We start from the raw sequence: 72089 nt of genomic DNA on the forward strand, positions 1-72089 counted from the left end.
GATATGTAGTTTTGTTTCTGGGCTTTCAATCTGTTCCATTGATCTGTGTGTCTGTTTTTGTGCCAGTACCATGCTGTTTTGATCACTATAGCTTTGTAGTATATTTTGAAGTCAGGGATCGTGATACCTCCAGCTTTGTACTTTTTTCTCAGGATTGCTTTGGCTGTTCAGTGTATTTTGTTGTTCCATATAAATTTTAGGATTCTTTGTTCTAGTTCTGTGAAGAATGTCATGGATTCTGATTGGGATGGCATTGATTAGAAGATCTTGACACACATCCCACCATTATAGCTCATCTCAAAGGTTGCAGTATCACTCATCATCTCTGTCCTCCATAATCCATTCAGGATATCTCTCAATCTCCTGGTCTAGGTAGTATACCTGGAAGAGTGACAGATTCAATTTCTGAGGTCTCAGAGGCCCTACACACTATGCCCTGACAAATTCTCATGTCCCTTTACTATCAAAATTAGGCAAGGTAGTACAAATAGATGCAGCAATGGACTGCTGATGGCAGAGAAAATTATGTAGGCACACTGGAAAGTTCAGCCCTTCTTGCTGCTGCTGATCAGGGTCTATTAATCTAGTCAAATTGGTGACTACTTTCCTTGCTTGCTAGCCTCTTAGCCCATAAATCTGATGTGACTAAGGCATAGGCATAGCTTAATGTTTCATACCCTACCTGTGTCTTCTGGTGGAAATTTCCATTCTGTATACCATGATCTCTATACTCACAGAACCTTGATTTTCAGGGACTGAAAGACAAAAATCCCCAAGTGGGGCACTAAGAGTGTGGTAAATGAAGCCATTTCAACTTTCACCATTTTGTTCCCTGGCCATTTATTCTACCTCTAGGGGAACAAAGCACCATATAGTGGTCATTGATTTACAGTGTATACTGCATCCTGGAATGTGGTTTCCCATTTTAGCAGAGTATCATCTCCCAACTGGAATCTCATCTGCACTTTCACAAGGTTGTCCCTCCGCTCTTGGAACTGGCAGCTTCTGGGTGGTAGAGTGTGTAACAGAAACAAGAGATTCCACAGTCATGGCTCCACTTACATGCCTCTTTTCCTTTCCTGTGTGCCCCTTGGTTCAATAAAATGTTATGAAGGGTCCTGTGTTGGTTGATCATACACTCTCAATGCCTTTGGATAGTTGTGCTTGTTGAGGCCATGAAGGCAAGAAAGAGAAATCCTCCCCAGAATATATGTTGATTCTATTCAATATGAATCTCTGCCCCTTTGGAGATGAAATGGGTCTAATGTAATCAATTTGTCATCAAGGTGCTGGCTGGTCTCCTTGAAGAATGGTGCCATATTGGTGACACAACATTTGTCTCTGTTGTCTGTAGTTTAGACATTTAGCAGCAATAGCAGATAGTTTAGAGGTGGTGAGTGGGAGCTCATGCTGTTGGACCTGTGCATAGCCTCTATACCTGCCTCTACTGAGAAGCCAATTTTGCCTGCACTGGGGATGCTGATGTAAGAGGATGGGGGACATCAATTCTAAGTCATTTTGCCTACTTTGTTGTTTAATGCCTCCTTTATGGTTTGTGGTTTCTAATGGTTGATAAATACGATGCTAAGATCTGCACACCTCATGCCATTCCCATAGGAGCCTCCACATGCCTCTTGCCCAGGTCTCCTAACCCCCTATCATCCAACTTTTCTGTTTTCATGCCCAGACCAACAAGCTAAGCTGTTTGAAAACCTCTTTAATCTGTACATATCTTATGGAAGGCTACTTTTATTTCAACACAAAGTGGGTGGTCAGGTGTAATGCCTGAATCTCTGCCCATTGAGAGAATTTCCTGTCAGCATTGACTATCAAGGTGTCTTGACATGAGTACAGCCATGTTTGGCCGCTCCATTGACCTACAGCCACCAGCACAAAAAGAAATATAAAAGCTGCTTTCTGCGTGGTGGGAACTGGCCCTTCTCCCATGGAGGGAGTTGCAAGTTGTAACATTTCAAGGCTCTTGGAGCGTCGTAGCACGGGATGGACTGGCCATCTGTGCTGGGCTAAGATGATAACCAAAGAAAACAATGCACGTACACAACTACTGGGCTGGGACGTTAGCCAAGGGGCTCAGTGCACGTACGCCACTGATAACCATTTGTGCATGGGAACACTGGATGCTTGCTCTGTAAACTCTGTAACTGCTTATATAAACTGCTGGAGACTGAGACCCGGTGAGAGTTCCACCTGTGGAAGGGACGCCTTGCCCAGGACGTGTGATCCTTGCCCAGCCGTGTCCATTGACAGGACTCTCCTGGCAGCGGGGCATGGATGTTGTGAGTAATTGATTTACTGTGAAGTAACTGATTTGATGTGTTCTCTTTTCGGTCAACCTGGTGTTTCTCTTTCCGGTTGATTTGTGTCATTTCCCTTCAGTCGATCTGGTGTTTCCCTTTCCGATCGATCTGATGTTTTTCCCGCTTATTATATGACCTATTTGGATCTGCTGCTATCTCAGCTGATGTGGATGTTTTCCCTTTCCAGTCGAGCTGGTGTTTTTTCCCTCTTATTATTTGACCTATTCGGATCTGTTTGCGGACTATTGCCTTTACTATCCTCTATATAATAAAATATACCTTCGGTCCATTTGTTTGGAGTGGAAAGTGTCTTTTACATCTCCGATCGAATCCCCGAACCTCTCATAACACAAGGTCACCCAGAGTGGGCCAGCCATTCAGAAGCAGTCCATTTGTGGCTTGTATCCATATTGCGAGTCATTCCACATGTGAACCTAGCTCAATTATTTTCTTCCTCTGTCATCTGGTCATAACAGACATCCTGGGGGGCTTGGTGTGAACTGAAATAAGGTATAATATTAATAGATGACAGGGGCTTTGAACCACCTTTTTATGCAGCTTATTTGTGTCCTCTGTCCCTATCTGTGCTTGTCCCAGATGAACCACTTCCACATTAGGATGGATTGTTGCTGGCCCACCTGGCAATATGACTTGATGGCTTTAACACAACCAACTTAGTGCTCATGTGCTCTGGTCACATGGCAATTTGGTGTCCTTAGTCATGCTTCTGGTGGCATGATTTTGCTCCATACCTTTAAAGCCTATGATGTAATTCTCTTATTGAGACTTGCCATAAACTTTTTTTTTTTTTGTGAGGAAGATCAGCCCTGAGCTAACATCCATGCTAACCCTCCTCTTTTTGCTGAGGAAGACCGGCTCTGAGCTAACATTTATTGCCAATCCTCCTCCTTTTTTTTCCCCAAAGCCCCGGTAGGTAGTTGTATGTCATAGTTGCACATCCTTCTAGTTGCTGTATGTGGGACATGGCCTCAGCATGGCTGGAGAAATGGTGCGTCGGTGCGCGCCCGGGATCTGAACCCGGGCCGCCAGTAGCGGAGCGCGTGCACTTAACTGCTAAGCCACGGGGCCGGCCCCACCATAAACTTTATACAACATCTTTTCCCACTCCAGATGACTCTTTTACTGTAAGATATATTTTCAGGTAGTATGACCCATGTGCGGGGCTGCTCCCACCTTCTCCAGAGCCCTTTCATGTGCTTGGCCCACCTCAGAACTGGCGGTGTTCCATGTTACTCAGTGAATGGATTGAAAAGGACTCCAAGTGTGGAAAATACTACTGATAACAATGATGAGGCCTCCTAGGCATTGTGCTTCCTTCATAGTGCTGGTAGAGGCAAGATACAATAATTTGCCTTTCATTTTGCAGGGTATATCACAGCATGCCCCAGCCACCTGGAATTCTAAAATATCCCTTATGTTGTGGGCTCCCGAATATTTGCAGTTTATTTCCCCCACTTAGTGTCACACATGTCTTGCCAAAGCCTCCAATGTATTGCCATTTCATGATCATCTACTCTGATGAATATGATGTCATTGGTATAAGGGACCAAGTGATATTCTATAAAATGTGCACACAGTCCAGGTCTTTTGGATTATATTACAAAGATGGGGTAGAGAGGTAACAGAGTCTTGGGGCAAGAATGTAAGTGTATATTGTGGCACATCTCATGTGAATATGAACAACAAATTCCACAGATTAGTACCCACGTGCTTTGACATGAATCAGTGTTAATCTGCTCTAGCAAAGAACACCACATGTGGCAACAATCTCTAATTGGGTCTAATATTTTTTTCTATTTGTGGTAGTCCACTGTTCTCCTCCAAGATCAGTCAATTATTTGCAGGGCCAGACTTAAGTGAAATTAACTCTGATGCTGCAAATAATTAAATGGAGACATGCTGGAAACTACTACCCCTGTGTGCTGTAGGCCTCTAAAAGTGGAATAACTTCTGCTATTCACCATAAATACAGTATTGTTTCTGATTTACTCTCTTACGAGGGAGGTAGACAGTAGTTTTCCAGTTTCCACTTCATTTTTTCCACTAGGATAACTTGTACACCACAGGCCAAGGAACCAATGTGAGGTTTCTGTAAACCTCTGAGTATACTCAGTCCCGTGTACATACAGGGAGAGGGGACACAATTGTTTTGAGAATATGGACCCTGTGGATGAGAATGTGGACTCTGAGTCAGGATGTAGTCAGGACACTATTATCTGACTCCCCAACTCTTGCTTTAAGAGGGGCAGCAGGGTGACTTTTTGAGTCCTTCAATATTAGTGTCACCGTGAACTCTGTGTCCAGCAGTCCTCAAAATGTTTCCAGTGCATGTTCACCCAAGTAAATAGTGTTAGATCTCTCTGAGAAGGACTGGAAGAATCATTCATGTGTTCAATTACTGCAGTATTTCAGAGTTCTTCCTTCTGGGGATAAGGCTTCTCCTCCAGTTAGTGGTTTTGGGTTCTGAGAACTAGCTCTGGTGTGGAAATTTGATAAGGGATCAGAATTTTTGTTGGGGGAGCTACCCTCAAATTGTTGATTATCCTTCCTTGATTTCTTCTGATTGCTTATATTAAGTAATACTCTTTTTGGCAGCCCATTTTTTTGCCCATAGTGTTACCGTGTTTTGTTAGCCATTGTTGTAGGGTTTTTTTTTGGTCAGTTCCCTGGGAAAGTGAGGAGAAATGTATATGCAGGAAGTTTTATGGGGAGTGCTCCTAGAACTGACACTTGTAAGCTTATAAGGGACATAGGGGTAGAAACTGAACAGTGATGCAAATCACAGTTTTTAATAGAAATATATCCACACATAGTTTGATAAATCTCCCTTGGAAAGTTGGAGGGGCGGGACAATGCATGGTTTTTGAGATTCAGTTTTAAAAAGGCACTGTGGCTGCCATCTTGGTAGCTCTGTCTTTTGGGTTATTTGCTCCTGGGAAAGCATGTCATGAGGACATTCCCTGAGAAGCCCTTGTGGCAAGGAACTGAGGTCTTCTTTCAATAACAGCCTGAGAGTGAGCCATCTTGGAGGTAGATCCTTCAGCACCAGTCAAACCTTTAGATAAGTCTAACTTCTGCTAACACCTTGAGTGCGACATCATAAAAGAGCTTGAGCCAGAGGTATCTACCTAAGGTGCTTAAGGATTCTTGACCCTCAGAAACTGTGTGAGATAACAAATTTTTGTTGTTTGAAGCTTCCAAGTTTTGGAGTGATTTGTTTTGCAGCAATAGATAACTCCACATCTCCATCAACACTTGTTACCTCTTATTTTTTCGAGAATAGCCATCCTAACAGGTGTGAGGTGATATCTCATTGTGGTTTTGATTTGTGTTTCCTTGATGATTAGTGATATTGAGCCCCTTTGCATATACCTATGGACCACGTATGTCTTCTTTGGAAAAATGTCTATTCAGGTCCTCTGCCCATTTAAAAATTGGGTTATTTGTTTTCTTCCTGTTGATTCCATAAAATCCTTTTATTTTCAACTCAGTCACTGTATTTTTAGCCTCAGAATTTCTGTTTGGTTCCTTTTTATAATTTCTATCTCTTGCTATATTCTTATCTTGTTCATATATAGTTTTCCTGATATCTTTTAGTGCTTTGTCCATGTTTTGCTTTAGCTCTTTCAGCATATTTAAGACAGTTGTTTTAAAGTTCTTGTCTGGTATGTCTGAGGGCTATGTTTACACAGGGATGGTTTCTCCTGCCATTTTCTTCCTTCATTGCACCATGTTTTTCTGTTTCTTTGTATGCCTTATGATATTTTGTTGAAAATTTGGTACTTGAAGAAGCAGCCGCCGCCTCTGTTAATCTTTCTTGCTTGGCTTTATGCTGGGGGTATCCTTCACTATTAGCAGAGTGTGCTTTGAGCCTTGTAATCAGCTATAGTGAAGCTTAAGGTCTTTTCAGGTCTTTTCTGAGAATGCATCCTGTGTAGGTCTTTGTGTGGCTTTATCAATTATCCTGTATACACAGCTGCTTTTAAATTTCTTTATTTTGCAAAGACTCTCACCACAGCTTCCACTTGGGACTTTAGATCATTGGTTGTATTTCCCCACTAGTAATCTCTCCCTCAGGTTTCTGTAGATCTATACAGTGAAGTGTCACTTAACAATGGGGACACTTTGTGAGAAATGAATCATTAGGCAATTTCATCATTGTATGAACATCACAGAATGTACTTACACGAACTTAGATGTTATAGCCTTCTATACAACTAGGCTATATGGTATAACCTATTGCTCCTAGGCTTCCAATCTGTACATGTTACTGTACTGAATACTCTAAGCAATTTTTAACACAATGGTAAGTATTTATGTATCTAAACGTATCTAAACACAGAAAAGGTACAGTAAAAATACAATATAAAAGAAAAAAAGGTACACCTGTAGGTACACCTAATGGTACACCATAGAACACTTACCATGAATGGAGCTTGCAGGACTAATGTTGCTCTAGGTGAGTCAGTGAATGAGTGGTAAGTGAATGCGAAGGCCTAGGACATTACTGTACACACCTGTAGACTTTATAAACACTGTACACTTAGGCTACACTAAATTTATAAAAAAAAATTTTCTTTCTTCAATAATAAATTAACTTCAGCTTACTGTCACTTTTTTACATTGTAAGCTTTTACATTTTTTAAACTTTTTGATTCTTTTGTAATAACACAGCTTAAAACACAAACACATCGTATAGCGGTAAAAAATATTTTATTTCTTTGCATCCTTAGTCTATAAGCTTTCTTCTATTTTTAATTTTTTTTTTTTTTACTTTTTAAACTTTTTTTTTGAACACCAAGACACAAACATACACAGTAGCCTAGGCCTACGCAGGACCTACATCAATATCACTGTCTACCACCTCCGCTTCTTGTCCCACGGTAAAGTCTTCAGGGGCACTAACATGCATGGAGCTGTCATCTCCTATGATAACAACGCCTTCTTCTGGAATACCTCTTGAAGGATCTGCTTGAGGTTCTCCTTGAGGAGGTATCACTCTTTTCAGAATTTTTCAGCTCCATTATAATCTTATGGGACCACCATTGTATACGCAATCTGATGTTGACTGAAACGTCGTTATGCAGTACATGACTGTTGTCCCTCCCAGCTTATGTAACCATTGCCCACAGCCTTCAGTCTATCTTTCCAGCCTGAGATCTGAGTTATGCTCCTTCTCTTGCCCTGAGCTCTTAGGCAAAAGAGAGTCCACTACTTCATGCAGCCCCCACAGTATTGAACATTGCACATAAGGTCTTCTCTGCTGTTTCTGGTTCTACAGAAGGGATTGGGAGCTGGGCTCTTGATTCCTCCAGACCATTACTGTGCTGCACTGGGGAAGGGCTAGTGTAGGAGTGACTAAGAATGTCCTACCTTTTGAATGTGCCCTTTTCTTGATTGGTGTTCGCTTGGTAGCTGTAGTCCTTTGATTGTTTTCTGGAGCTCTTGTAAAGTTATTTTATTCAGTCCCCAAGTTTTTTTTTTTTTTCTTAATTAATGTTGCCATTGGGAATAAGTGCCTTGGTACAACAGTTTGCCATCTCTCTCTCTCTTACTTTATATATTTTGAGGGTCTGTTTTTAAGTGTGTATATTTTTATAATTTTTAGATATTCTTGCTGTATTGAAACTTTTATTAATATATAATGTTCTCTCTTGTCTCTCATAATCTTTTTGATTGCAAGTCTATTTTGTCTGATACTGGTATAGCCAACCAGATCCCTTTCGATAACTATTTGCATGAAATATCTTTTTCTATCCTTTCACTTTCAACCTATTTATGTCTTTACCTCTAAAGTGAGCCTCTTAAACACAGCATATAGTTGGATCTTCGCATTGCTGTATAGCATTCTTTCATTTCTACCTGAAAACTACCTTTAGCATTTCTTGCAGAGAAGATCTAATGGTAATGAACTCCTTGAGCTTTTCTTTATCTAGGTATATCTTAATTTATCTCTCACTTTTTGAAGGAAAGTTTTCTTGGATATAGAATTCTCAGTTGATAACTTTTTTTTCCCAGCACTTGACTGTATCAACGCATTGCCTTCTTACCTCCAAGAAATTAAAGAAATTGGCTGATAATATTGAGTCTCTCTGTATGTAATGAGTTGCTTCTCTCTTGCTGCTTTCATGAGTCTCTCTTTGTCTTAGTCTTTAGACAGTTCGGTTATAATATGTCTTGGTGTGGGTCTCTTTAGGTTTATTATACTTGGAGTTTGTTGAGCTTCTTGGATATGTAGATTCATGTCCTTCATCAAATTTGGGACCATTTCTGCCATCATTTCTTCAAATATTCTGTTTTCCTTTTTTGTATCACTCCTTTTGGGACTTCAACAATGCATTTGTTGGTCATCTTGATGGTGTCCCACAGGTCTCTTAAGCTCTGTCTCTCTTTATCCAACATTTTGTCTTTCTGTTTTGCAGACTTGATAATTTCAATGGTCCTATCTTCAAGTTCACTGATTCTTTCTCCTGCCTGCTCAAACATGCTTTTGAACCCATCTAGTGATATTTTCCTTTTAGTTATTGTACTTTTCACCTCTATAATTTCTTTTTAGTTCTTTGTTATATTTTCAAGCTTTTTATTGATATTTTACCTTTATTCATACATCATTTTCCTGTATTTTTCCATGTCTTCCTTTGGCTCCTTGAATTATCTTTTGATAGTTTTTTTAAAGCCTTTACTTAGTAAGTTTATGTTCTGGGCTTCCTCAGGGCTCGTTTTTTGTTGATTTTTGTTGTTCCATTGAATGGGTCATACTTTCCTGTTTCTTTGTGTCTCTTATGATTTTTTTTTGTTGAGAACTTGGCATTTGAATCTTAATATGGTAACACTGGCAGTCAGATTTTCTGCCTTCCCCAAGTTTTGCTCTTTTTTATTGTTGCAGGGTGTCTCTGTGCCTGAGAATAGCCTAAGCTGAAATCTTAAGGCCTTCTCAGTGCTTTTTAAAGACAAAATCTTAAAGTCTTCTCAGTTCTTTTCTAACCCTGAACTCTTACCTGAGCATGAGTGGTGACTTCTAAATTTCCCTGTATATGTGGTTGCTTTTGATTGTCCTAGTCCTTAAAGTATAGCTTCCAAAAGGGGAAAAAGGGAAAAGGAAAAAAATAACAAGTGCTCTCTCTTTAAATCTCTTGGAAGCTGCTTCAGCCTGTGGGGTCTGCAACATTGGCCATCCAACTTTATGTAGGCACCTCTGTCATCAGAAGCAGAAATCGTAACACAGATGCTTGATGTTTGAAGGACAAGATCTTTTTTGCCCACCCTGGCTTCCCCAACCTGCTCCAGGAATGTGGACATGGCTGCATGCCATAGGGATGAGTGTGTGTGCCCCTGCTGTGGTAATGGTTGAAATTGACTGAAATTAATCACAATTTATCAGCTAAGCCTTCTTCACCTGGAAGCTGCAAACTTTGAAGAGACTTCATATTTTTAAAATAGTTAACCAGATAGTTTCTGCCAGTGCTTTTGGTCCACATGAAAAGATGGATTCCTGGTGCTTCCTACTATGCAACCTTCCCTGATGTCACTCCCTATCTCACTCCTTTTCAATTCCTGCACCACTGACCATCTCGTGGAGACAGCTGCTGGTTTGCACCATCAAAGGCCCATGAAGAACTGTGGAAGACTCTTTCACAGAAACACCAGAATCTATGGACTTGTCACTTTCCTTCAAGGTGAACAACAATGGTTTCTACCTGGTCTTTGTCATATTAGGATCTCAAACACTTCATTAGGGGACGAATGTAGCTGGAGAAGGCAATGATACTCATTAAGGCTGATTCCTTTGGAATTTCCCTTGTGTCTTTTCCAAATTCTGTAGTTTGTCATATTTGTGCTTCTTCATCTCGGAAGGCATTTTTCAGGTGAAAAGCAGAAGAAGCTTGTAAGATTGACTGACTGTGTTTTCAAAATCTAAAGTCTTTTGGGGAACTAGAGGGTCTCTGGAAGAGGTAATGAGAGAAGGGAGGAAGTTGAGTGTTTGGGAAGTGGTGAAATCAGGGGAGGGTCTGTTGGTTACAGGGGAGAAGGACCCAGTACTGAGCTGTGGTAATGCCCTAGGGAAGCAGAAGACCCATCCAGAGTGGCTGCATAGGGAGCAGAACAGTCAGACTGGAAGCCCCAATTCCAACTCCTCATGTGTTGAATGGGAAGTTGTAGCAACCAAGTATGTACAGGGCCTAGGTTAATAAACCTAGTCATCTCTTTGAACACATAACTGATAGGCAGTGGCTGTGCTCTCTAGTTCTCATCTCATCACTGTGGCATTGCATATACCCCTGGGATCATAGATAGTTCTGGTAGGGAAGGATTGTGGAAATAATCCCACAAGATAACTGACTTGTGATTTACTGCCAACCTGGAGGAAATGGGAACTTAAATTAAAATTATATTGACCTGTAGAAGATAAAAATGTGAGATCACACCTGCACTTGTGTACTAAGATACATATCTGTTCCATCTGTGTTATGTCTATTTTTTCCTTTCATCTTCCTGTGCAGAGTGGTTACCACACTGCTTGGTAGTGAATACCTGCTTAATAAGTGGCTGCTGAATTACTGAAATTTTATTTCAAAGCTCTTTTTTTTTTTTAAGATTTATTTATTTATTTTCCCCCCAAAGCCCCAGTAGATAGTTGTATGTCGTAGTTGCACATCCTTCTAGTTGCTGTATGTGGGACGCGGCCTCAGCATGGCCGGAGAAGCGGTGCGTCAGTGTGCGCCCGGGATCCGAACCCGGGCCACCAGCAGCGGAGCGCGCGCACTTAACCGCTAAGCCACAGGGCCGGCCCTGTAGTTTTTAATTGTAATTATTACATCAATTATTCTACCAATAATTAATTGGGGGTAGAATTGTTATTTTTAGTTCTAATCAACCTACCTATCCAGAAACATGTTGGTTATCTACAATTATTCAAATATTCTAAGTCCTTTTAAAATATTATGGTTTTCTTCACGTTTCTGATTAGGATTAATTATGAGTATTTTATACTTAGTAATTTAATACTGCACTTCTAAAAAATCCATCTTTCTGTTATATATTTTCATTTATTTATTTTACATATTTTCCCTTATGAGGAATTATCTCATTTTTCCCCTTTAATTTGCCCTTGAATCAGTAGTTAGTTCCTGGAATTCCTTACAACGGTGTCACTTTCATGGAAATATCTTCCTGCTTTGCTTTTCTTGAGTCTTTTCTCTTAGTAAAAATAAAATGAAAGCAACAAACAAATAAATACAAAAAATGAAAAGACAGGGAAGAAGCACGTATGTTCTGCATTCTTTAGAGCAAGCTGATCCTTCACTAACAAGCTGTGGTATAAACCATGAACCCTGCCCCGAGGTTTTGAGTCAATCTTGTGAAGAAAAAGCCGCAGTTCCCATTGCAGGATCTGGGAAGGCAGCTTTGACATTTTCTTCTCTTACCCTTGGACACCACGGCATTGGAAAGAGGGGTTTTGGAGAAGCCAAAGGAGATAGAGAAAAGTTGGAGAATCCTTTTTCATTCTTCATCACTTTAAAATCTCTGTCCTCAACACTTTCCTTCAGTGAAAACCAGATGGTCTGAATCTCACAGGCAGCACAACAGGACTCCTTCCCCTGGGAAATGTTGTCATCTGTGGGAGGGGCTCTTGTCCTCACCCTGACCTCCCTCAGATTCTTCAGTGACAAGGGCAGCCCTCAGGCCTTGTGGTGGTTAATATTGTATGTCAACTTGGCTAGGCCACAGTACCCAGATGTTTGGTCAAACACCAGTCTAGATGTTTCTTTGAAGGTATTTTTCAGATGTTGTTAGTATTTAAATCAGTAGACTTTGAGTAAAGCACATTACTTTCCATAATGGGGGGGGGCGGCGGGGCATCAAATCAGTTGAAGACCTTAGGGGAAAAAGATAAGTCCCCCAGAGGAAGAAGGAATTCTGCCTCCAGATTGCCTTTAGACTGGAGAACTCTTCTCTTCCTTCAACTCTTCCCTGGGTCTCCAGGCTGCTGCCTGCTTGCAGATTTCAGACTTGCCAGCCCTACAATCTTGTGAGCCAGTTCCTTAAAATAAATCTTAGTCGCTTTATATATACACATCCTATTGGTTCTTTTTCTCTGGAGAATCAGAATCTGATTATACAGGTCTACAGGAACCAGCAGTCTCTGAGACCTTACCTTGACTCCCTAGGCTGCGGGATACCAGGGAGAGGGGCATGAGAATCTGGTGTTTGGATCAGTGCATGATTGTGACATACCTTCAGGGCTGTGTATGTCACACTGGGGCGCCTAATTTTGGCCTCTTCATCACTCAACCTCCTGGTGCAGGCTGGGCAGAGTGGGTCTGTGTCATCTAGGGAGTCGTGGAGGAGTCTGAGGTCACTGTAAGGGAGGAATGAGGCTATAGCCAACCAAAGGCACTGACCACATGGAAATAGATTGTGTCTAAACCTTCGTCTGGAGACAAGGACTCTGAATGGTGTTTTGCCCTCCTCCTCACAGACCTATAGTGCACAGCCACCCTAAGGGACAGCTGGAGGGTTTACTCACTCATTTTCCACATCCTGGATGGAGTCAGGCAGAGGCTTATTCCTGGTTTCAGGAAGGAGTCGGACAACAAATGCAGCGAGGATGGGGAAGACTCCATAGATGATCCAGGGCAGGTGTCGGGAATACACTGTTAGGATCATCAAGAGGGGAGTCAGGGCTGCCCCAATATTACCAGCAGTTCCAGCGATTCCTAAAGATATTGCTCTTGGAGTGCAAACAATAATAAAAAAAATCTGGTGGTAATCCAGTCATATAATTTGTGATTTATAGTTTGTTTGGTATAGGAGACAGTACTTCAGGGTGTTTAGACATGGAGATTGATGACATACTCTTGTTTTGGACATTTTCTCTCTTATTTGCTAGCAATTTTTAGCAAGTTCACATGTACATTAAGACAAAATTTGCTCATTGAAAAAATACTGTTACCCGATTTACCCTTCACGTGTTTCAGAAGATTGCATGAGAAGAAACGTTAATGGACGTAACTCAGTGGCTGGCAAAAAGTCAGCTTTCGGTAAAATTTGGCTATAATTTTTGTTATTATTATTATTATTATATAATTAATTATCTTTGATAACTAACAAGCCTTAGTTTTCTTCCCCAATAAGCGTCAGTTGTCTGGGAAAGGTCTGCTTTGATCCTGACACAGCATCTGTGAGATTTGTACCTGATTACAGTGGGATTAGTTCATTTCCATGGGTAGCAGAAGTGGTGGCAGTGGCAGAAGAAAGTCCTATTCCCAAAGCTGCCAAAACAACACACAGGGTCTGCATTCCTGCAGAGAGGGAGACCAGAGAGACTCAGGAAATCAGAACTGAAGGAATTGGCATCCCTCGAATTAGTAATGAAGACGATTCTATTGTAGGTGTTTGCAAGTATAAAATATATTGTAGAGAAACTACACGGAGGCAGAAAATGGGCGATGTTTAATCAGCTGAGAAATGTGACTTATCTACATATTATGGTTCATGGTGAATAAAAGGATTGAGTTATTTCATCAACTCTCCCTGCGTATCTGAGATTTGCCAGAGAAGGTGAGTCTAGCAGGTACTCACTTCAATTAATTATGGTCTGTGTCTCCTTTGACCGTCACATAGCATGTAAGAGTGTCACGTGAGAAATTACTGAAGGGTATAGGACATCCTTATCTTTGAGAGTTTAAAACCTGGGAGCTTACAAAATATTGACAGGGGGTAAGTAATGCAGAAGAGAGTAAAAAAGGGTAGGAGTATTGTGTTAATGGATAACCTGGAGAATAGCCAGATCTAGAATAGTGTGTCAATAATCACACATAGGGACCTCTATTAGGAAACAAGTCTGACTTTGAAAACCACTGAAGGCAAGTTTCAGAGAGTCAGTTTTCTATCCCCTCCTTGCCATTCCTCTCATCAAAAAATTTCATTAAAAGCATTACAACATTGGAGTGGGCTCTGTTGTGAGGAACCAAACTTGCATCATTGCTGACATTTGAGATGAGGAGTGGAGCTCACCAATCCTCAATCTTGTAAAATACGTAAGTATGCTGGGAGTTAGGTGAAGCATGGTGACCACCTGGGTTCCCTCATTCATTACGTATGATCGTTCATTTTAGTAAAATAGATTCTGAGAGAGGCTCTTAACTGCTTAGTGCCTTGTTCCTGCTGTCATTTATCTGCCTAAAGACAAGGAATTTTTGTTTCTTGAGGTCAAGATGATTCCCCTAAACTAGAATTTCAGTTATGGAGACCTGATATTGATGCTGGTCCTGATATCAGTTCCCCTATATTAAACCCAGCATATATGGGGTTAAAACCAAAAACACTCATCCTCTTTCCCTGTTTCTCTAAGTTACAGTCACATGTAGATACTGGTTGTTTTACAAATTGTTAAAAGCCCAGGTGGCCTCAAGCTGGGCTCACACTGATGTTTTGGCTAGTTACCAGTTTTTGAGGTTTGTTACAGGGAAACTGATATCAGAAGCTAAAGCTTCTCAGACCTCAACTCCTTGGCTTCCTGGCACCAGAATCTACCCTCCACCACGGAGACAGAGACAGTTGAAGGACACCCACCTGCAATTCCCTTATCCGCCATCCTCCTTGCAAGCAGCCTCTCAACGCCAAAGGCAGGCTGGTGGGAAAGTGCCCACCAGCAAGGCCACAGGCTCCCCCTCCCTACAAGCAGCCACATTCCTCACAACCTTTAAAACCCCTTGCCTCCCAACTTTCAGGGAGATGGGACAAATTTGAGAGCTCTCGTCTCCCAGCTGACGTCACCCGAAATAAAAACTCTTTCCTTGCCATAAGCCTGGTGTTCTAGTTTTATTTGGCCCCTCTTGTGTGGCGGGTAAAGAACCCGGGTATGTATCTAGTAACAATATGAGACACAAGAGCAGATGCTTAAAGATCAGAGAATAAATTGTCACTGAAATGGTAGTAGGAAGCAAGAGCCCAGACAGAGGAAGTGACAGTATTGTGTCCTCACATGGGATACAATGACAAGGTCTAGACCCTCCATGCTTGCTATGTAGTGTGATTGGCTTAGGTAAGTGATGAATTGCTATCCTAGAGAAACTGCCGGTAATAGATGGCATCAGTTTTCATATAGTGCCCGAATGCGATGAAGACAACCATATACCTGAGCTGGCCTTTACTCACCTATGGTTCTTTTCCCAGCTATTTCATGGCAGAAGCTGTACTAAACCCTCATGTTCATTTCTGGGAATCGTTAGAATACAATTCTCCCTTTTTTCTGGCTTCAGATAGTGTGACTTGTATGATTCCTGAGGAATGCTGAGAAGCTACTTCCCACTTGGTGCTCTTTTCCTCACCTTGGGGTACAAATATGATGGCCAGGATGGAGATTCCCAGCAGAAACAGGAAAAGCATCTGGCTGACTTGGCGGCCAAGGTGATTCAGTCCCAAAAGTGCAACATAATTGCTTAGCAGTGTGACTACGCCAGAAAGAATCTGGGACAGGAAAATATTTTACCCCAAGTGCTGGAGGTGGAGACTCAGGTGAAACAAGGGCATGAACACTGAAAATCTGTGGTGAACAAGAAGAAAGACAGATGTCATCAGATTTAGATTCTCTGTCCTACAAACGATAGTATTGAGGCGGGAAGCAGGGGTTGGTGTCAACTAAAAAGGCATAGTCCGATTTGTGGAGTATTTTTGTATTGATTATATTTTCTTATTTTTGATACTCTGGCATTTGGGGTCTTGATCCTGGAGAGACTGCCTCTCCCAGGGCTACCTAATTCCGAGAGATAGCAAATGACTCCCCTGTGAGTGCACCTTTCATATACAAACCACCGATCCAGAGCCCACACCCCAACCATCTCCTTTATCAAACTCACACAGCAAGCCAATATTCCCCCTACTCTAAATCCACTCAGGGCCAGGTACTAAACAGCTATGGAACATCACTATAGCCCAGAGTCCACTAAAATTATTTAAACCATTCAATTCTAAGGTACTCAGGGTTCTCCCCTCTCCCATTTCTTCCCAGAAAAACCCGAATAAAGGCTCTGGGCCATGCTTTTCCTTTTTTTCTCTCTTTGGCCTTCTGATTGATGACCCTGGTGCCTCCCTACAAAACCCTGTGTGCTGTTTCATGCCTACTCTTTCTAGGGATCTGTGAGTATAAACTTCCTTCATGACAATCATTCCTGAGTCTGTGTGGCTCACCATATACGATTAAAAGAAATCTTGGGTACATTTTAAACATAATTTCCTTCTAAGTTGGTGATTTAAAAATTATCATAAAATAACGGTATGATAATGGATCTTTTAATTTTTGCTAGGTTTTTTGGGAAGTAGAGAGTATTTTCATGTAGGATACATGACGGGGCCTTCTGGGGTTTCAGAGTTTTTTCTATATCCTTATCTGGTTGATAGTTCTATATTTACATATAGAAATATTCATTGAGCTGAATGTCTCTCAGTGCGTTACTGTTTGTAATTTTACCTCATTAAAATGGAAACAAACAAGTGAAGAAGCTTAAAGCCAAAGTCTGTACCCTGATTGAAGTTTGCAGCCTCATCTCCAGTGACGAGTCTGGTAGAGGAGTGTGATAACAAAACTCCTCATGGTACAAGTAGTTCCATGTGGCTCTTTTCATAACCCTTTCACCACCTCCAAAATAGCAATTATCTTTGTGTTTTCCTCATGTGTATCTCAAATCTGTCCCTACAGCATGTTATATCTTTGAAGTAAGAAATAGAATCACATCTCTACTATTTTAACATTCCTCATGCACTGTGTGAAGCCTACATCATAAAGGACAGTAAACAGATCCTTTTACTCAGGTTGGGTGTTCAGAACAAGTCATACACAGAAGGTTGTTCTGTGCTGCCTCCAGCTCCTCCTGCATGGTGGATCTCAAAACCTTCAACAACAACAACAGTAGCAAACTGTTTAATTGCCACAAAATGGTAGACATTGTGAAGCCCCAACAGAGGACAAGATAGATAACTTTCCTTTTTGTCTACTGGAAAATTTAGCCATGGAATATGCAATGATAGGTGTAAAAGTGGTATGAAAGGTGAATTAGGGAGTTATAGGGGCCTGAGAGAAATTTTACAGTGACAAGGACATTGTAACGTGAGACTCAATTTGCCTTCAGGGCATCAAAATGGACGGGTAGGTTAGAGACATAGCTCAGGAAGTGGACTAAATGAAGAGTTGCTTGGATTATATACCAAAGCTTCATTTATACCAGAGGGGCATGAAAGCTCTGGCAAAGGAGCTGGGTTCTTAGCTGGCTGCTGTTAGTAGAAAACAGTTCTTTTCAGGAAGGAGAATAATTTCCTGAGAGCCATTATTCTAGTTCTTGGGTCAGCCACTTTCAGGGAAGTATTGGCATATGTTGTGCCTTCATGAATGAGATGGTTAGATTTAAGCGTGAGGATGAAATCAGGGGAGATCTTGATGTAGTATGATTTACACCCAGACTTTATAACCTGGCATTATACACTGGCTCTGCCACATGCTAGGTATATACCCTGAGGAAGGTAACAGCATATATCTAAGCTTCAATTTCCTTGTCATTAAAAAGATGGATAAGAATAAGAAGATGTGGCAACCTACCAAATGGGAGAAATATTTGCAAATCGTATGTCTGATAAGGGGTTAATACCCAAAATATAAAAAGAACTCATACAACTAGATAGTATAATATAAACACTTCAATTAAAAAATGAACAGAGTACCTGAAGAGGCGTTTTTCCGGAGAAGACATACAGATGGCCAATAGGTACATGAAAAGGTGCTCAGCATCACTAATCATTAGGAAATGCGAAGCAAAACCACAATGAGATATCACCTCACACATGTTAGAATGGCTATCCTCAAAAAGACAAGAAATTACAAGTGTGGTGAGGATGTGGGGAAGAGGGAACCCTCGTGCATTTTTGGTGGCAATATAGATTAGTGCAGCCATTACTGAAAACAGCATGGAGGTTCATCAAAAAATTAAAAATAGAAATACCATATGATCCAGCAATTCCAATTCTTGGTATTTATCTGAAGAAAATGAAAACACTAACTTAAAAAGATATATGCACCCCCATATTCATTGCAGTATTATTTACAATAGCCAAGATATGATAGCAACCTAAGTGTCCATCGATGGATGAATGGATAAAGAAAATGGGATATATATATGTACATATATATACACACAGTGGAATATTATTCAGCCATAATAAAGAAATCTTGCCATTTGAGATAATGTGGATGGACCTTGAGGACATTACACTAAGTAAAATAGGTCAGACAAAGACAAATATCATGTGATCTCACTCATATATAGACTCTAACAAAACAAAACAAAACAAAACCAAGCTCACAGATACAGAGAACAGATTGGTGGTTGCCAGAGGCAGTGGATGTGGGGAGCGGGCAAAATGGGTGAAGGGAGTCAAAAGATAGAAACTTTCAGTTATAAAATAAATGAGATATGGGAATGTAGTGTACAGCATGGAGTATACTGTAGTGTATATTTGAAAGTTGCTAAGAGAATAGATCTTAAAATTTCTCATCACAAGAAAAATGTTTTGTAAAAATGTATGGTGATGGATGCTAACTAGACTTATTGTGGTGATCATTTTACAATATATACAAATATTGAATCGTTATGTTGTACACCTGAAACTAATATACTGTTATATGTCAATTATGTCTCAAACAAAAAAAAGGAGAAAATGTAAAAGAATCAAGATCAAGAGAAGAAGAAGTTGGAGAAAATAATAATGTCTCTCTCGCAAGGATTTCCAAGGCATACATGAGGTCACAAATGTGTGTATGGAATTGTAGCTAGCATAGCTCAGGAAATTATTGATTTACTAATTATTCAAATAATATTAGCTCCATTATCATCCCATCTCTGCAAATGAAACAATAGTGTGAAGCTCATTACAGAAAATTCCGTGATGGAGAGAATTCAGGGAAATGAAAGGCCACCCTTCCCGGAGATCTGGAACAATCGACAGATTGGTATCGACACAAAGTGGGGCAGCTTTAAGTCAGAAGAATTGTCTGAGCTGGTGTGTTTGGCCATCCATCAGATGGAGCTTAAAACAAGACTAGGACCACAAATTTCTGAATAATCTTTACAAAAAAAAATCCAGTGAAGGCATATCATCTATCCATTCATGAACAGGATCCGTTGCTTAGACCACATTTTAACTGCTACTCATGTGCCATGCTCTCTTTCTTCCCTTGGCATGAGGTGATTATCAGTTGTCATGCCCTTTGACTATGCATCGCTTTTTTCTTGATTTCAGCAGACTTATTTTTGTATCTCCCAGGCCCCTGTAGGTATTTAAATTTTCTTCTCTGGATTGGGCTAATATGGTTGGCAAAATACTAGGTCTGGGCTTGGAACCAAAGATCATTCCTGAAAAGTTAGTTAGTCCGAAAGAATTTTATTTAACCTAGGCATATAGTGACACAGTACAGAAGTGCAAGAGAGCTCCACCTAAATTTCAAGGTCCACCCCGAAGTTTTTTTTCTTTTTTAAAACACGAGCCAATGTTCTCCCCATCATATCAGGAACTCTCAGTGCCATTGTCTGTGTAATGTTTCACCTCTGGGGAAACCTGATTTCTTCCAGCCATCTTCAGAGGGATCTGAATTCTCAGGAGTGTTATTTGAAATCTTCTAAAGGACCTCTGCTTTTTCTGGGACTATAAGAACTTTATTCAGATATGCAGGTGTATGTGTTTCCAGGAATGTTTTATTCCTCCTTTTTGAGTGGCTAACTTCTAATCCCCTCTTTTATCAATAAAAGGAAGACAGATTTTTCCCTTATCTCCGTTAGTATTCTTTCCATTCTCTTATCATTTTAAACATTTGGATTTAAAAATGTCTATGAATTTTTCTCTCTCATATTAATGTGAAAGTTCCTTGAAGGCTGAGACTCTGACTTATTCTGTTATTCATGATCTAGCGCCATGCCTGGCACAATATAACTTTTCAATAAATGCTTTATGCATGTGCATGACATGAAGAATGATTTAACTAAGATGCACAGCAAGATCTGCCTTCCATACTTGGGATGGAAAATAAGAAAGAGAACGACTTCTCTGGGACATTTCCACTCAGTCATGCTCTTGGAACTTGTAATAAGGAGAATGTAAACTCCACACAACATGGGTTTGGACCGTTGTGGTCACTGCCATGTTTCCAGGGATGGAACAAAACCTGCCACAGGTTGGCACTTACATGAAAGAAAATGTATGGGGGAATGTATAAATAGGAGACCCTCCTTATGCTCTATTCTGCATTGTCACTAATTCTTCTACTGGCAAAACTGCTCTGAAAATCAGCCATCAGAACATTAGTCAGAAGGAATGGATTACTTTTTATTACTTTCCCTTACACAGTTAGAATCAGACTAATATGCAATCTTTTTTAAACAATAATTTTTATTTAATTAATTTTTGAGGTACCATTGGTTTATAACATTATATAAATTTCAGGTATACATTGTTATATTTCAACTTCCGTGTGGACTACATCATGTTCACCACCCAAAGTCTAATTGCCATCTGTCACCAGACCTGTGTGCCTTTTTTTTGTGTGTGTGGTTTTTTTTTTTTACTGATGTTTTAATAATTTTTAACATTGTGAAATTTTGAGTTGTACATTTTTGTTTGTCCATCACCATATATATGACTCCCTTCACTCCTTGTGCCCACCCCCCACCCCCCTTGCCCCTGGTAACCACAATATAGTTTTCTCTGTCCATGTGTTGGTTTATATTCCACATAAGAGTGAGATCATACAGTGTTTGTCTTTCTCTTTCTGGCTTATTTCACCTAACATAATACGCTCCAGGCCCATCCATTTTGCTGCAAATGGGACGATTTTGTCTTTTTTTATGGCTGAGTAGTATTCCATTGTATATATATACCACATTTTCTTAATCCAATCTTCAGTCGAGGGACACTTAGGTTGCTTCCACTTCTTGGCTATGGTGAATAATGCTGCAATGAACATAGGGGTGCATAGGCCTCTTTGGATTGTTGATTTCAGGTTCGTTGGATAGATTCCCAGTAGTGGGATGGCTGGGTCACAGGGCATCTCTATTTTTAATTCTTTGAGGAATCTCCATACCGTTTTCCATAGAGGCTGCACCAGTTTGCATTCCCACCAGCTGTGTGTGAGGGTTCCTGTTTCTCCACATCCTCTCAACACTTGTTTTTTGTCTTGGTGATTATAGCCATTCTAACGGGCGTGAGGTGATATCTTAGTGTTGTTTTGATTTGCATTTCCCTGATTATTAGTGATGTTGAACATCTTTTCATGTGCCTATTGGCCATCTGTATATCTTCTTTGGAGAAGTGTCTGTTCATTTCCTCTGCCCATTCTTTGATCGGGTTGTTAGTTTTTTTGTTGTTCAGTTGTGTGAGTTCTTTATATATTATGGAGATGAACTCCTTGTCAGATGTATGTTTTGCAAATATTCTCTCCCAGCTGGTGGGTTGTCTGTTCATCTTGATTCTGGTTTCGTTTGTCTTATAGAAGCTCTTTAATCTGATAAAGTCTCACTTGTTTATTTTTTCTTTAGTTTCCCTAGTCTGGGTGGGAATGTCATCCGAAAAGATTCCTTTATGACCAATGCAAATAGTGTGTTGCCTATATTTTCTTCTATGAGTTTTATAGTTTCAGGTCTCACCCTCAGGTCTTTGATCCATTTTGAGTTAATTTTTGTGAATGGCGATAGCAGATGGTCCACTTTCATTCTTTTGCATGTGGCTGTCCAGTTTTCCCAACACCATTTATTGAAGAGACTTTCCTTTCTCTATTGTATGTTCTTAGCACCTTTGTCGAAAATTAGCTGTCCATATTGTGTGGTTTTATTTCTGGGCTTTCATTTCTGTTCCATTGATCTGTGTGTCTTTTTTTGTACCAGTACCATGCTGTTTTGATTACTATTGCTTTGTAGTATGTTTTGAAGTCAGGGATTGTGATGCCTCCTGCTTTGTTCTTTTTTCTTAGGATTGCTTTAGCTATTTGGGGTCTTTTGTTGCCCCATATAAATTTTAGTATTCTTTTTTCTATTTCTGTGAAGAATGTCATTGGGATTCTGATTGGGATTGCATTGAATCTGTAGATTGCTTGAGGTAATATAGACATTTTAACTATGTTTATTCTTCCAATCCACGTGCATGGGATATTGTTCCATTTCTTTGTGTCATCATTGATTTCTTTCAATAATGTCTTGTAGTTCTCATTGTATAGGTCATTCACCTCATTGCTAAGATTTATTCCTAGGTATTTTATTCTTTTTGATGCAACTGTAAATCGTATTATCTTTTTGAGCTCTCTTTCTGTTAGTTCATTATTAGCATACAGAAATGCAACTGATTTTTGTAGATTGATTTTGTACCCTGCAACTTTGCTGTAGTTGTTGATTATTTCTAATAGTTTTCCAACAGATACTTTAGGGTTTTCTATATATAAAATCATGTCATCTGCAAATAGTGAGAGTTTCACTTCTTCTTTACCTATTTGGATTCCTTTTATTCGTTTTTCTTGTCTAATTGCTCTGGCCAAAACCTCCAGTACTATGTTGAACAGGAGTGGTGAGAGTGGGCAGCCCTGCCTCGTTCCTGTTCTCAGAGGAATGGCTTTCAGTCTTTCCCCGTTGAGTATGATGTTGGCTGTGGGTTTGTCATAAATAGCCTTTATTCTCCATTTCTTCTTGGTTCAGTTTTGGGAGGTTGTATGAGTCTAAGAATTTATCCATTTCTTCTAGGTTGTCCAATTTGTTGGCATATAATTTCTCATAGTATTCTCTTATAATCCTCTGTATTTCCATGGTATCGGTTGTAATTTCTCCTCTTTCATTTCTAATTTTATTTACTTGAGCCTTTTCTCTTTTTTTCTTAGTAAGCATGGCTAGGGGTTTGTCGATTTTGTTTAGCTTCTCAAAGAACCAACTCTTTGTTTCATTTATCCTTTCTACTCTTTTTTTGGTCTCAATTTCATTTATTTCTGCTCTGATTTTTATTATTTCTCTCCTTCTGCTGACTTTGGGCTTTATTTGTTCTTCTTTTTCTAGTTCTGTTAGGTGTAATTTAAGGTTGCCTATTAGGGCTTTTTCTTGTTTGTTAAGGTGGGCTTGTATTGCTATGAGTTTCCCTCTTAGGACCGCTTTTGCTGCATCCCATATGGTTTGGTATGGCATATTTTCATTTTCGTTTGTTTCCAGATAGTTTTTGATTTCTTCTTTAATTTCATCAATGATCCATTGGTTGTTCAGTAGCATGTTGTTTAATCTCCACATTTTTGTCACTTTCCAAGTTTTTTTTTCATGGTTCATTTCTGGTTTCATAGCACTATGATCTGAAAAGATGCTTGTTATGATTTCAATCTTTTTAAATTTATTGAGGCTTGCTTTGTTTCCCAACATATGGTCTACCCTTGAGAATGTTCCATGCGTGCTTGAGAAGAATGTGTAGTCAGCTGTTTTTGGATGGAGTGCTCTGTATATGTCTACTAGGTCCACCTTGTCCAGTTTTTCATTTAAGTCTACTATTTCTTTATTGACTTTTTGTCTGGATGATCTATGCATTGATGTAGGTGGGGTATTAAGATCCCCTACTATTATTGTGTTGTTGTTAATGTCTCCTTTTAGGTTTGTTAATAGTTGCTTTATGTACATTGGTGCTCCTATGTTGGGTGCATATATATTTATAAGTGATATGTCTTCTTGGTGGAGTGTCCCTTTTATCATTATATATTTCCCTTCTTTGTCTTTCTTAACCTGTTTTATCTTGAAGTCTACTTTGTCTGATATGAGTATGGCAACACCTGTTTTCTTTTGTTTGCCATTAGCTTGGAGTATTGTCTTCCATTCTTTCACTCTGAGCCTGTGCTTGTCTTTAGTGCTGAGATGTGTTTCCTGGAGGCAGCATATTGTTGGGTCTTGCTTTTTAATTCATCCTGCCACTCTGTATCTTTTGATTGGAGAGTTCAATCCATTTACATTTAGGGTAATTATTGATATATGAGGGCTTAACGTTGCTGTTTTGTCACTTATTTTCTGGTTCTTTTGCGTTTCCTTTGTTTCTTATCCCATTTGTTTCAGACTGCCAATTCAGTTTGGTTGTTCTGTCTTATGACTCTTCTAATTTTCTCTTCATTTACCATATGTGGTTTTGTTTTGACTATTTGTTTAGTGGTTACCTTGAGGTTTATTTAAAAAATCTTGTGTATGAGATAGTCCATTATCTGATGGCCTCCTATTTCCTTATACTAAGTCAATTCAATCACTTTCCTCTTCCCCTTCTAAGTCGTTCTTCTTATACCCTATTCTATCTTGTGTTGTGGCTGTGTGTTTACAGTGATGAGGTTAATTTTATTTTTGGTGAATTCTTTCCTTTGATCTTTGATTTTGGTATTTAAGTGGTTGCTAACCTATTCTGGTAAAGATCTACTATTTTTCTGAGTTTATCTACCTATTTTTCTCCTCGCTCCAAGCTTTGTATTCCGTTTTTCTTCTTTTTTTTCAAGCCTGAGGGCCTTCTTGAGTATTTCTTGTAGTGGGGGTCTCGTGGCCATGAACTCCCTTAGCTTTTGTTTATCTGGGCAAGTTACTATTTCTCCATCATATTTGAAGGATATTTTTGCTGGATAGATTATTCTTGGCTGAAAGTTTTTGTCTTTCAGTATTTTGAATATATCATTCCAGTCTCTCCTAGCCTGTAAAGTTTCTGTTGAGAAATCTGCTGAGAGCCTGATGGGAGTTCCTTTGTACGTTATTTTTTGTTTTTGTCTAGCTGCCCTTAATATTGTTTCTTTGTCGTTGACTCTGGCCAGCCTTACCACTAGGTGTTGTGGAGAGGGCCTTTGCCTGTTGACAAATTTAGGTGACCTGTTGGATTCGCTTACGGGTATTTCCTGTTCCTTCCCCAGATTTGGGAAATTCTCAGCTATTATTTCCTTGAATAGGCTCTCTGTTCCTCTTTCCCTCTCTTCTCCCTCAGGGATACCTATAATTCTTATGTTACATTTCCTAATAGAGTCAGATGTTTCTCGGAGACTTTCTTCATTTCTTTTTAGTCTTAGTTCTCTCTCCTCTTCCATCTAGCGCATATCTGTATTCCTATCCTCTAAAATACTAATTCTTTCCTCCATATTGTCAGCTCTGTTCTTTAAAGATTCCAGATTCTCCTTTATCTCCTCCATTGTGTTCTTCATCTCCATCAACACTGATTGGTTTTTCTTTATGATTTCAATCTCTTTTGTGAAGAAACTCCTAATCTCATTGAATTGTTTGTCTGTGTTGTCTCATATTTTGTTGAGTGTTTTTATGATAGCTATTTTGAAATCTCTGTCGTTTAGATTATGGATTTCTGTGTCTTCAGGGTTAGTTTCTGGGTGCTTGTCATTGTCCTTCTGGACTGGTGATTTCACGTATCTTTGCATTGTGGTTCCTGTGTTGGCTTTGTTTTTCCTCGTCCTGGAAATCTCTGGTTGCAATTTCCACCCACCGCCACTGTGTGGTGGTAAAGGGCTGTGTAATCTAAACCCCCTGCGCTCTGCTGCAGTTTTTCCACTGCCATCCACAGGTCGGATCATTTGGTCTGGTCTGCCATGGATTCCTTGGTCTGGTCTGGTGGGCTGAGCTGCAGGGTCTGGTTTGTGGGGGGGTGCGGTGGGGGGGGCTTTCTCTTTTGCCCTCTGGGTCCCTGGCCTGGGGGCTTCTCGTTCACCCCCTGTTATCCACTCTCTGGGGTGCTCAGATGTTGATGGTAGCCCTGTGGCTCTTCTGAGTCCTCTGTGTGGGAGTTTCCCACTGGCTGAGAGAGCCTGAAGAGCTACGGTTTCCCCGCAGAGGGCCGCCTCTTTCCCCTCTCTGGGAGCCATGGGGACCAGGATCGCTGATCTGATGGGGGGGGGAGAGGAGTTCTCCTTACCTCTCCCCACTTCCTCTGGGGGCCCAGCATGTTCCACTCTCAGATGTGCGGCAGTGTGGATCTTTCCGATCTAGCTTTTCACTGTCTGGGATTCCGTTGTTGGTTGTGACTATTCCTTTTGTTGTATCTTATTGGGAGAAGAGTTCACGGGAATGCTCACTCCGCCATGATGCTCCTGTGTGCCTTTTACTCCTTTCTCCTTCCCCCTCATCCCTCTTCCCCTCTGGTAACCACCAATCTATTCTCTGCGACTATGTGTTTGTTGTTGTTGTTGTTTTACCTTCCACAGATGAGTGAAATCATATGGTATTTGGCTTTCTCTGAGTTATTTCACTTAGCATAATGCCCTTAAGGTCCATTGATGTTGTCACAAATAGCAAGATTTCATCTTTTTTATGGCTAAGTAGTATTACATTTCATATATATGTGTATATTTATATATATGTATATTTGTATACATATATGTATATCACATCTACTTTATCCATTCAAACAACCATTAGGTTGCTTGCAAGTGTTAGTTAATGTGAATAATGCAGTAGCGTACAAACAAGAAATTTCAAATTTCACAATTTGAAAATATATGTCTTTTCAAATTAGTGTTTTCATATTCTTTAGATAAATACCCAGAAGTGGAATAACTGGATCATATGGTAGTTCTATTCTTAATTATTTGAGAAATCTCCATGCTGTTTTCCATAGTGGCTTTACCAGTTTACCTTCCCACCAGCAGTGTATGAGGGTTTCCTTTTCTCCACATCCCCTCTGACACATTATTTCTTGTCTTGTTAATAATAGCCCTTCTGATGGGCATGAGGTGATATATCATTGTGATTTTGATTTGCATTTCTCTAATAATCGGTGATATTGAACATCTTTTCGTGTGCCTGTTGGCCATCTGTATATCTTATTTGAAAAAACGTCTGTTCAGATCCTTTGCCCATTTTTTTTTTGTGTGTGAGGAAGATCAACCCTGAGCTAACATCTGATGCCAATCTTCCTCATTTTTTGCTGAAGAAAGTTGGCCCTGGGCTAACATTGGTGCCCAACTTCCTCTACTTTATATGGGACACCGCCACAGCATGGCTTGACAACTGGTGTGTTGGTCTGCACCCAGGATCTGAACCTGAGAATCCCAGGCCACCAAAGCAGAGTGCGTGCACTTAACCGCCATGCCACCAGGCCAGCCCCGTCCTCTGTCCATTTTTTAATCATGTTTTTAGTTCTCGTTGTTGAGTTGTATGAGATCTTTGTATATTTTGGATATTAACTCCTTATCAGATACATGCTTTGCAAAAATCTTCTCCCATTTATTAGATTATCTTTTTTTGTTGTTGTTGGTTTCCTAGGCTGTGCAGATACTTTTTAGTTTGATGTAGTCCCATTTATTTACTTTTTGTTTTTCTACCTTGCCTTAAGAGACATGATATTCAAAATACACTACTAAGACCAATGTCAAAGAATATACTGCCTGTTCTCTTCTAGGAGTTTTATGGTTTCAGGTCTTATATTCAAGCCTTTAGTTGATTTTGAGTTAAATTTTTTGTATGATATAAGATAATGGTGCACTTTCATTCTTTTGCATATGGCTGTCCAGTTTTCCCAGCACCATTTATTGAAGAGACTTTCCTTTCTCCACTGTATGTTTTTGGCTTCTTGGTTGAAAATTTGCTGTCCATAGATTAGCGGGTTTATTTCTGGGCTCTCAGTTCTGTTCCATTAATCCGTGTGTGTGTTTTTTTGCCAGTACCATGCTCTTTTAATTACTATGGCTTTGTAGTATATTTTGAAATCAGGGTGCGATGCCTCCAGCTTTGTCCTTTCTTCTCTGAATTGCCTTGGTTATTCAGGGTCTTCTGTTCTTCCATGTGAATTTTAGGATCTTTTTCTCTTTCCATGAAAAATGTAGTTAGGACTTTGATATAGATTACATTGAATCTGTAGATTGCTTTAGGAAGTATGGACATTTTAACTACGTTAATTCTTCCAATCTGTGAGCATGGAATATCTTTCCATTTCTTCATGTCTTCTTCATTTCCTTCCAACAATATTTTACAGATTTTAGTGTATGGATCTTTCACCTCTTTGGTTAACTTTTTTCCTATGTATTTTATTCTTTTGGTTGCAGTTGTAAATGGTATTGTATTCTTGATTTCTCTTCTGCTATTTCCTTGTTAGTGTATAGAAATACAACTGATTTTTGTATGTTGATTTTGTACCCTACAACTTTACTGTCTTCGTTTATTATTCCTAATTTTTTTTTGTGGATTCTTTAGGGTTTTCTATTTATATAATCATGTTATCTGTAAATAGTGGCAATTTTACTTCTTCCTTTCCAATTTATATCCCTTGTATTTCTTTTTCTTGACTAATTGCTGTGGCTAAAACTTCCAGTATTATGTTGAACAAGAGTGGTGAAAGTGGGCTTCCTTGTCCTATTCCTGTTCTCAGAGGAATAGGTTTCAGGTTTTTACCATTGAGTATGATGTTGGCTATTGGGTTTGTCATATACGGTCTTTATTATGTTAAGATACTTTCCTTTTATACTCATCTTATTCAGAGTTTTTATCATAAATGGATGCTGTATATTGTTGAATACTTTCTCTGCATCTATTGAGATGATCGTGTAACTTTTAGTCTTCATTTTATTAATGTGGTGGATAACGTTGCTTTATTTGCAGGTGTTGAGCTATCCTTGCATCCTTGGAAATAATCCCACTTGATTATGGTGTAAGATCCCTTTAATGTATTGTTGTATTTAATTTGCTAATATTTTGTTGACAATTTTTGCATCTATGTTCATCAGTGGTATTAGCCTATAATTTTCTTTTTTGGCATTATCCTTGTCTTGTTTTTGTATCAGGGTAATATTGGCCTCATAGAATGAGTTAGAACATGTTTCTTTCTCTTCAAGTTTTTGGAAGAGTTTGAGAAGAATAGGTATTAAATCTTCTTTGAATGTTTAGTAGAATTCACTGGGGAAGCCGTAAGATCCTCGACTTTTGTTTGGGAAAGTTTTGCCCTGAGCTAACATCTGTTGCCAATCTTCCTCTTTGTTTTTTCCTTCTCAAAGTGCCAGTACACAGTTGTATATTCTAGTTGTAAGTCCTTCTAGTTCTTCTACGTGAGCTGTTGTCACAGCATGGCTACTGACTGATGAGTGGTTTGGTTCCATGCCTGGGAACCAAACACGGGCTGTCAAAGTGGAGTGCACTGAACATTAACAACTAGGCTGTCAAGGCTGGCTCTTTGGAAGGCCTTTTTTTTTATAATCAAGACAAGTGTTTACTAAAATACTGTTTCGGAATGTTGGCTGTAATGTAACAGCAATTTTCGTAATAAAAGACATTCATCTTTTTTTAAAAATTTTTTGTTTATTGCAGTAACATTGGTTTATAACATTGTATAAATTTCAGGTGTACATCATTATACTTCTATTTCTGCATAGATTCATCATGTTCACCACCCAAATACTAATTACAATCCATCACCACACACGAGCCGAATTATCCCTTTTGCCCTCTTCCCTCCCCCCTTCCCCTCTGGTAACCACCGATCCAATCTCTGTCCCTATGTGTTTGTTTATTGTTGTTATTATCTACTACTTAATGAAGGAAATCATACGGTATTTGACCTTCTCCCTCTGACTTATTTCACTTTGCATTATACCCTCAATGTCCATCCATGTTGTCACAAATGGCTGGATTTCGTCGTTTCTTATGGCTGAGTAGTATTCCATTGTGTATATATACCACATCTTCTTTATCCATTCGTCCCTTGATGGGCACTTAGGTTGCCTCCAAGTCTTGGCTATTGTGAATAACGCTGCAATGAACACAGGGGTGCATGTATCTTTATGCATTGGTGTTTTCAAGTTCTTTGGATAAATACCCAACAGTGGAATAGCTGGATCATATGGTAGTTCTATCCTTGATTTTTTGAGGAATCTCCATACTGTTTTCCATAGTGGCTGCACCAGTTTGCACTCCCACAAGCAGTGTATGAGAGTTCCCTTCTCTCCACATCCTCTCCAACACATGTTGTTTCCTGTCTTGTTAATTATAGCCATTCTGATGGGCATGAGGTTATACCTCATTGTAGTTTTGATTTGCATTTCCCTGATAGTTAATGATTTTGAACATCTTTTCGTGTGTCTGTTGGCCATCTGTATATCTTCTTTGGAGAAATGTCTGTTCAGGTCTTTTGCCCATTTTTTAATTGGGTTGGTAGTTTTGTTGTTGTTGAGATCCATCAGTTCTTTATATATTTTGGAGATTAACCCATTATCAGATGTATGGTTTGCAAATATCTTCTCCAAATTGTTAGGCTGTCTTTTCGTTTTGTTGATGGTTTCCTTTGCTGTGCAGAGCTTCTTAGTTTGATGTAGTCCCATTTGTTTATTTTTTCTATTGTTTCTCTTGCCCGGTCAGACATGGTTCTTGAAAATATGTTGCTAAGACCAATGTCGAAGAGCGTATTACCTATGTTTTCTTCTAGAAGTTTCATAGTTTCAGGTCTTACATTCAAGTCTTTAATCCATTTGGTGTTAATTTTTGTGCATGGTGTAAGGTAAGGGTCTACTTTCATTTTTTTGCAAGTGGCTGTCCAGTTTTCCCAACACCATTTGTTGAAGAGACTTTCTTTTCTCCATTGTATGTTCTTGGCTCCTTTGTCAAAGATTAGCTGTCCATAGATGTGTGGGTTTATTTCTGGGCTTTTGATTCTATTCCATTGATCTGTGTGTCTGTTTTTGTGCCAGTACCACGTGGTTTGGGTTACTATACCTTTGTAGTATATTTTGAAATCAGGGAGTGTGATACCTCCAGCTTTGTTCTTTTTTCTCGGGATTCCTTTAGCTATTCGGGGTCTTTTGTTGTTCCATATAAATTTTAGGATTCTTTGTTCTATTTCTGTGAAAAATGTTATTGGAACTTTGATAGGGATTGCATTGAATCTGTAGATGGTTTTAGGAAGTATGCACATCTTAACTATGTTAATTCTTCCAATCCAAGAGCACGGAATATCTTTCCATTTCTTTGTGTCTTTTTCAATTTCTTTCAACAATGTTTTATAGTTTTCCATGTACAGCTCTTACACCTCTTTGGTTAAGTTTATTCCTAGGTATTTTATTCTTTTCGTTGCAATTGTAAATGGGATGGTATTCTTAATTTCTCTTTCTGCTACTTCGTTGTTAGTGTACAGAAATGCAACTGATTTTTGTATGTTGATTTTGTATCCTGCAACTTTACCATATTCGTTTATTACTTCTAAAAGTTTTCTGGTGGATTCTTTAGGGTTTTCTATATATAAAATCATGTCATCTGCCAATAGTGAGAGTTTCACTTCTTCCTTTCCAATTTGGATCCCTTTTATTTCTTTCTCTTGCCTGATTGCTCTGGCTAGGACTTCCAGTACTATGTTAAATAGGAGTGGTGAGAGTGGGCATCCTTGTCTGGTTCCTGTTCTTAGAGGGATAGCTTTCAGTTTTTCACCATTGAGGATGATATTAGCTGTGGGTTTGTCATATATGGTCTTTATTATGTTGAGGTACTTTCCTTCTATCCCCATTTTATTGAGAGTTTTTATCATAAATGGATGCTGTATCTTGTCAAATGCTTTCTCTGCATCTATTGAGATGATCATGTGATTTTTATTCTTCATTTTATTAACGTGGTGTATCACGTTGATTGATTTGCGAATGTTAAACCATCCCTGCATACCTGGAACAAATCCCACTTGATCATGGTGTATAATCTTTTTAACGTATTGTTGTATGCGATTTGCTAGTATTTTGTTGAGGATTTTTGCATTGATGTTCATCAGTGATATTGGCCTGTAGTTTTGATTTTTGTGTTGTTCTTGTCTGGTTTTGGTATCAGGGTAATGTCAGCTTCGTAGAACGAGTTAGGGAGCTTCCCCCCCTCCTCAATTTTTTGGAAGAGTTTGAGAAGGATAGGTATTAAGTCTTCTTTGAATGTTTGGTAGAATTCACCAGGGAAACCGTCTGGTCCTGGACTTTTATTTTTGGGGAGGTTTGTGATTACTGTTTCGATCTCCTTACTGGTGATTGGTCTATTCAAATTCTCTACTTCTTCTTGATCCAGTTTTGGAAGGTTGTATGATTCTAAGAATTTATCTATTTCTTCCAGATTGTCGAATTGGTTGGCATATAGCTTTTCATAGTATTCTCTTATAATCTTTTGTATTTCTGAGGTGTCTGTTGTAACCTCTCCTCTTTCATTTCTGATTTTACTTATTTGTGCCTTCTCTCTTTTTTTCTTGGTGAGTCTAGCTAAAGGTTTGTCAATTTTGTTGATCTTTACAAAGAACCAGCTCTTGGTTTTATTAATTTTTTCTATTGTTTTTTTGGTCTCTATTTCATTTATTTCTGCTCTGATTTTTATTATTTCCCTTCTTCTACTGATTTTGGGCTTGGCTCGTTCTTCTTTTTACAGTTCCTTTAGGTGCATTGTTAGATTGTTTATTTGAGATTTTTCTTGTTTGTTGAGATAGGCCTGTATTGCTATAAACCTCCCTCTTAGAACCGCTTTTGCTGTATCCCATAAATTCTGGCATGTCGTATTTTCATTTTCATTTGTCTCCAGGTATTTTTTGATTTCTTCCTTGATTTCTTCATTGACCCAGTCGTTGTTCAGTAGCATTTTGTTTAATCTCCATGTATTTGTGGCTTTTCTGATTTTCTTCCTATAGTTGATTTCTAGTTTCATACCGTTGTGGTCAGAAAAGATGCTTGGTATTATTTCAATCTTCTTAAATTTATGGAGACTTCTTTTGTGGCCTAATATGTGATCAACCCTGGAGAATGTTCCATGTGCACTTGAAAAGAACGTGTATTCTTCGGTTTTTGGATGGAATGCTCTGTATATATCTACTAGGTCCATCTCTTCTCGTGTGTCATTTAAAGCCAATGTTTCCTTATTAATCTTCTGTTTGGATGATCTATCCGTTGGTGTAAGTGGAGTGATCAAGTCCCCTACTATTATTGTGTTACTGTCTATTTCTGTTTCTATGTCTCTTAATGATTGCTTTATATATTTAGGTGCACCTACATTGGGTGCGCAGATATTTACAAGTTTTATATCCTCTTGTTGGATTGTTCCCTTCATCATTATGTAATGCTCTTCTTTGTCTCTTTTTACGGTTTTTGTTTTAAAGTCTATTTTGTCTGATATGAGTACTGCTACCCCAGCTTTCTTTTCATTGCCATTTGCATGGAGTATCTTTTTCCATCCCTTCACTTTCAGTTTGTGAGTGCCTTTAGGTCTGAAGTGTGTCTCTTGTATGCAGCATATATATGGGTCTTGTTTTTTTGTCCAATCAGCCACCCTATGCCTTTAAATTGGAGCATTTAGTCCATTGACATTTAAAGTAGCTATTGATAAGTATGTACTTACTGCCATTTTTTAACTTTTTTTTCTCAGTGTTTTAGTGGTCCTTCTCTGTTCCTTCTTCTTCTATACAGAATTGATGGTCTCTTTAGTTTGACCTCTGTCTGAAAGTTCTACTCTTTAACTCCCCTCCTCCCTCATTTTGTTTTTGATATCATATCTAACCTCTTTTTTGTGCATTTGTATCCATTACCCTCTTATCATGGAAATAGATAATTTTTCCTATTTGTGGTCTTCTCTTTTCCCCTTAAATCAGTCCCTTTAACATTTCTTGTAGCACTGGTTTCTTGGTGACAAACTCCTTTAATTTTTGCTTGTCTGGGAAATTTTTGATCTCTCCTTCCATTTTGAATGACAACCTTGCTGGGTAGAGTATTCTTGGTTGTAAGTTTTTTCCCTTTAGCACTTTAAATATATAATTCCATTCTCTTCTAGCATGTAAGGTTTGTGCTGAGAAGTCAGCTGATAGCCTTATGGGGTTTCCTTTGTATGTAACTTGACTTTCTTTGTAGCTTTTAGGATTCTCTCTTTATCTTTAATTCTGGACATTTTGATTATGATGTGTCTTGGTGTGGGCCTCTTTGGGTTTATCTTGTTTGGGGCTCTCTGTGCTTCCTGTACCTAGATGTCTGTTTCCTTCCTTAGGTTAGGGAAGTTTTCATCTATTATTTCTTGAAATACATTCTCTGCCCCTTTGTCTCACTCTTCTCCTTCCGGGACACCTATAACACAGATGTTAGTGCACTTGATGTTGTCCCAGAGGTCCTTAGACTGTCCTCACTCTTTTTAATTCTTTTCACTTTTACCTCTTCAGCTTGGGTAGTTTCTTCTAGTCTTTCGTCCAGCTCATAGATCCGTTCTTCTGTATCCTCTACTCTGCTTTTGAGTCCCTCTAGTGAATTTTTCATTTCCAGTATTGTATTCTTCATTTCTGATTGGTTCTTTTTTATATCTTCCATTTCTTTGTTGACATTCTCACTGAGATCATCTATTCTTCTCCCCAGATCAGTGAGCATCCTTAACACTTTTTGTTTGAACTCTCTGTCAGGTAGGTTCCTCATTTCTGTTTCACTTAGTTCCTTTTTTGGGGTTTTGTCCTGTTCCCTTACTTGGAATGTATTCCTTTGCCTCCTCATTTTGCCTCTTTCCCTGTGCTTGTGACTATGTATTAGGTAGGTTAGCTATGTCTCCTGCTCTTGGATAGGTAACCTTATGTAAGTGATGGCTTAGGAGGCCTGCCGTGTGCTTCCCTCAGTTCTCAATGTTCTAGGGGTGACCCCTATGTGGGCTACGTGTGTCCTTCTGTTGTGGCCTGTTTGCTCTCCCTGTATGCACGCATGGAGGCCGAGTTATGCTCCTAGCCAGCTGTTGTAATGCTCAGCTGCTTGTCGTTGTTGTGGGCCCTTCAGTCTCTTTATCAGGTGTGGGGAGCCCCAGCACAGTTTGCTGCAAGTTCTAATACCACATTTGTGTTGCATTATTTCTTTTAAGTGAGTAGGTCCCCAGCGTGGCAGGTTGTTAGGCTCAGGGCCTTACAATTGCTATAAGCCTCCTGCCTTTAGGTCTCTTGTCAGCTCTGTGAGGATTGCAGCTGGGTGAGGCTGGCCTCAGGCATGGGAGGACCCAATTGTTTCAGCCTTTGGAAGGTGGGGCAAACCCCCTATGTGGGTCTTTGAGAAGCACAAGTCTTCTGCAGCTGACAAGCCCTGCCGCCCACAGGTTCACACAGAGAGTCAACACAGTCCTGCCCCATGTGCATGCCCCGACCTCCCGAAGCAGACCCAGTCTCTCCATGGCCGGAGCTCCATACACTCCACCGCCGCTCCCCACTCGCCACCTGCTCCTTGTGCACGCCTTGCCCCACTGAAGTCGGCTCAGTTGCCAGGCTGCAGAGAATCCAGTCACCAATCTCTGCAGGCCCAGAAGTTGCCTGAGGGCTTGTTGTTGGATGGGGCCAGTCTCTAGGGTGGGCTGCCTGCCCTGGCTGAGCTGGATTAAATCGGTGCTCTAGTGGGTGGGGCAGACCCTGGGCTATCAGGCCCCAGGGAGAACTCCAACACTGTCTGTGTCAGCACACCCACACCTGGCCACATCAATGGCCGCCGCCAATGTTCCAATCCCTGGAGAGGTCTCACCTCTCACCGAGATGCACACAGGGCCTATTAGGTGAGTCTCTTTTCACCAAAGCACTGTGCACCTTTCTTTCTGGTGATTTTAGGTTGCTTTCTGAAACAGGTGTGTTTGCGCGTGGGCCCTTTAAGAGCCGGTTTTAATGTCTTTGTGAACCAGCTTTTCTGGGCGTACTCCCCAATGTTTTAGTAGCAGGCAAAGTCAGATATTATGCCATTCATCTCGATTGTGCTGGGTCCATAAAATGCCCACAGCGGGGGCGCACCCCGGCTCAGCGCCCGGCGCCTCCAGGGAGGGCTGTGTACCTGTGGGCTGCTCCCGGGGGGCTGTGAAGTGCTGCGGCTTGTGAAGGCGGCATTTTTTTCTCTCCAGAAGGGAGTTTCTGCCTCTTCTACCTCAGTTAGGATTGTCCGTTGTTGCAGGAGTTCCTCTTATCCAGTTTTCTGTTCTGTCTCAGGGGTAATTTATCCATGAGTTGTTGTAAATTGGCTGTGTCCACGGGAGGAGGTGAGTTCAGAGTCTGCTTACGTCACCATCTTGACTTCCTCCTGGAAGGCCTTTGATTACTGTTTCGAACTCCTTAGTAGTGATCAGTCTATTCAGATTTTCTATTTCTTCTTCGTTCTTTTGTGGAAGGTTGTATAATTCTAAGAATTATCCATTTCTTAGATTATCCAATTTGTTCATGCATATGTCGTCATAATATTCTCTTGTAATTTTTTGTATTTCTATAGTATTATTGGATTTTTCTCCTCTTTCATCTTGATTGTTTTATTTGAGATTTTTCTCTTTTTTCTTAGTGATTCTCGAATCTTTATAATTATTAATAATTAATGCTTTCTGCCTCAATTGAGTAAAATAGGTGTCCAATACTTTCAGAATCAGCATGTTCTTTCCTAATGTTAACCCCCATAATTGTGACACTCATTGAGAACCAGGACAGAGAGGTCAGAAAACCCATAACCACTCCAGAGATCTTATCTTCCATTCCTCTATGGATACTGACTAATAAAACGTCAGGTTATGCCTTCCCCACATCCCATATCTAGTTCCTATCCTCCTCACCTCTAGAGTTAGGGTGTCTCCCACATCCTTCTTTCCATTTCTGTGTGCAGCCTTTCTAAGTTCCTTTAAGCCCACCTCAGGTTTGTTGGTGATAATCAGCCACCGAGCAGACTCTGCAAGCCACCTGATCAAAGAAGAGAACAGAGGTGCAGTTAAGTCTCACTCGCCAATTTTTCACATAACATTTGTCCAGAGATCTGAAGGGCTTTGGAATATGCCACCCAAAATATACTGCTTTAACATTTCGATTATTTAAAGCTGAAGGCACTTGAGAAACAACAGATGCAGGAGGAACTCTCTGTCCTCCTCATTTCTACCTAAATTTAGGTCACAATATTTTCCATGAGAAAGATACCCTCCCTGTGACAGGAAGAGAAGAACATTCTTATCAACAGAGACCTGGTGTTGACACTAAAATGGGCCTATATAAACAAACTTACTAAAATAACTCTTACTTTCCCCATGTATTTTTTAGTCACTGTCCTACAAATGACTGTTCCTAGCCCAATCCACTTTGTCTTATCACATCCCCACAATTTATTGTTTGTGTGGAAAAAGGTATACAAGCTTTTGGGCCTAATATCCTCTTTGGATCTCCATTTTCCTTTTGACGACTCATGTGTACATGTAAAGATAGTAAATAAGTTTGTATGTGTTTCTGCTGTTTATCTGTCTTATGTCAGTTTAAATCTTAGACCATCCACAGAATCTGAGAAGGTAGAAGGAAATTTTTTCTCCCCTGCAGATGCCTTTTCCCTCCTATCTAATAAGCAACACTGATTGGTTATAGCAGAAAATATAAATTTACTTCTTGTACCATAACTAGGAAAATATGAGGATGGCACCTTAATGCAGCGCACTTTGTCTGCTGGGAACACAGACTTGGAGTCATATTGGCTCCCCTCTTATTCAAGAGAAGTGTCAATTTTACAAACCAAAACTGCAGTGTGCCTGGTTCAATTTGTATTCAAATAAACACTGAATAACTATTTAGTATAACTATGTTCCATGCGATATTTGGGACATACTTATACTAAAATGTTACTTGTTATTTATACAAAATTTGAATTTCATGGGACATTTTAAATTTTATTCAGTTAGCACATAACAATACAGAACCCTCAGATAAATAGAAATTTCACACAAATCATGAATAGTTTTCCGTATAACTAGGTGCCATATAACATTTGGGTTGTTATTATACAAAAATATGTGTTGTTTATCTGAAATTCAAATTTAATTTAGTGTCCATGGTGTTATTTGGACACCCTGTCTGTTCAGCTTCTGGAATTGCACAGATTAGTAAATCACATGCTCCAGTGTTGATCAAGGACCAAACAGGATTCATGTGGTGTCATTTCCTACATCTTTCATTCCAGGATCCTCTAAGACTAAGAGAGAGCTCATACCTTAAAGACAGAAAGATGACAAATACTGGCAGCTGGAGGGTGCGCCAGTCTCGAATAGCAAAAACCACATCTCCTGATATCATCTGTCCGATACAATTTGCAGGGATTACCAGTGTCGTTCCTATGGCTTGGAATTGGCGTGGTGTCCATTCGACAACTGAAAGAGAGCACAAACAGGATTTTGACTTTAAACAAAGGTGGAATGTCAATATCCAAGTCAAGGCTTGGAAAATGTACAAAATCAAAAGTGTTGACTTGCTGAGCATAGTGCTATTTGACAAGACGGTTATGGCAGAAAGGCCAGCCAAGAAGGTAGTGAGCAGTAAATGAGGAAGGTGGGAGCAAAGGTGACACAGGTGTCAGCAAGGGCATACTGGAGCAAACACCATCTGAGCATTAACCTTCTCCCAAATCTGAGAAACAGGTACACGTTAGATTAGGGAACAAGAACAACCTGTTGTAAAAATAAGTGTGAAAATGAAGAGGCATTTTGAAATTTAGGCAATGTGTTATCAAATGAAACTTGCACTTAAAAGCTTAAAGAATCAATAGATAATCAACAGCAGATCATCTCAGAAGCAACCCTCTCTGTTTGTAAATAGATACTGAGTATAACAAAGCCTCTTCTCTAATCTGTTACCAGTAGATCTTTCACACCAACTGAAACAAAATAAGACAGGCTGCTGTACTGGACAATTTAATGGGTTATGAATATTCCTTGTACTAACAGATGCATTTAGTGTAGTAGATAGTCTGCATAGTGTCTAGAACGCAGTAGATATAGCTCTGTTCTTGGGACTCTAGGGCCCTGCAGGCTAAGGCTAAAGTGATGTGAAAGGTTTCCTTCTGTTATTGATTTTTAGTTTCATACCATTTTGGTTAGAAAAGATACTTGGTATGACTTCAATCTTAAATTTTCTAAGAGACTTTTTGTGACCTAACATATGATCTGTGCTGGAGAATTTTCCATGTGCACTCGAGAAGAGTGTATATTCTGCTGCTGTTGGATGGAATGTCCTGTATATGTCTGTCCCCTGCTATTATTGTGTTGTTGTCTATTTCTCCCTTCATATCTGTTAGTATTTGGTTAATATATTCAGGTATTCTGATGTTTGGTGCATATGTATTTTTTCCAGTTTTATTGAGATATAACTGACATACAGCGCTGTATAGGTTTAAGATATACAGCATAAAGAACCGACTTACATATATTGTGAAATGATTACCACAATAAATTTAGTTAACATCCATCATCTCATATAGATACAAAAATAAAAAGAAAGAAATATTTTTTTACTCTAGAACTTTTAGGATCTACTCTCTTAGCAGCTTTCAAATATATCATACAACAGTTTTACATATAGTCATCGTGTTGTACTTATTTATCTTATATCTGGAAGTTTGTACTTGGCTACCTTCATCTAGTTCCCACCCCCGCCTCTGGTAACCACAAATCTGATCTCTTTCTCTATGGGTTTGCTTTTTGTTTAGATTCCACATTAAGTGAGAGCATACAGTATTTTTCTCTGTCTGACTTATTTCACTTAGCATAATGCCCTCAAGGCGCATTTATGTTGTTACAAATGACAGGATTTCCTTCTATTTTATGGCTGAATTATACATATACACATACATATTTCACAACTTCTTTTTCCTTTCATCCATTGATGGACTTATGTTGTTTTCATGTCTTGGCTATTTTAAATAATGCTACAATGAACATGGGAGTGCAGATATCTTGTCAACATAGTGTTTTTGTTTCATTCGGATAAATACCCAGAAGTGGAATTGCTGGATCATATAGTAGTTCTATTTTTAATGTTTTGAGGAACTTCATAGTGTTTTCCATAGTGGGTGTACCAGTTTACAACACTACTACCAGTGCATAACTGTTCCCTTTTCTCCACGTCTTCACCAGTATTGTTATTTTTTGTCTTTTTGGTGATGGTCATTGTAACAGCTGTGAGATGATATCTCCTTGTGGTTTTGATTTATATTTCCCTAATGATTACAGATGTTGAGCACCTTTTCATGGGCCTGTTGGCCACCTGTATGTTTTCATTGGAAAAATGACTATTCAGGTCTTTTGCCCATTTTTAATTGTATTATTTGGTTTTCGCCATTGAGTTCTATGAGGTCTTTATAGATTTTGGATATTACGCCTCATCAGATGTATGATTTGCAAATATATTTCCTATTCTGTAGGTTGTCTTTTCATTTTGTTTACCTTTTTTTTTTTTTGCTGTGCATATGCTTTTTCGTTTGATGTAGCCCCATTTTTTAATTTTTGTTCTGTTGCTTGTGCTTTAGGAGTCATATCCAAAAAATCATTCCCAAGACTCAGGTAAAGGAGCTTTGTTCCTGTGTTTTCTATTGGAGTTTTATGGTTTCAGGTCTTACATTTAAGTATTTAATCTATTGCAAGTTAAATTTTGTGTTTATGTCTTTAATCCATTTTTAAAATTAATTTTTGTGAATTAAATAAAGTGGTGTACGATAGGGGTTTGCTTTCATTCTTACAAGTGAATATCCAATTTTCTGAGCACCATGTTTTGAAGAGACTGTCTTTTCTCCATTGAGAATTCTTGGCTCCTTTGTAAAATATTAGTTTACTGTATAGGCATTGGTTTATTTCTGGGCTCTTGGTTTTGTTCCACTTACCTATGTGTCTGTTTTTTTTTGACCATATCCTATTGTTTTGATACCATAATTTTATAATATAGCTTGAAATCAGATAGTGTGATAATTCCTGCTTTGTTCTGCTTTCTCAGGATTGCTTTGGTTATTCGGGGTCTTTCATGGTTCCATATAAATTTTAGGATGGTTTTTGCCACTTCTGTAAAAATGCCATAGGAATCTTGATAGGGATTGCATTGAGTCTCTAGATGGCTTTGGGTAGCATGGACATTTTCACAATATTAATTTTTCTAATCCATGAACATGGGATACCTTTTTGTTTTTTGTGCGTGTCTTCTTCAACTTCTTTCATCAATGTTTTGTAAGTTTCAGTGTAGTGATCTTTCACCTCCTTGGTTAAATTTATTCCTAAAAATTTTATTGCTTTTGATGCTTTTATAAATGGGATCATTTTCTTTTATTTATTTTTCATATAATTCATTGTTAGTGTATAGGAACATTACTGAATTTTCTTCTTTTTTTTTGGTGAGGAAGACTGGCCCTGAGCTAGGATCTTTTGCCAATCCTCCTCTTTTTAATGAGGAAGATTGGCCCTGAGCTAACATCTGTGCCCATCTTCCTCCATTTTGTATATGGGATGCCACCACAGCATGACTTGACGAGCAGTGCATTGGTCTATGCCTGGGATTCGAGCCTGCGAGCCCCAGGCCACCAAAGCAGAGAACGTGAACTTAACCACTATGCCACCAGGCCAGCCCCAGAACCATTACTGACTTTGCATGTTATTTTTGTATCCTACAACTTTACTGAATTTGTTGATTAGATCTAGTTTTGGGGGGGAGTCCTTAGGATTTTCTATATATGAAATCATGTCATTTGCAAATAGAGACAATTTTACTTCTTCCTTTCCTATTCTGTTGTTTTTCGTTACTTTTTCTTTCCTTATTGCTATGGCTAGGACTTCCAGTACTATACTGAATAGGAGTGGTGAGAGTGGGTACCCTTGTCTTTGTTCCAGATCTTAAACAGCAAAAGCTTTCAACCTTTCATCATTGACTATGAAGTTAGCTGTGGGCTTGTCACATGTGGCTTTTGATATGTTGAGTTATGTTCTTTCTATACCTAATTTGTTAAGAGTTTTGATCATGCACAAATGTTGGATTTTGTTAAATGCTATTTCTGCATCTATTGAAATGCTCACCTTCTTTCGTTCTTTCATTCTAGTTTTTTTACACCACTTATTTATTTATTCTTTATTTTTGTCGATTATTTTATTGAGGTCCTATTGGTTTATAACATTGTGTAATTTCAGGGATACATTGTTATATATCAGTTTCTGTATAGACTGCATTGTGCTCACCACCAATAGTTTAATTTTTATCCTTCACCATATGTATATGCCCCTTTAACCATTTCACCCACCTCCGCTCCCTTCCCCTCTGGTAACCACTAATCTGTTCTCTTGATCCATGTGTTTGTTTATCTTCCACATGTGTGTGAAATCTTATGGTGTTCATCTTTCTCTGTCTGGCTTATTTTGCTTAACATAATACCCTCTAGGCCCATCCATGGTGTTGTATATTTTTTGTCTTTTTTTATGGCTGAGTAGTATTCCATTGTATATATAGACCTCATCTTTTTTATCCATTCATCCACTCATAAGCGCTTGTGTTGCTTCCACATCTTGCCCATTGTGAATAATGCTGAAATGAAAATAGGGGGTGCATAAATCTCTTTGAGATGTTGATTTCATGTTCTTTGGATAAATACCGGTAGTGGGATAGCTGGATCATATGGTATTTCTATTTTTAGTTTTTTGAGTAATCTGCATACTGTTTTCCATAGTGGCTGCACCAGTTTTATTCCCACCATCAGTGTATGATGGTTCCCTTTTCTACACTTCCTCTCCAACACTTATTTTTTATCTTGTTAATTATAGCCATTCTGATGGGTGTAAGGTGATAACTCATTGTAGTTTTGATTTGCATTTCCCTAATAACTAGTGATTTTGAACATCTTTTCATGTGCCTGTTGGCCATCTGTATATCTTCTTTGGAAAAATGTCTGTTCATATGTTCTGCCAATTTTTGGATTTGGTTATCTGTTTTTTTGTTGCTGAGTTGTATGAGTTCGTTAATATTTTGGAAATTAATGCCTTGTCAGATATATGACTTGCAAATATTTTCTCCCAGTTGGTGGGATGTCTTTTCATTTTGTTCATTGTTTCCTTTGCCTTGCAGAAGTTTTTAGTCTGATATAGTCCCATTTGTTTATTTTTTCTTTTCTTTCCCTTGTGCAAGTAGACATAGTATTCGAAAATATGCTGCTAAGACCGATGTCAAAGAGTGAGTTACCTATATTTTCTTCTAGGAGTTTTATGGTTTCAGGCCCTACATTCAAGTCTTTAATCCATTTCAAGTTAATTTTTTTTGTTTTTTTGTGAGGAAGATCAGCCCTGAGCTAACATCTGTCACCAATCCTCCACTTTTTGCTGAGGAATACTGGCCCTGAGCTAACATCTGTGCCCATTTTCCTTCACTTTATATGGGATGCTGCCACAGCATGGCCTGACAAGCAGTGTGTTGGTGCACACCCAGGATCCGAACCTGGGCCGCCAGCAGTGGAGTGCGCACACTTAACCTCTATGCTACGGTGCCGGCCCCTCAAGTTAATTTTTATGTATCGTGTAGGAAAATGGTCTACTTTAATCTTTGTGCAAGTGACTGTCCCATTTTTCCAACATCATTTATTGAAGAGACTTTCATTTCTCCATTGTATGTTCTTGGCTCCTTTGTCAAAAATTAGCTGTCCACAAATGTGTGTTTTTATTTATGGGCTTTCAATTCTGTTCCATTGATCTATGTGCGTGTTTTTGTGCCAGTACCATGCTGTTTTGATTACTATAGCTTTGTAGTATACTTTGAAGTTGGGGCATTGTGATGCCTCCAGCTTTATTCTTTTTTCTCAGGATTTCTTTGGCTATTTGGAGTCTTTTGTTGTTCTGTATAAATTTTGGATGCTCTATTCTATTTCCATGAGGAATGTCATTGGGATTCTGATTGGGGTTGCATTGAATCTGTAGATGGCTTTAGGTAATATGGACATTTTAACTCTGTTTATTCTTTCAATTCATGAGCATGGGATATCTTTCCATTTCTTCATGTCTTCTTCTTCTTTCAGTAATGTCTTATAGTTTTCAGTGTTTACGTCTTTCACCTCCTTGGTTAAATTTATTCCTAGGTATTTTATTCTTTTTGTTGTAATTGTAAATGGAATTGTAGTCTTGACTTCTCTTTCTGCTGGTTTGTTATTAGTGTTTAGAAATGCAACTGACTTTTGTATGTTGATTTTATACCCTGCAACTTTGCTGTAGATGTTGATTACTTATAATGGGTTTCTGGGGATTCTTTAGGGTTTTCTATGTATAGAATCATGTTGTCTGCAAACAGCAAGAGTTTCACTTCTTCCTTTCCAATTTGGATCCCTTTCATTTCTTTTTCTTGCCTAATTGTTCTGGCCAAATCTTCCAACACTATGTTGAATAGGAGTGGTGAGAGTGGGTACACTTGTCTTGTTCCTGTTCTCAGAGGGATGGTTTTCAGTTTTTCACCATTAAGTATGATATTGGCTGTGGGTTTGTCATAATGGTCTTTATTTTTTATGTATTTATTTTTTTGTGAGGATGATCAGCCCTGAGCTAACATCCATGCCAATCCTCCTCTTTTTGCTGAGGGAGACCAGCTCTGAGCTAACATCTATTGCCAATCCTCCACCTTTTTATTCCCCTCTTTCTTTTTTCTCCCCAAAGCCCTAGTAGATAGTTGTATGTCATAGTTGCACATCCTTCTAGTTGCTGTACATAGGAAACTGCCTCAGCGTGGCAGGTCAAGTGGTGTGAGGGTGCGTGCCTGAGGTCCGAACCTGGGCTGCCAGTAGTGGAGTGCACGCACTTAACCACTAAGCCACGGGGCCAGCCCGCTATGGCCTTCATTATGCTGAGGTACTTTCCTTTATTTATTTATTTATTTATTTATTTATTTATTTATTTATTTATTTAGTATGTGTGTGTGTGAGGAAGATCAGCCCTGAGCTAACATCCATGCCCATCCTCCTATTTTTGCTGAGGAAGACTGGCCCTGAGCTAACATCCATGCCCATCTTCCTCCACTTTATATGGGATGCCACCACAGCGTGACCTGACAAGCGGTGTGTTGGTGTATGCCCGAGATCTGAACCCGGGCCACCCGCTGCAGAGCATGCACACTTAACTGCTACACCACGGGGCTGGCCCCAGTGTACTTTCCTTCTGTACCTATTTTATTGAAAAGTTTTTTTGTTTTATCATAAACGGATGTTGGACCCTTTCAAATGTTTTCTCTGTATCTATTGAGATGATCATGTGATTTTTATTCCTCATTTTGTTAATGTAACGTATCACGTTGAGTGATTTGTGCAGGTTGAACCATCCCTGAGTCACTAGTACAAATCCCATTTGATCATGGTGTATGATCCTTTTAATTTATTGCTGTATTTGATTTGTCAATATATTTCTTGAGGATTTTTGCATATATTCATCAGTGATATTGGCTTGGAATTTTCCTTCCTTGTGTTGTCTTTGTCTAGTTTTGGTATCAGGGTAATGTTGGCCTTATGAAATGAGTTAGGAACCATCACATCTTCTTCAGTTTTTTGGAATAGTTTGAGATGGATAGGAATTAACTCTTAGAATGTTTGGTAGAACTCTCCAGAGAAGCCATCTGGTCCTGGACTTTTGTTTTTTGGGAGTTTTTTGATTACTATTTCAACCTCTTTACTTGTGATTGGTCTAATCAGATTCTCTATTTCAAAGAACCAGTTTTAGTTTTATTCATCATTTCTACTGTTTTTTTTAGTCTTGATTTCTTTTATTTCTGCTCTAATTTTTATTATTTCTTTCCTTTTGACTTTGGTCTGTGTGTGTTCTCCTTTTTCTAGTTCTGTTAGGTGTAGTTTAAGATTACTTATTTGAGATTTTTCTTGTTTGTTGAGGTAGGCCTGTATTGCTATACATTTCTTTATTAGTACCATTTTTGCTGCAACCCATAAGAGTTAGTGTTTTATTTTCATTTTCATCAGTCTTCAGGTATTTTTTGATTTCTCCTTTGATTTCATCATTGATCTAATAGTTGATCAGTAGCATGTTGTTTAGTTTCCACATATTTGTTACTTTCCCAGCTTTTCTCTTGTAGTTGGTTTCTAGTTTCATAGCATTGTGACCAGAACAGATGCTTGATATGATTTCAATCTTCTCAAATTTATTAATGCTGCTTTGTTTCCCGGCATATGGTCTATCTTTGAGAACGTTCCATGTACAACTGAAAAGAATGAGTATTCTGCTGTTTTGGGTTGGAATGTTTTATATATATCTATTAAGCCCATTTGTTGTAGTGATTCATTTAAGGCCATTGCTTCCTTCTTGACTTTCTGTCTGGATTATCTATCTATTGATATAAATTGGGTTTAGAGGTCCTGTATTATTATTGTGTTGCTGTCAATTTCTCCCTTAAGGTCTGTTAGTAGTTGCTTTATATACTTTGGTACTTCTGTGTTAGGTGCATATGTATTCATAAGTGGTATGGCCTCTTGGTGGAATGTCCCTTTTATCACTATATACTTCCTCTCTTTATCTCTCATTGTCTTTTTTATCTCGAAGTCTGCTTTGTCTGATATAAGTATGGCAACACCTGTTTTCTTTGCTTGCCATTTGCTTGGAGTATCATTTTCCATCCCTTCACTCTGAGCCTATGTTTGTCTTAAGAGATGGTACGTGTTTCCTAGAGGTAGCATATTGTTGGGTCTTGTTTTTTAATCAATCCAGTCACTCTGTGTCTTTTTTTTTTTTTTGGAGAATTCAATCCATTTACATTTAGAATGATTATTGATATATGAGGGCTTAATACTGCCATTTTATCTCCTGTTTTCCAGTTGTTCTATATTTTCATTGTTTCTTTTCCTTTGTCTCCCTAACTACAATTTCAATTTGGTAGTTTTCTGTGATTTTTTTCCGTTTTCTCTTTATTTATGATTTGGGGCTTTGCTCTGATTTTTTGTTTAGTGGTTACCATGAGGTTTGTATAAAAGATCTCATAGAAGAGATAGTCCATTTTCTGATAGCGTCTTATCTCCATTAGCCTATGCAGCTTCCATCCCTTTCTTCTTCCCCTTCTGAGTTATTTTGTCAGAAACTCTTCTTTTTCTGTGTTGTGAGTTAGTGACTAAATTAAAGTGTTTGTTGTTACTTTTGGTGCTTTCTTTTATCTTTAATGTTATAATTAAGTGTTTGTTAATGTGCTCTGATAGAAAGCTACAATTTTCTGATATTGTCTATCTCCTTGCTAATCTTTGTAAACCTTTGTATTTTTGTTTCAGGTGGGAGGGCTCTCTTCATCATTTCTTGTAAGGCAGGTCTAGTGGTGATGAACTCCCTCAGCTTTTGTTTATCTGGGAAAGCTTTTATTTCTCTGTTGTATCTGAAGGATTATTTTGCTGGATAGAGTATTCTTGGCTGAAAGTTTTGTCCTTTAGTATTTTGTATAGACCATTCTGTTCTCTCCTAGCCTGTAAGATTTCTGCTGAGCAATTCACTGAAAGCCTGATAGAGATTCCTTCATAGTTTATTTTCTTCTGCCTTGCTGCCCTTAGTATTTTTTCTTTGTCATTGACTTTTGCTAGTTTTAATAGTATATGCCTTGGAGAAGGTCTTTTTGCATTGATTTAGTTAGGAGTTCTATTGGCTTCAGGTACTTATAAGTCCAGTTCCTTCCCCAGGTTTGGAAAGTTCTCAGCTTTTATTTCTTTTTATTTTATTTTATTTTTTTGTTTATTGCAGTAACATTGGTTTATAACATTGTAAAAATTTCAGGTGTACATCATTAGACTTCTATTTTACATCCTGTTTACATATACTTCTAGATTACATCATGTTCACCACCCAAATACTAATTACAACCCATCACCACACACATGTACTGAATTATCCCTTTCACCCTCCTCCCTCCCCCCTTCCCCTCTGGTAACCACCAATCCAATCTCTGTCCCTATGTGTTTGCTTATTGTTGTTATTATCTACTACTTAATGAAGGAAATCATATGGTATTTGATCTTCTCCCTCTGACTTGTTTCACTTTGCATTATACCCTCAATGTCCATCCATGTTGTCACAAATGGCTGGATTTCATCGTTTCTTATGGCTGAGTAGTATTCTCAGCTTTTATTTCTTTTACCAAGCTCTCTGCTCCTTTCTCCCTCTTTTCTCCCTCTGGAATACCTATAATTCTTATATTTATTTTCCTAATTGAGTAGGATGTTTCTTGAATAATATCTTCATTTAAAAAATATCTTAGTTTGCTCTCCTCATTCCAGCCTTTGTATTTGACACAACACAACTTTCTTTTCTTTTCTTTTTTTGCATGGTGAAAGGGGCAAAGGGGCACATATGTATTGTGATGGATAAAAACTAGGCTATTGATGGTGAGCATGATGCAGTCTATACAGAAACTGATATATAATAATGTACACCTAAAATTACAGTATGTTATGACCAATGTGAACTCAAGAAAATAATTTTAAAAAATGACTTAGCTTTGGTTGCACTGTGGGTAGGTATCAACCTGAGGGAAAAGCTTTAGATCTTCTCACGTCTTTTCTGAGCACCTGCTTTGCCGGGCATTGCATGTGGATTCCTAAATTCCACTTTATATATGGTTGCTTTTGAATGTTTTGATTTTGCAAAGAGTCTCAACCAAGCTTCTCCTTCCTTACACAGTTTATAGAATGTCTTCATTAGTGCTTATTGTATGTCAAAATGTTTTCATATTAAAACTCAGAAAACAAAAAAATATAAGAAAACTTCCAAATCTTATTAAGGGTATCTACCATAATCCTACAACTCACATTATACTCAAGAGTGACGGGCTCAATGCTTCTATCTAAGGTCAGAATAAGACAAGGTTATCTCTCAACACTTTCATTAGGCATTGTACTGAATGTTGCAACCTTTGGCAGAAGAAGAGTAAAAGGCAAAAGATAGGAAAATAATAAGTAAAACTATCCTTACTGGCAGATGAAAAGACAGTGTAGGAGAAAACTTTAAGGAATTCACGATAAAGCTACTAGAACTAATAAATAAATTTATCAAGATGATAGTTGGTAAGGCAATATACAAAAGTCAAGTACCTTTCTATGTAGTAGCAATGAATAATTAGAAATCAAAGTTACACAAAACAACTTCATAGCATCAAAAACTAAGTTAATTAGAAATAAATTTAATGGAAAAAATGCAAGACTGGTCCCACAAACTATGAACATTGAAAAAAAGAAATTAAAAAAAAGTTAATTGACAGAAGCTCCATAATGTCCAAAGATCATAAAATTCAATATGCTAAAAATGGCAATCTTAACGTAAACTGCTTTATAGATTCAGTGTGATCCAATAGAATTCTGAAGAGAACAAATTTTCTGACCTCCAACAAAATAGGATAGCTTGGGTGCTTTTGGCTGTACCTAAGTATAGCTGTCTAGTATGTAATCATTTTTATTTTGTTTGTTCTGACAGGCTAAATGGTTTTGAAATTCATCCATATTACTGCACAGAGCAGTTTCTTAATTTCCTTTACTGTATATGAATTCATTATGTAAATATCTGGCATCTTATTTATCCATTCTATTACTAATAGGCTTCTAGATTGTTTCTAATATTGGGATATTATGAATAGTTGAGAGTGTTATTTTAAAAATATCAGTTTGGTCATGTCCTTTTCCTACACAGAATCCTTTAGTTTTTCCTCTTAGCTTTCTGATGAAGTTCAAAATCCTTAGCTTATCTCGTCCCCTCAACCACAGCTAGTTCTGCACTGTAATCTGCTACTAAGCTTCTTCCATCCCCCACCTCTACTACCCTGTCATCCTTACAATTTATATAACTATTTTCTTTTTTTCTCACTTCAAATTACTTTGTTTATTGCTTTTTTAACATATTTTTTATTGAGATAACTTTGGTTTATCACATCATACAGATTACAGGTGTACATCACTATATTTTCATTTCTGTGTAGACTACATCATGTCGACCACCCAAAGACTAATTACTATCCATCACCATTCTCATGTGCCCAATTACCCCTTTTGTAACCTCCCTCATCCCTTCCCCTCTGGTAACCACCAGTCTAATCTCTGTATCTGTATGTTTGTTGTTGTTTTTATATATCTATATTTTCTTATGACAATGTCACAGAAGGGCACATTACTGGACTGTTGAAAATTAACACTCTGACTCTGAACTCTTTTATATGTTACATTTACTGTGATATATTTAGTGTTCACATTTCTCAGCTGAGACAACAGTTAATATTATTCTGGTGAATGGTAAGGGGCACCTCATGTCCTCTGTCTCCCTGAGGAGAGACATGGTTGGGTGTTGGTAATGATTTCAGAAGAGGTCTGTTTCAGAAGAGGTACTGTGAGGCACAGAATGTCCCAAACTATTCACATGACAAACTGTGACACTGTTGTTATTAGGTTAATTACCTTATATTATTATAATACTTACCTTTAAAAACCTGTTTTTGCAAAACCAAAAATTAAGGTTACTGGCATAATTTTTCAACACATCACCAATGACACACTGCTCTATACCCCACAGGTTTTCTAGAAAAATCTACCCATCACACTAGGGCAACTAGGCGGTGATGACTGCTCTGGGAAGCCACAACCATTCAGCTCACAGGGTCCAGGAACATGGAACCCCTGGCCAAGGCCAATGAAACAGTTTTCCATATCTATGTCTTCAAAGATGCTGAACGTCATGCCATGAAATATTTTGCTCTCCATTCCCATAGGTAACACTTTCTCATGTTTCTAAACCACATGTTATAGCACCTCGTCTCTACATCGTGTCCTGATGGGTTCCCAGATCTCATGGAAATGTCATTACTATGTCCTGTACACCAAGCTCAATGTTGAAAAAATAGCACTCATCACAGTAATTAATTCGCCATTTGTATTTCTTTAACATTGGAGACCAAGGCAGCTCTAGGACAGTGTAATTTGCAATATTTATTTCTTAATGAAAGAATGATACATAAATTGATGAAAATATCCAGGAGTAAAGAGAGTGGTGATCCAGAGACTCTCACCTGTCTGATAAATAGCCATATGTGATGCTTCCCACCAGAATTCCAGCCATGAATAAGAATCTAGACACTGAGATCAGTGACTGAAATTCACATACCAGGTCCCACTGGAAGAGAAGGAAACTTGCAAAGGAGAGCTCCACAGCAGCTCATAACCCCTCCATGGAAACAGCTTAACATTACTTGCATATTTTAGAATATTGGCCCCTATCTTCCTCACCAGTTTCCCTTTCTAAATTACTTGACCTTCCCATTCAGATCTCAGCTTAATCATAAATATTTTCTGGAAGCCTCCTCTGTAACTGTAAGTTATTGATGCTCTGTTTTATTCCATGCTCACTGGTTTGCAAGCTTGGCTACAGAGTGCAATTATTTGAGTTATAAAATTTTATTCATGCCTGAATTTCATCGCAGTCCTTCTTATATGACTGTTCTGGGGTACAAGCTGAGCATGGATGTTTTCATCAACCTTTCAAATATTTATAATTTGCAACAAAATGGTAAGCATTATTGACCTAGCATAACATTTAAAGCACATTACACAAATTACTTGCTTAAACTCTCATCCTTCCAAGAATGAAAGCACTATGAGAGAGGGTTCATGTCTATTTTTGAATTTATCATTATTATTATTTATGTAACTGCCTAGCGTTTAATAGAGAAGCAATTAATATTTGCTGAAAGAATGAAAAATGAGTACCTGTGTAGTGACTAAAGGCTTGAAAAATCTTCTTTATTTGTTCTACCTCTAAACCACTACACAATGTACTCATAGGAGGTAAATGGGGCCTCTTACCTCAGTCACGATGGTGAAGGAGAAGGAGATTTTGTCATACACACAGCCATTCACACAGGGCTCTGTGTCTGGCTCACTCATGTCAGGGAAGGTCCCCTTCAGGTAAAGGAGCTGCCACTGGGGGAGGAGGAAGCTACACTTCTCTAGCCTCAAGTTTGAATCTAGTGGGATGGGGATTCTCAGGAGGGTGTCTTGGCTGAGGATCATAGTACCATTAGCAGAGATAGTGTCATTGTCAAGAGTGTCGACCCAGCAACGGTGACCAGGGACAGCTGCAGTGAAGTTCTCCAACAGCATATGAGGGTACACTATGAGGTTGGAGATAAAAAGGAAAGCCATCTGAAAGATCTGGAATCTTCCTAGACTGCCAGCTTGATCCAGAAAGTCCTGAAAGGCCATGGAGGCTGAACAGGTGATCCCCAAGATGAGGCAAAGTGACTGTATCTTGAAACGTTCAAGGGGAGATAATGTTTCCTTCCACACATCACACTAACTGTGGGTTGATCCAGACCACACTTTCTTCTCAGTTGACCCTGTCTCACCTCCAAAGCAGGGCCATGGGAGTTTTCTCTCCAAATTGCGTTAGGGTCAGGTATGTAGCCATTTTCATTAGTCACAGAGAGAAATATTTTGATGAGGTACTGCCAGCAGTTGACAAATCTGTTAAAGGTGTACTTTGTAAAAATTCTTGTCCTCAGCTGTCCTCAACAGTGCTTCAAAGCCAGCATTGGACTTTTATCTACAGAATCTTAGTAAACAATCTAAAACTAACCTGCTAGATGGGATGCAGTTTTCCCAGACAATCTAATTGGTGAGACTCAGAAGTGAAATGCTTTTTTATTTTTCTTTGAAAAGAGGAGACAGCATTTTGCTTGTCTAGTACTGAATTTTGATTAAATGAGTTGATGAAAACAGTCCTGAGTTAAATTAAAGCAAAAGAAATATGATGTAGTCCTTCCCTTTTTGTAAGTGACATTCTGCTTTGGTTCAAATCATACCACAAACTCACACTGAAAATAAGTTATCTGAGGGGCTGACCCCATGGCCTAGTGGTTGTTTGGCATGCTCTGCTTTGGGGGCCAGGTTAATGGGTTTGGATCCTGAGCACAGACATACACCACTCCTCAGCCTTGCTGTGGCAGCCACCCACATATAAAATAGGGGAAGATTGGCACAGATGTTAGCTCAGGGCTAATCTTTCTCAACCAAAAAACAACAAAAAAAGGAAGATTGGCAACAGATGTTAGCTCAGGGCTAATTTCCCTCAGCAAAAAAAAAAAGTTACTTGAAATGGGGCAGAGTGGGGAGTGATGGAGGGCAGAAGGGTAAACCAATGGTAAGCTCTCATAGAGGTTTATTGATTCATCCAGATAATATTTGTGAAAACTTTTTCTCTGCTAGTTCTAGGAATACGGTAATGTGTCAGATAAAGTCTTCATGACTCTTAAAGTCCAGTGAGTAAGGGAGAAGTAAATACATAATTACACTCTGATTTCACAAAATTCCTATCTGTTATGGGCACAGTGTGTTAGGGAAGAATTGAAGAGAAAATATAGGATAAAATGCCATAGCTCTATGGATTAACACTAAATCATCTATAAAAAATTTCTTTATTTATAGCTTTATTGAGATATAATTCAAATATCTTGTGTTAAAAAGCAAAATTCAGGGGCCAGCCCCATGGCATGGTGGTTAGAGTGTGCACACTCAGCTGCTGGCGACCCAGGTTCGGATCCTAGGCTCACACCCGGCGCCGCTTGTCAGGCCATGCTGTAGTGGCTCTCACGTAGAATGGAAGAGGATGGGCATGGATGTTGGCTCAGGGCCGGTCTTCCTCAGCAAGGAGAGGAGGATTGGCATTGGTGTTGGCTTGGGGATGATCTTCCTCACACACACAAAAAAATTGAGTAAATTTGAAGATCTAACTGGTTTTCTTAAACAGTTCATGAATCAAACAGCATTCCATCTTGCTATTAGAAGGGCACTATAAGGAGTTATATAAAGTGGAAGGTTTTTATAGGAAGGAGTGTTTGGTAAGGAAATCATTAGCAAAAGAAAAGAAAGGATTATTTTGCGTCAGAGCATGTTCTTTATTGGGAGAATGGGAACTGGCATGGGTTTTATCATGCGGGTTACCTTACTTGTGCAACTCAGGAAATTTCAGATTGACTGCTAAGTGTCAGATTCCCGGGAGGGCTCAAACTATAATTAAGTCTTTTTTTGCTGTCATGGTGGCCATTTTGGTCTTGTTGTTTCTTTGTTTTATCATTTCTCCCCATTTGATTAAAACTCTCAACCTAACTGAGAGATGTAATAAAAAATTAAGGCATTAGCACCACACCACTCTCAGCCACCAATCCATAGCTCTCATGCCTTTTTCTAATCTTCTGTGTGATATTTGTTGATCATGATGTTTCTGCTTAATCCCTGTGATACTTACAGGTCATGTATTCAGATTCACAGTCTTTAAGTCAGTCATTCTCTTTGCTCCTTTTCTGCCATTCCAGTCTTAGGGAGATCATTTGCTTGGTGGTTAGCAGCTACAAACATACGCTTAAAGCTTTTGAGAGAACACAACATGCCAGAGAGATATTGTGCTCGTAATAAGCAGGATAATTCACAACGTTTGGAGTGCACCTCAGAACCATGGTCCCTAAGACACAAACCAATCAATAGAAGGTCTCATTGAAGGAGTCACCCTTTTAAGCCAAGTGGCTGCTCAATGATCTTATGTAGCTGAGTTTCAGCTTCCCCAGGAGTGTTGATCCAGGTACAGCAGGTGGTGTTGGTCACAGCACAGACACCTCCTTGCTCAGCTAAAAGAAAATCAAGGATATCCTATTATCAAGAAAAACCAGGATGGCTAAGAATATTTGTTGAGCAGCTATTGCTTTAACAGCAGATTCTGTAATATTTTCAAAAGCTAAAGAAAGGTTTCTGATCAGAGCTTCATTTATATTTACTCCTAATCAGGGAAGTAGGGATCTGTCAAAGGGAGCTAATTTTGAATCAATGAATGCCTCCTTTTGTGTCCTATCTAGAATAGTTAGGGGCATAGTTAGATAACATAAGAGGCATTGCCCATCTAGGCATTCATAAGTCCAAGGAGAATGATAACCACCATAGACATAGATACATCCTTTTGGGGCACAAATTACTTCCACTAAGGTGGCACTGTTAACGGATTCATTCACAAGAATTGTTGCATTTGCCCGTTCAAGCTGGAGTCAGTTAGAATTGCCTCCTAGTTTGAAATAAAAAGTTGTTCTAAATTCCAGAGGTTACTCCCCTTAGCAATGGCCTGGGAGATATAGCTGAGGGCGTTATCTTTGCAGGTCAGTGCCAGGGTAAAGGAAAGAAAAAAAAGAAGTAAAGGGTTTCATGTTTAGCTAAAGTAAGAAGTCTTGATCTGGTCTCTTGGGTAGAAGTAGTCTACATGGATGTCAGCTACTTCTCCTCCTAGTCAGTTTGACTTGGAGGTCCCCAGTATTTGTGCAAAATCAGATGTCAGTACTATACAATGCCTTCCAGTTTTGAAGCAGTGTCAGTGGTCAGGATCACTTGGACAATCCCTTCCATTGGGACTTGAGGGCTGTCTTGCTCTGATCATACTTCCAGAATACCTAGTCACCAGTCTCTAGAATGTGACGAACAGGATCCTTTAAGTTGGGATCTGAGCAAGCTTCTTTAACGTATTGATGACAGGCTTGAGCATAAGACATTAGAGACTTACAGTAGCTGGTCATACTAGCACGAGCCAACAAGGTATCAGCAGAAGGTTGTGTACAAATAGACATTGGTCTGTCAGTGACCATCTCATGTGGAGTGAGTTTACATTTTCCAAAGTGGGTACTGAGAGAAGTTGGCAAGAGCAATGACAATATCTTAGTAAAGAGGAGTCCCGTCTTCAGGAATATAACAAAATCTCAAAGAAAATCAACAGGACTAGAATCTAATATCTGCAAAGGTGCAAACATAATTTTTCTCTCTAAAATTACCTCTATCCTTTACTAAAGATAATCACAGTAAAACAAATTTTTTTATATTAAAACATGGCCTGATTATTTATATAAGTGAAATAAGAATACTGACTGAGTCTTTCTGAATTCTGAGGGATCAGGGATCAGAAAACATAAATGATTTATCATTCTTCACAAAGTTATATCTTTCCAAATTATTGATAGCTTAAGTGAAAATATTTCTTTAGATCTGTAAAAACATTAAGGCCGTTAGTTCTTTGACCATGCCTGATAATTGAGAGTGACAAGAATATTGATAATTCCAAAAGTTTGCAAGGTTTTCTTTAAGACTTGTATGATTTTCCCAGTGAAGTGAGTGCCTCAATCACTGGAGATTGTGGAAGGTATACCCCAAGTGGAAAAGATATTTTCTAACAGTTTCTTTGCCACTGTGAGGGCATCAGCCTTTTGACATGGGAAGTCTCCAACCCATCCAGTAAACATACAGCTGATAACAAGAACATATTGATAACTCATACTAAGTGGCAGTTGAATGAAGTCCAGCTGCAGGTGTTCAAAGGATCCAGAGGGAGGAGGTCTGAAGCTTCAGGAGACAAAAATAGTTTTTCTTAAATGTGCTATGGTGGGTGAAGGAATGTGAATTCAAAAAATGGGATTAGCCAGGGAGTCAGAAGAAACTAGCCGCCATCTTGGGTTTCCCATAACCCTAACAGTCATTGTTGACTCATCTTAATTTCTGTGATTCAGAGGCATACTGTCGTCATGTTAGAAGGACATCAGGTTGGCAAAAGTCTGACAATAAGGGGTTATTTTTTGCAGAAGCATAATGGACTTCAACCACATGTGCCACTATGTTTATAGATTCTGTTGCTGCTACCTTTGCATGAAAGTCAGCTAGGGCATTTTCCTGATACTTTGGTAGGTCCTTTTAGTGTGGGCATCAATTTTGATGACAGCAATTTCAGAAGGGAAAAGAATAGCAGTAAGAAGATCATTTACTTGTTGCCCATTTTTGATTGGGGTCCCAGCGGTTGTCATACAACATTTTAAGAATATAAGTGGAATTACAAGTAATAAAATTATACTAGATTATATATCTGATTTCCAGGAATTTCACAAAGTTTCTAGAACACTTATATACCTATTCAAATACAACATAAACAAGGCATAGTATTACTCCTTATTTGAGAATGCTTCCTATGTAATTTAACATATCTTTTACTATTAAGAAGACTCAGCTTTTCCTAGGTAATCAAAGACCTGAGAAAGCACAGAAAATTCTTTTGATAAAACATAAAATCCTTACTTTTCTCTCATAATCTCTTATCTGGAGCAGACCTAATAGTCCAAGAAAACTGTATCCACTGGCAGATAAAAGAAAATTAGTTTCTAATTTTGCATAGCTCCACTACTGATGTTAAAGTTTACTTTTAAAATCCTTAAAATAACAATTTAATTTTTGTCAGCCTGGTCACACAATAAAAAATCCTCTTTGTCTCTTTTTTTCTATATGCATTTCATTTTTACTCCATTTTTCTCCTTCCCATTCTGAAAAATTTACTCTCATTTCCCTTAACAAAATACATCTTCATATTAGAATTTTTCACCTATAAAAACCTTAATTTCTAAGTGAAAACTAAGGCAATAAGCATTATGAACTGTCTTGTATATTAACATTCTGTAGATTGGCAGATTTATAAATATATATATATATTTTTTAATAATTTTATTTATTTATTTTTCCCCCAAAGCCCCAGTAGATAGTTGTATGTCATAGTTGCACATCCTTCTAGTTGCTGTATTTGGGACTCGGTGTCAGCATGGCTGGAGAACCGGCGCGTCAGTGTGCGCCTGGGATCCGAACCCAGGCCGCCAGCAGTGGAGTGCGCACACTTAACCACTAAGCCATGGGGCTGGCCCTATAAATATTTTTTATAATTATCACAAACATACGCTTTTTCATAGAAATTTCTCAGTGTGGCATAAAGCACGTCTACTAATAGACCCAAATTTATTTTTAGTTTCTCTGCAGTAGAAAGCCAAAATTAGACAAACCTATGTTCAGTAATGAATGTTTCACTATTTCGTCTTACTTGCTAATGACATAGATATTTAGTGAATTTCCCATCAGTGAATTTAACTTAGCAAATCTGTAAAGTTTCAAGTTACCAAAAAAATTTTGGAATCTATTTTTAAGTAGATATATCATAAAATATAATTGTTGCCAAAAAGTTTATCTATAATCTCTTATCCAAGTTACATCCATATAAATTATTTGCTCCCCAAATTTACATTTAGATTATCCATAAAAACTTCATGAAACATTGCACAAAATCAGCCATCATTTGAAGTCATTTTTTTCTGACAAATTTTGCAACAGAGGTAACATAAATTTGACTAGTAAACCTAGGTGTAATAAAAATTGTTTATGTGCATTATGTTCTATGTTGGTAACTTTAAAGATATGTATGTTTAATTAAATCACCAGACTTAAGCTAGCTTTTATACATAATATATTCCCAGATCACATGAACTTGAAAAGCATTTGGGTAGTTTGTATTATATTTCTGAGAATTTTAAAGTGCCCAATCCTTACAAGTGGTTGACCTTTAACCCAATTAAATAGAGCTCTTTTATAAATTACTTTTAGTAATACCATCTGGAGGTAGAAAATACCACATATCTACTATAGATATATATAGATGCACAGACAGGTACATAAACAGACACAAACAGAGAGCTTATAGTTACTGATATTTGTGGAGAATATTTGCAAGATTTCTCATTAGCCCAGTTTTTTTTTTATGAGGAAGATTGGCCCTGAACTAACATCTGCCTATCCTCCTCTTTTTTTTTTGCTGAGGAAGACTGGCCTTGGGCTAACATCCATGCCCATCTTCCTCTACTTTATATGGGACGCCTGCCATAGCATGGCCTGACAAGCGGTGTGTTGGTGTGCGCCCGGGATCCTAACTGCCGTACCCTGGGCCACTGCAGCAGAGCGCACGCACTTAACCACTTGTGCCACTGGGCCGGCCCCTCATTAGCCCAGTTTTTAAATTCTTTCTGTCATTTTTTTTCCTTCTAATGAAAAACACTGCATTTCAAAGACTGGCTTTTAGGTCCTAGGGAAGTTGGGGGTAGAAAATCTACATCACAAAAGCACAGAGAAAGTATCCAAGTTTTCTTCAAGATGGAGTTTTTGGGGCATATTTGCAGGAAAATTCTGTTCCTAACATCCCAGTATCTACAAATATTTTGAGATGAATAGGGAATGTTTTGGGATTGGCAAGAAGGACTAACACACCCATCCACTTTCTGTTGGATTGTGTCTTTCCTTCTGAGTATATTGTTTCAATTTAACTTACGGGAGGAGCAATACAAAAAATTCCTATCAGGCTCTGAATATGAGTTTTCAATTAGGCCAAAAGTCTGATCATAAAGTTATTAAATCCTTGTAAATATCTTGTCCGTTTCAGCGGGAACTGAGTAAATATTTGTGGCAGTATTGGAAAACTTCATTAATTTTAATTTTAGTTTCCTTTTGGCTGTTTAATGGAATAACACAGCAGTTTACCAGGAAATCCTTCAGTTTCCCATTAATTTTGGGAGAAGCCCACACCAGGATCCTCCTTCAAAGGTAGATATGGGGTTGTGTGCAAGGCCATTAACTTGGCAAGATTTTGTTCATGGTTGTGTAGTCTTTTCAGAGTGGAGGAACAATTCAGACACAAGACTGCTAGAATAAGTCCTCAAGTAGAGGAGGAAAGAGGTGGCAATAGGAGTTATTTCAGTGTTACATCAGTCTTACAGTCTTTTGTTTTACGTACGTCTTATCTCTTTAAATTTTATGAATCTTTTGCAGTGAATCTTTCAGTGCTGAATCTTGAAGACTTTTGTAAGCTTCTGCATTGATTTTATCTAAATGGGATGTTTCCCATAATGACCACTGTAATTCTAGGTTGTATTTAGTCAAATTTTGCCATTTTTGCAGATAGCTGCTACTCCCAGGACCACAGGTCTTAGATGTAAAATAAACAGATGTGCCAGAAGGTGGTGCACTCAATGTTTTGAAACTGGAGGATCTCATTTCTTTTAGTTAAGGAGTTTGGATTTCTCTGAGCCAAACTAATACCTAAGAGGGTCTTGCCATAGGGTTGGGAGGTGGCAAGTGCTTTAACGGCCTTTAAATGCTTAATCTGTGCCCACCAATTTTGCAGTTTTTTTTTCTTCAGAGATTCCCATAACCAATTAGCCTTGATTTAATATTTACCTGAGCAGTCCTACTGGACCCAGTCCTGCTTAAATGAGATCCAGTCCAATCCCAGACCCAGTGTGGTTCTTAAATCATAGCCAGTCCAACTCTGGCTAATAAACACCAAGAATTCCCATGGAACTTTGGGCTGGGGAGAATGATTGAACAACCAAATCCCTTACAATGGAGACTGTGGAGCAATTCCAAACTAAATAGAGAGCTAAACCTGCCACAAACAGTTCCCAACATTGAAACTGAGAGCTGATTCCAAATAATTGGGGAATTGCAGACTTAACCATCAGCAGTCCCCAACATGGAGTCTAGGGAGAGAGCTACGGGCTGGGATTTTCCACTCAAGTAATTGTGGGCTGAAAGACTAGGCTTTTGGCTCCAGGGAGAACCACCTGTTAGCTCAATTGGTTCTGGACAGAGCCCTCTGCCAGCTCAGTTTGTTCTGGGCAGAATTCTCTACCAGCTCAAATGCACTCCAGGTAGAATCCTCTACCAGATCAAGCTGACCTGCTCTGTAAAGAAAAGCCAATTAGATCAGGAGCTTGAATGCAAAAAGAGAGAGGAGCTCAAACCAAGAGGAACTTACCAATGGCCCTCAGAAATGGTGATAAAGACAGTGAACTCAAAATGGAGTTTGCCAGGCACCATGCCTGTGTTTCTTCTCGTTCCCAAATGCTGTCAGAAATTCGTTTTGGTCCCACCACTGCCACAAAATCTGTTAAAAACAAATTCCGATCAAGTAAATTTGAAAATCTAATTGGCTTTATTAAATGGTTCATGACTCGAGCAGCATCTCATCTAGTGACTAGAAGGGCACTCCAAAGGATATATATATAATGGAAGGTTTTGATAGGAAAGGGGATGGGGCAAGGAAGTCATTAAGAAAAGAGCAGTTATTTTTGGCCAGGACATTCTCTTTTTTGAGGGAAAGAGAACTGGCATGGGTTTATCATGCAGATTACTTCACAAGTGCAACTTAGGGAATTTCAGATTGACTCTTTAAAGTTCATATTGCTGGGATGGGCTGAAACTGTAATTAAGTCTTCATTTACTGTCATGGGGGCCAGTTTGGGTCTATTATTTCTTTTTCTTAACACATCTAATTTACCCATTTAAAGTGTATGATTCAGTGGGTTTTAGTTACCACAGAGTTGTCCAACCGTCATCACTATCTCATTACAGAATATCATGATAAAAACAAAAACAAAAACAAAAAAAAAAACTAGCTGTAGGTGACAGAGGCCTCAAATTTCTCTAGTGTACTTATTTTTTTCTCCCTGTGATATTGTAATTCATAATAAGAAATCTATATTTGGTCTTTGTCTCTGTTTGTAGCACAGAGCTCTTAAAACCCTTGGAATTTCTTAAGTGATGAGAGTGACAAAGGTATCCTTTGTTATATTAATGAGATAACTTTTGGCCCCCACCTAACTGTTGGGGGCTGGTTGCCAGGAGATCCAACCTTGTGATTAGGGTTGGAAATTTCAGTCCCACCCCCCTGGCCTCCAAGGAGCAGAGGGACTGGGGTTTGAATCAATAGCCAATGACTGATTTAATCAATCATGCCTATGTAATGAAACTTCCATAATTACCCAAAAAGGATTGGGTTCAAAGAACTTCCAGGCTGGTAACCAAATCCTCATCAGGAGGGTGACACACCCCAACTCCACAGGGACAGAATCTCCTGTGCTCAGAACCCTCCCAGACCTCACCCTATGTATCTCTTCATCTGGCTGTTGATTTGTGTCCTTTATCATATCCTTTAATAAAATGGTAAATGTAAGTAAATATTTCCCTGAGTTCTGTGAGCCAGTCTAGAAAATTAATAGAAGTCATGGAGGGGATGATTGGAACCACTAATCTATAGCCAGTTGGTCAGAGACACAGGTAATAACCTAGGCTTGCAGCTGGCTACTGATGTAGGAGGGGTGGTCTTGTGTGACCGAGCCCTTAACCTGTGGGATCTGATGCTATCTCCAGGTAGATGGTGTCAGAATTGAACTACATTGTAGGACACACAGCTGATGTTGCAGAGACTTGCTTGTTGTTATGGGGACAAAGCTCCACACATTTGGTGACCAGAACTGTAAGACGTGATGGAAGAAAGAGAGGATTTTTCTCTGATCTTCACAGCCAGAACCTGGTGGGGCTCCATGAAAGTGTGCAGTTACCCTAAGACTGCAGGGGCCTTCCAGTTTCTGGTCCAGCATGCAAGAGGTTTGGAAGTTACCACTCCCTCCTAACAACAAGTAAAAAGCTGACCAAGCTGAAAAATCAACAACCCCTCTTATATCCATAAGATAAGTGAAGTCACAAGGCAAATTGATGTCTGTCAAAATTGGAGAGACTGACAGGCACTATCACAGCTTACCTGAGCGGAAACCCACAAGCTAAAACTCTGCAGTAACCAGTGCCGGGGTAGGGGAACCTGAATTATAATTGATGAATTGCTTGAGGCTCAGTGTGGACAAGTCTTGGAGACAAAATCTCCAGGGCAACCCAGATGTGGGGGTTGGGGGCACACTTTCGTGAGTTTTACCTCCTGGAGTTTTACCAGGTTCTCACAGTGACTACCAGAGAAAAATCCCCACAAGCTTCCAGCAGGGGGAAGAGAAAAGGAGCCATTTGGAAATATGCCAGAACATTCTGTCCTTCTTAATAAGGTCTGCCCTCAGGAGTAACTATTTAATCAGAGTCTAACCTACTGGGTTTTTATCAGAGCCTAACTGACCTGGAGAAAGGAAAGACCCATCTCCAGCTCACTCTAGCCATGCTGTCCCACCTAAGGGAGGTGAGAGTGACATAGGACTGAGAAGCACATGTAAAGTCCACAGTTCAGAGGCATAGGCTCATTAAAAGACAGACCTTGGGGGTGGCCCGGTGCTGTAGTGGTTAAGTTTGTACATTTCGCTTCAGTGGCCTGGGGTCCACAAGTTTGGATTCCCGGTGCAGACTGGCACACCACTTGTAAAGCCATGCTGTGGCAGTGTCCCATATATAGTAGAGGAAGATGGACACGGATTTAGCCCAGGGCCAATCTTCCTCAGCAAAAAGAGGAGGATTGGCAATGGATGTTAGCTCAGGGCTGATCTTCCTCACACACACACACACACACACACACACACACACACACACACACGACAGACCTAATCATGCGATTGTAGAACTCTTCTCCTGCCCCTACGCCTTCCCACCATGTTACTAAAGGCCTACTTACAGCAGTTCCTTTTACCCAGTACATTATGCCACGACAGCAAGAAAAAATTACCAGCCACACTAAAAGGCAAAAAATGCAGCCTGAGGGAGTCAAGGCAAACATCAGAACCAGACTCAGATATGAAAGGGATGTTGCATCATCATACTGGGAATTTAAAAAATCAGGATTAATATGCTAAGGAATAAAGTAGGCAGCATGAAAAAAAGTGTCATCTATTTTCCTTAAGTGTAACAACACTCAATTTTTAGCAGAAATTTTATTTTTAAAAGGTCATAATTTGTTGTATAAAATGTTTAAGGTATGTATTTTCTACTTGAAGGTCATCACTTATCAGTTACAATATTTACAAAAGGCTTAAATGTGCTTATAGGATAATCTATCCCACCTCACATCTTATTCAAAGGTTTTTCCTAGCACCTCATTTCTGACCTGGTTGGGGGTAGTGGGAGAGTTTCAGAGAAGTTGCCTGTATACTTTAGATGGAATGCTTGTTTTCAAGCAAGTATAAAGGTAGGTATAAGACAAAATTCTTTTTAGTTCATGTTCTGATAAAGTGACCTCAAAAGTTAATTATTTGAGAAGTAGTACCTCTCAACAACCTATAAAAGGTGAAACATACTAAGTCACCTTATGATAAGTCTGTAAGAGCTAAAGAAGGAGAAATCATGTTAGTCCACTGAGATTGCATCACCCCTAACTGGACATTTAAGGTTACAGGACAATCTTGTGGTTATTGCTAGATAGGAAAGTTTAACTGAAGAGGTGTTATGAAATTCAAATGTACTCAATCAAAAAATGGGCAGAACCAGCCCTGATGGCCTATGGGTTAAAGTTCTGTGTGCTCTGCTTTGGCAGCCTGGGTTCTGTTCCTGGGTGCGGAACCACACCACTTGTCTGTTGGTAGCCACTCTGTGGCAGTGGCTCACATAGAAGAACTGAAAAAATTTACAATTGTACACACCTATGTACTAGGGCTTTGGGGGGCTGAAAAAGGAAGAAAAAATGAGGAAGATTGGCAACAGATGTTAGCTTAGGTTGAATCTTCTCCCACAAAAAAACAAAAAAATGGGCAGAGGATCTAAACAGATATTTTTCCAAAGAAGATATACAGACGGCACATGATAAGATGTTCAACATCACTAATTATTAGGGAAATGCCAATCAAAACCACAATGGGATAGCACCTAACTCCTGTCAGAATGGCATTATTAAAAAGACAAGAAATAACAAGTATTGGAGAGGTTGTAGACAGAAGGGAACACTCATATACTGCTGATGGGAATGTAAGTTGGTGCAGCTACTATGGAAAAGAGTATGGAAATTTCTCAAAAAAGTAAAAATAGAACTACCATATTATCCAGATATTTGACTTCACGGCATTTATATGAAGCATTCAAAAACATGAATTCAAAAAGACACATGCACCACTTTGTTCATTGCAGCATTATTTACAATAGCCAAGACTTTGAAACAACCTAAGTGTCCATCAATGGATGAATATATGAAGAAGATGTGATATATATATATATTTTTTAATTTTATTTATTTTTTCCCCCAAAGCCCCAGTAGATAGTTGTATGTCATAGTTGCACATCCTTCCAGTTGCTGCATGCGGGACACGGCCTCAGCATGGCCGGAGAAGCAGTACGTCTCGGTGCGCGCCCGGGATCCGAACCTGGGCCGCCAACAGCGGAGCGCGTGCACTCAACCGCTAAGCCACTGGGCCGGCCCAGAAGATGTGATATATTATATCTTGCCATTTGCAACAACATGGATGGACCATGAAGGTATTATGTAAGTGAAATAAATCAGATGGAAAAATAAAAATATTGTATGAAAATATATTTTAAGAAGTAGATTAAGTTCAGGGAAATGTGATCCAAAGGTAGTCTGTGTAAAGAGAGATTATGGATAAAAGGAATTGGCAACTGAGCATGGTAAAATATTCCATGAATACAGTTTTCATGATAAATTTCATGATTTTATATCAACCATTTTGCTAACAGTATCTTCTTAAATATTACCAGCTCTACTGGGTCATAATTTATGTACAACAACTCTTGCATTATAGGGGAATAGCCACATCAGTGTATACTTAAATAACTGTTGTGAGATTTGAGGTAAAGGATTTGACAAATCTCTGGAAAGAGCAAATTACATCATTTGTCCAAACAGTTATTGGGTGATTGAGAAATGCTCCAAATCTGGAATTTATAAAGTAAAATTGTGATCCTATGAAGCAAGCTTTGGGATGGAATCAAAATTTCTTTAAGAACAAGATTGGTCTTTTTCACCAATTCTATTATCACAGAAGGACATGTGATTTTTATTCTTCATTTTGTTAATGTGGTGTATCATGTTGACTGAATTGCAGATGTTGAACCATCTTTGTACCCCTGGAATAAAATCCACTTGATCATGGTGTGTGATCCCTCTAATGTATTGTTGTATTCAATTTGGTAGTATTTTGTTGAGGATTTTTGCATCTATATTCATCAATGATATTGGCCTATAATTTTCTTTTTTGGTACTGTCTTTATACGGTTTGGTATCAGAGTAATGTTTGTCTCATAGAATGACTTAGGAAGTGTCTCCTCCTCTTCGATTTTTTGGAAGAATTTGAGAAGGGTTAGGTGTGAAATCTTTGAATATTTGGTAGAATTCACCAGAGAAACTGTTGTGTCCTTGATTTTTGGAAGGTTTTTGATTACTGTTTCAATCTCTTTACTTGTGATTGGTCTATTCAGATCCTGTAGTTTTTCTTGATTCAGTTTTGGGAGGTTTTATGATTCCAAGAATTTATCCATTTCTTCCAGGTTACCCAATTTGTTGTCATATTGGTTTTTATAGTATTCTCATATAATTCTTTGCATTTTTGTGGTATCCGTTGTAATTTCTCCTCTTTCATTTCTGATTTTATTTATTTAAGCCTGTCTCTGTTTTTCTTAATGAGTCTATCTAAATGTTTGTCTATTTTTGTTTATATTTTCAAAGAACCAGCTCTTAGCCTCTTTGATGTTTTCTATTATCTTTTTAGTCTCTGTTTCATTTATTTCTATTCTGATTTTTATTATTTCCCTTTTTCTATTGACTTTGAGATTCGTTTGTTCTTCTTTTTCTAATTATATTAGATATGGTGTTAGATTGTTTATTTGAGATTTCTCCTCTTTCTTGAGGTAGACCTTTATGGCAATATACTTCCCTCTTAGTACCACTTTGCTGCATCTCCTAAGCTTTGGTATGTTGTGTTGTCTTTTTCATTGGTCTCCAGGTATTTTTTAACTTCTCCTTTTATTTCTTCATTGATTCAATAATTGTTCAGTAGCATGTTGTTTAGGTTCCATATATTTTTGAATTTCCAGTTTTATTCGTAGTTCATTTGTAGTTTCATACCATCATTGTTGGAAAAGATGCTTTTCTGATTTCAATCTTAAATTTAGTGAGACTTGTTTTGTTTCCAACGTATAGTTTATCTTTGAGAATGTTCCATGTGCACTTAAGAAGAATGTATATTCTGCTGCTTTTGGATAGAATGTTCTATATATACATCTATTAATTCAATCTGGTCTAGTGTTTCATTTATGGCCTAAGTTTCCTTGTTGACTTTCTGTCTGGATAATCTATCCATTGATGTAAAGTGGGGGGTTAAATTCCTCTACTATTTTTCTGTTGCTCTCAATTTCTCTTTAGGTCTGTTAGTAGTTGCATTATATATTTTGGTGCTCTTATGTTGGGTGCATATATATTAATATGTGTTATGTTTTCTTGGTAGAATGTCACTTTTATAATGATCGAATGTATATCTTCATCTCCTGTTATCTCTTTTGGCTTGAAGTCCTTTTTTTGCCTTATGTAAGTATGGCTATACCCACTTTTTTTTGGCTGCCATTTGCTTGGAGTATCATCTTCCATCACTTCACTCTGAGCCTATGTTTGTCTTTAGACCTGAGATGGCTGTCCTTGAGGCAGCATATTGTTGGTCTTGTTATCTAATCCCTCCAGCAACTCTGTGTCTTTTGATTGGTGAATTCAACCCATTTACATTTAGAATGATTATTGATATATGAGGGTTTAAGATTGCCATTTTATCTTTTGTTTTCTGGTTGTTCTATGTTTCCATTGTATCTTTTTCCTCATATTTCTGTCTGCCATTTCAGTTTGGTGGTTTTCTCTGACTTTTTTTTAGTTTCCTCTTTTTTTATGTTTTGTAACTCTACTCTGATTTTTTGTTTTGTGGCTACTGTGAGGTTGTATAAAAGATCCCTTAGGTGAGATATTCCTTTTTCTGCTGATAGCATCTTATCTCAATTAATCTATGCAAGTTCTGTCCTTTTCCTCTTTACTTTCTGTGTTTTTGTTGTCAGAAGGTATCCCTTTTTGTGTTGTGAGTTTGTTACTAAATTGAAGTGGTTATTGTTATTTTTGATGCTTTCTTTCCCTTTAGCCTTTATGTTATAATTAAGTGTTTACTAACTTACTCTGATATAGAGTTGCAATTTTCTGAGTCTGTCTATTATCACCTTGCTCAAAGCTTTGTAAAACTTTGCCTTTTTTTTTCAGGTAGGAGGGATCCTTTCAACATTTATTGTAAGGCAGGTCTAGTGTCATTGACCTCCCTCAGCTTTTGTTTGTCTGTTAAAGCCTTTATTTCTCCTTCATATCTGAAGGATACCTTTGCTGGATAGAGTATTGTTGGCTTAAAGTTTTTGTCTTTCAATATTTTGAATATATCATTCCACTTTCTCCTAGCCTGGAGACTTTCTGCTGAGAAATTTGCTCATAGCTTGATGGAGATTCCTTTATAAGCTATTTTAGTCTCTCTGGCTGCCCTTAATCTTCTTTTTTTTGTCATTTACTGTTGACAGTTTTAGTATAACCTGCCTTGGAGAAGGTATTTTTGCATTGAGATAATTAACAGTTCTATTAACTTCCTGTACTCGTATATTCAGTTCTTTCCCTAGGTTTGGGAGGTTCTCAGCCATTAAATCTTTGAATAGGCTCTCTGCTCCTTTCTCCTCCTCTTCCCTTTCTGTGATACTCATTATTTGTTTATTTATTTTTGTGAGGAAGATCAGCCCTGAGCTAATATCCATGCCAACCCTCCTCTTTTTGCTGAGGAAGACTAGCCCTGAGCTAACATCCATGCCCGTCTTCCTGCACTTCATGTGGGATGCTGCCACAGCATGGCCTGCCAAGCAGTGCATCGGTGTGCGCCCAGGATTTGAACCAGGGCTGCCAGTGGCGGAGCTCGTGCACTTAGCCACTATGCCACGGGCCCGGCCCCAATACTCATTATTTTTATATTGCTTCTCCCAATTGAGTCACATATATCTCGTAGAATTTCTTCATTTTTTAAAAATCTTAGTCTTCTCTGCTCTTCCACCTGAATCATTTCTAGAGTTCTCTCTTTGAGCTCACTAGTTCTCTCTTCTGTATGGTCTGCCCTATTTCCAATGCTTTCTACTTTATTTTTTCTTCTCATTGTGTTCTTCATCTCCAGAATTTATATTTGTGCTTTTAGAGTTGTAATCTTTTTGATGAGGTATTCCTTATGTTCAATAATTTTATTCCTGAGCTCATTGAACTGTCTCTTTGAGTTTTCTTGTACCTCGTTGAGTTTATTCATGACAGCTATTTTAAACTATCTGTCAGTTAGACTGCAATCTTCTGTGACTTCAAGTTTGGTTTCTGGAGGGTTTTCATTTTCTTTATGTTCTACCGTGTTACTGTATGGCTTCATGGTGCTTGATGAGTGGAGCCTCTGCCAGGATATTTGTTGTAGTAAACACCTTTCTTATGTGGGTAAGGCTTTGATGGCTTTGCTGAGAAATCTGCAGAAAACCTGATGGGGGTTCCTTTGTAGGTTATTTCCATTTCCCTTGCTGCCCTTAATATTTTTTGTTTGTCATTGCCTTTTGATTGTTTTAATTTTATATGCCTCGGAGCAGGTCTTTTTGCACTGCTGTACTTAGTTTTATGGGCTTCACATACTTGTATGTCTAGTTCTTTCCTTAGGTTTGGGAAGTCGTCAGCTATTATTTCTTTGAACACATTCTCTGCTGCTTTCTCCCTCTATATTCCCTCTGGGATACCTATAATCCTTATGTTTCTTTTTCCTAATTGAGTCAGATATTTCCCTAAGAATTTCTTCATTTTTTAAAAATCTTAGTTCTCTTTCCTCCTCCACCCGAAGCATTTCTAGGTTTCTGTTTTTGAGGTCATTAAGTCTCTCCTCCCTAAGGTCTACTGTAGTTTTTATGCTTTCTACATTATTTTTTATCTCATTAACTGTGTTCTTCATATCCAGAATTTCTGTTTGGTTTTTTTAGAACTTCAATCTTTCTGGTGAAGTATTCCCTCTGTTCATTAGTTTTATTCCTGAGCTCATTGAGTTGTCTTTCTGACTTTTCTTGTAACTCATTGAGTTTCTTTATGATAGCTGTTTTGAATTCTATGTCATTTAGATTTAGTCTTCTGTGACTTCAGGTTTGGTTTCCAGACAGTTGTCATTTTCCTTCTGTTCTGCAGTGTTACTATAATTCTTCATGGTATTTGATGAATTGATTTCCTGCCAGCACAATTTTGGTGGTAATCACCTTTTCTTATTTGAGTACATCTTTGGTTACTTCGGTTCTGGTCACCTGTGTCTCATGTTCCTCCATGGGCTCTTTGTAGGCTCAGATGCTGCTGTCCTGTGCACCACTTGCTCTGCTATTCCCAGGTTGTCATATGGTGCTAGTTGCACTGCTGGCAGAGGTGCTTGGTTCATGGGTGTCAATGTCACTGGCAGGGGCCTGTGGGCCTGGGGACTTGTATACAGCACTAGCTGCTGGTGGAGCTGGTTTCAGGGTTGCCTCCACTAAAGGCTGAGTCACTGGTTCTGCTGTGGTTCCTGTAGCTTCTGGGTGGTGATCCCCCCTGCCACAGTTGGTAGGTGCAGAGTCTGTTTTCTCTGTTCCCACCCACTCTTCTCATAGTTGTGCTAGTCAACCACTCTGCATTTGTGCATGCTAAGCTGCAGCTGCTTGACAGGGCAGCTTTGCATGGGTCAGGGTACTGTGCTTGGCACTCAGCCAGCACATCATGCACACATGAGCTGGTCTGCTGCTCAGGCAGTATGCCTTCATGTGGGCTGAGCCACCACCACTTGGTGGGGAGCACTTATGTGGGCAGGGCTGCCACGGGACAGTGGGTACTCCTGTGGGCCAGGCTACCATCTATCTGAAAGCATTCATATGCTGGCCAGGCTGCTCCCACCTCCGCTCACAGTTGTTCTGGCTGTTTTGTGAGGATCCACGTCATGGGTTGCTGGTGCTGGGGTGGGCAAGGAGGCTGCTCCCCCAGTTCCATTACTTCCTGGATGCCGAGTCCACCCCCTTCAGATGTATAGCTGCATATATCTCTCAGGCATCCTGCTGTGCTGTGTAGAGAATCCTCTGTTGGTTAAGGATGTCCGTTTAGATGTAACTTAGTGGGGAGAGACAAAGAGAATAACTCACTTCACATGATGCTGAAATCTGACTGCTTTGATTCTGAGCTGCTTCTAGTTGTATTTGACAGCCTTCACTTTTCAGCCTCCACTCTCTCTGCCAGATGCGTCATCAGTGCCCCTGTTGTGCTTCTTGTACCTCTAAGGTTGCTGTTGCCTTGCTGCTTATTATATCACTGCAGTCTCAGGTGTCACTAATGGAATCACCAGGTTGTGAGCACCTCTGCTGCTTTCACGGTAGCCTGTGTCTCCTGTTCCCCGACTGGTTCTCTGCTTGCTCTCCACAGGCTCGGGTGCTGCTGCCCCATGAAACTCCTGCAGTGCTGCTCCAAGGTTACCTGAGGCTGCTGGCAGCACTGCTGACAGGGGTGCTGGGTTCATGGGTGTCTCTGCCACTGCCAGGGGTCTGGGGTCTTGTATGCAGCCCTGCAGCTGGTAGAGCTGTTGTTGGGCATGCCTCCACTGGAGTCTGTGTCATGTGTTCTCCTGTGGTTTCTGAAGCCTCAGGTCACACGTGCCATATGCATCTGCTGGGGCAGGGGGAGGGACTGAGCTGTCAGCACTGCTGCTGCTCCTGCAGACTCTGGTCTCTGGCTCTGGTACACTTTTTGAAATCTCTGGTCAGGGTAACACCAACCTGGCTGGGGTTGTCTGTGTTTTGGATGCTGTCTGCACTGCTGGAAAGACTGGTCCTGCTGCTGGGGGAAAGGAAGAGGGCTGAGTCAATGGCTTCACTGTGTTTTGTGAAGCCTCAAGTTGTGGGCACCCCCTGGCACCACTAGGGGAGTGCTCTGGAGCTACGCTATGAGTGCTCTTGCTGTTCCTGCAGCCTCCAATACATGCTGGGGTGCCTTTGGAAACTTTAGGTCCTGCCAATGCTGGGAATATCCACATTTTGGATCATTGCCACTGGTGGATGGAAGGGCTGCTCCCTTGATCCGCTGCCTCCCTGATGTACAGTACCCCCACCTTCAGTTGTATAGATGTGTGGATATGTCAGTTATTCTGGTGTGCTGTGCCATGACTCCTTTGTTGATCAGTGGTTGTCCTAATGGTTGTAAGTTGAGGAGAGAGGCAATGGGAACAGCTCACTCCACCATGATGCTGACATCATCCTCTTGAACTTATCCTAGAAATGAATGTGCATGCTCAATCCACAGATGCTGGGACCAACTGTATGACTGGGAGTTCTCCAAATCAACGTCCATACAGAATACAGTATTTATCAAGTGATAAATAACCCAA

At 39.1% G+C, this 72089-nt stretch overlaps 1 pseudogene; it reads right to left on the reverse strand.

Annotated features, from left to right (window-relative positions):
- Nucleotides 1-11477: 11477 nt before the first annotated feature.
- Nucleotides 11478-52329, reverse strand: LOC147912538 (organic anion transporter 7-like; annotated as a pseudogene).
- Nucleotides 52330-72089: the final 19760 nt, after the last annotated feature.

This window comes from Ceratotherium simum, chromosome 34 (genome assembly GCF_057802395.1).
Source record: "Ceratotherium simum simum isolate JZ-2026a chromosome 34, ASM5780239v1, whole genome shotgun sequence".
Classification (NCBI taxonomy): Eukaryota; Metazoa; Chordata; class Mammalia; order Perissodactyla; family Rhinocerotidae; genus Ceratotherium; species Ceratotherium simum.